Source organism: Saccostrea cucullata, unplaced genomic scaffold, assembly GCF_032062105.1.
Source record: "Saccostrea cucullata isolate Sc308-1 unplaced genomic scaffold, CSIRO_AGI_Scuc_v1 ctg1397, whole genome shotgun sequence".
In the NCBI taxonomy this organism is placed as follows: domain Eukaryota; kingdom Metazoa; phylum Mollusca; class Bivalvia; order Ostreida; family Ostreidae; genus Saccostrea; species Saccostrea cuccullata.
In genome coordinates, this window is record NW_026930260.1 from 117,059 (window position 1) to 189,147 (window position 72,089).

The 72,089-nt window shown below is 34.4% G+C and overlaps 4 protein-coding genes across 4 annotated transcripts; all 4 read left to right on the forward strand.

Annotated features, from left to right (window-relative positions):
• The first annotated feature begins 18,673 nt into the window (after window positions 1-18,673).
• Window positions 18,674-29,877, forward strand: LOC134283431 (uncharacterized). The gene is made up of 4 exons (XM_062765873.1): window positions 18,674-18,881; window positions 20,285-20,382; window positions 20,678-20,801; window positions 29,749-29,877. Exons 1-4 carry the CDS (start codon window positions 18,760-18,762, stop codon window positions 29,807-29,809), a joined length of 405 nt encoding a protein of 134 aa, XP_062621857.1. The 5' UTR covers window positions 18,674-18,759; the 3' UTR covers window positions 29,810-29,877.
• On the forward strand, window positions 21,148-26,444 carry LOC134283430 (uncharacterized). Its single transcript, XM_062765872.1, has 5 exons — window positions 21,148-21,762; window positions 22,402-22,589; window positions 23,147-23,386; window positions 23,915-24,145; window positions 25,610-26,444. The coding sequence occupies exons 1-5, from the start codon at window positions 21,170-21,172 to the stop codon at window positions 26,113-26,115; spliced, it is 1,758 nt and encodes a 585-aa protein (XP_062621856.1). The 5' UTR covers window positions 21,148-21,169; the 3' UTR covers window positions 26,116-26,444.
• A 6-nt stretch (window positions 29,878-29,883) lies between the features above and the next one.
• LOC134283418 (uncharacterized) lies at window positions 29,884-31,397 on the forward strand. Its single transcript, XM_062765865.1, has 5 exons — window positions 29,884-29,903; window positions 29,993-30,100; window positions 30,212-30,351; window positions 30,593-30,808; window positions 31,129-31,397. The coding sequence occupies exons 1-5, from the start codon at window positions 29,884-29,886 to the stop codon at window positions 31,167-31,169; spliced, it is 525 nt and encodes a 174-aa protein (XP_062621849.1). The 3' UTR covers window positions 31,170-31,397.
• A 5,622-nt stretch (window positions 31,398-37,019) lies between these two features.
• LOC134283420 (fibrinogen-like protein 1) lies at window positions 37,020-48,554 on the forward strand. Its single transcript, XM_062765866.1, has 7 exons — window positions 37,020-37,153; window positions 40,661-40,980; window positions 43,899-44,035; window positions 45,000-45,096; window positions 45,378-45,545; window positions 46,936-47,207; window positions 48,010-48,554. Exons 1-6 carry the CDS (start codon window positions 37,020-37,022, stop codon window positions 47,205-47,207), a joined length of 1,128 nt encoding a protein of 375 aa, XP_062621850.1. The 3' UTR covers window positions 48,010-48,554.
• The last annotated feature ends 23,535 nt before the right edge of the window (window positions 48,555-72,089 follow it).

Consider the following 72,089-nt stretch of genomic DNA (forward strand, 5'->3'; position numbering starts at 1 on the left):
CGCAACAAAAGGGTGTAGCAAATGTACCAAAACTTTTGAGGGGGGAGTTGGGGAGAAGAATTATGGGGGCTTTGATATTTCTTCATGGGAATCAAGAAATTTGGAATCTCATAAAGAAGCTGTTAAAAAAATAGTCAAGTGTAAAACAAAAACAAACCGGGAAAGATTAGAGAAGGAGTACGGAGTACGTTACTCAGTTTTACTAGAGTTGGATTACTTTGATCCTGTAAGGATGACAATCATAGATCCAATGCACAACTTGTTTTTGGGAACTGCTAAACGCATGTTAGTACTTTGGAAAGATAGTAAAGTTTTATTGCCTGAACATTTCAATGAAATTCAAAAACAAATGGAAGAAATCCAATGTCCATCTGATGTAGGGAAATTGCCACAAAAATTTGCCAGCAGTTTTGGTTCCTTTAATGCTGACCAATACAAAAATTGGACGATTCTTTTTTCTATTTTTGCATTGAATGGAATTTTACCTGTAGATCATTTAGAATATTGGAGAAAGTTTGTAATTGCTTGCAAATTGCTTTGTACAAGATATTTGTCCAGAAACAATGTCAAAGTAGCACACTTGTTAATGGTTTCATTTTGTAGAAAAGTAGAACAGGTATTTGGTTGTCAGAGTGTTACACCAAATATGCACATGCATGCACATTTAAACAAGTGTTTATACGATTTTGGACCTGTCTACTCATTTTGGCTGTTTAGTTTTGAACGTGAAAATGGTGTTTTGGGCTCTATTCCAACAAACAAAAGAGATGTAGAGATACAGCTAATGAGGAAATTTTTGAAATATAATTATTGTGAAGATTTGTTGTGCAATGATTTTGAATGTACAGAGGAAAATTTTGGAACTGATTTTCAAAAACTCCATGTCATGTATGATGATAGAAACAGGGGAACATTAAATGAAATGAATAAAGGTGTAAATTATGACTTTGTGAAAATGTGTTCTAAAGATGTACCCATTGATTCAGTTTTTTGGGCCATAGATTCATTTGATGGCATTAAAATTTCAACTTTAAAAAACTGCACATTAAGTGAGAGAGATGTTGAATTTTTGAAAAACATGTACAATACTTTGTATTCATCTGAAGAAATGAGAAACATGAATGTTTGTGACACATGTAGATCTGCTAAGTATGTAGACATTTTTGGTTCTGTTCTTGGTGTCAAAATGGGAAGGAGCAGCAGATCATCTATGATCATTGCATACTGGCACAAGGAAGATGGACATATATGTGCATTTGATGATATGGAGCTTACACCAAGGCCTGGACAAATACAAAAACTTATTGTACATAATGTGATTGTTGGTGAAAAGTCTTATGTTCATTTGTTAGCCCGCGTCCAGTGGTTTTCAAAACCTGATGAAAGAACTTTCAAGCACTATGGAAAGCCTGTGGAAGCATGGCACAGCAACATATTTGATGCAGAAGGGCCATCTACATATATTCCAGTTCAACGAATCAAAGCAAAATTTGTGTATGCATTTGATGAAATAAGAGGCAAAAATATTATTGTTGTTATGCCACGAGAAAGGTTTCTCTGTTGAATGCTTGAATTTTGTCATGCTTGAAAATGTCTCCTTTTTTGTAATTAAGGTGGATTTGTGAATGAAATCAAATTGAAAAGTTGTTTGCATTTCATGAATTTAATAGTTTTAAATTTGCGTGTATTTTATGAGTTTAATTTTGTTACTTTGACAATGACCGAATACATGGATATTTCATTTGTGTGAATCTGGACACATGGAACACATGGTACTTTTTTTTACACATTATTTTTACACATTCATTTTTCTTTTTACATTTTTGTAGGGTATTTACACAAGTGGTACTGCTTCGTGAAGTCAGACACACACGTTTCGATGTGTGAAGCTTGACACATGGAGCACATGGTACTTTTTTGCACTTTATTTTTACACATTCATTTTTCTTTTTACATTTTTGTAGGGTATTTACACAAGTGGTACTGCTTCGTGAAGTCAGACACACACGTTTCGATGTGTGAAGCTTGACACATGGAGCACATGGTACTTTTTTGCACTTTATTTTTACACATTCATTTTTCTTTTTACATTTTTGTAGGGTATTTACAGAAGTGGTACTGCTTCGTGAAGTCAGACACACACGTTTCGATGTGTGAAGCTTGACACATGGAGCACATGGTACTTTTTTGCACTTTATTTTTACACATTCATTTTTCTTTTTTTTTTACATTTTTGTAGGGTATTCACACAAGTGGTACTGCTTCGTGAAGTCAAACACACACGTTTGGAAGGAGCACATGGTACTATTTTTGCACATTTATATTTACACATTTTCTTTTATTTTTACATTTTTGTAGGGTATTCACACAAGTGGTACTGCTTCATGAAGTTAATATTCTCTTTTTACATATTTGCACAGGGTACTTATTGTGTACATAAGTAAATGTAAGAGGTTTAATTTTTGTTTATGCTGCTCTTTGTTAATTGATATTTGGATAATATGCTGGTTTTAAAACAAGTTTGGCTTCAATATGTAACAACAACAATATGTAGGTTATTTTTTTTCAAGTTTGTGTTTGAAGTAGCATATAGAGTTAATGGGCGAATGTTATTGTTATTTCACACAGTTTGTAACCACTTTAAATATATGTACACGTGTGACTATAAATAGATGGTAACTTGCTATCATACATCATAATTGTAAGTATATTTCCATCTCAACGTGTATAGTTTTTTAAAGCATTTTTTATATAATGGTATTCATTGTTCATCCTTACATTGTTATTAAATTCTATCTTTTTGAATGATGATTCTGAAATAAACAGACTTGTTTATTAAAAATATGTTCTTCTGTCGTATTTTTAGCGTTTTGAAGAAGAGGTTACAAACTTGACAAATTTATATTCGATTCAACACATACAGAATATTTTAGGAATGAAGCTAATTTCAACTTATGTTATCCGATATAACATAACTTGGGGCAGTTTACGCTTTATAAACCGCGAAGCGGTTTATAAAAAAGCATAAACTGACCCAAGTATAAGTTGAAATTAGATTCATTAGCTTTAATTCCAGTGTAGACAATGAGACAATATTTCCTCCTGAAAAAGACTTCAAATTGAACATTATTTTAAAATTAAAGTCAAGCGTAGTAATATATTTTTTACGTAACTAATTGTGACGTAAGTTATGTTATCCAAAATATTATATGTTCCTTTGAATGATTCAGCCAATCAAATTGCTTGAATCAAGTGAAATTAAATTACTTTTAATTAAGAATTATAATCATGAACAAGGCCTACCTAGATAAATACCTTATATTAATTTTAATCAAATTTACTGTTCTGTAAATATGAAAGGTATACTTTAATAACGATTTACTGTTCCGTAAATATGAGAGGTATACTTTAATTACAAATAAGTATTGTAAAGATGATCTTTGCATCCTTGGTCAAAAGTGGACATCTTTTCTCGATTTTAAGAGATTGAAAATATTCAATTTACTTTTCCGTAAATATGAAAGACGATATCTGAAAATATTTAAGTATTGTAAAGAAGGTCTTTGCGTCCTCAGTCAAAGATCAACTTGTTTTCTCAAATTTAAGAGATATAAAAATGTTAAATTTACAGTTCAGTAAATATGAAAGATGTAATTTAAATACATTTTAGTATTGTAAAGATCATCTTTGCATCTTTACTTGAATTAAAGTTAATACAAAGGTAACCTTGATATTCTCTGTATCTTTAATCAAATTTACTTTTGACGTAAAGTTTTGTAAAGGTGTTTTTTCAAGCAGTGATACTCTCGGGTCTTTTATTTTTTCTTTCCCATTGTCACTTAAAATTCTAGTGTAGTGGTGAAGCGAGAAACACACAATGCGTGGAATGACCGTGCAACTTGCTACGTTCCGTATCGAAAATAAACAAGTCCTCCTTTATTGGTTCATCCACCATGCATCACGCTAATCTCAAAGGCTTCTATGATTCCTATGCATTGAATTGTTATAAGATTTTCTCCTGAAAATGTCCTTTGTTTTTAGTCCTAACAGCAAGTGACAACAAACATCAAGTATGACAGAGGAAATTCGATACCGAGTGAATGCTTAGGATCGCCGGTTTAAATTCGCCTGTTTCAAACGCTTTGGTGATTCGTAAGAGTTATCTCGCGGTAAACGCAAACCTTACCTTAATAATAAGAGTACGAATTTTTAAAAATCCTTGCAATAGTTTCTGAGATACAATCTGCAAAAAAAAACACCTGTAAAATTCAAAATAATCATCCAATCAAGATGAAAATATCAGGTGAATAATATGTGTACAAATCCTTCCAATAATTTCCAAGTAATGGTCCGGACAAAATCTCATCTACAGAGAGACGGACGGGCAGCTATGTGATTCCAATATATCCCCCCTTAAACTTAGTTAGGGGGGATAATGAAGAGGAAATGCAGGAGCTTAGAAAACGAAAACTTGGTAATGTTTATCTGTCCTACCGGGAGACAAGCGTTATGGAAGCAGTCTATAGAGTTTGTGGTTTGAAGCTGAAACACTGTTCTCGTGATGCAAGGATTGATCTGAACCGTGCCTTCGCGATTTTCACGCATATTTGATTAAAATGGCGCACTTTTAAAAAATGTCGGGGCAAAACTGGCGCATTTAAATGATAATGACGCACAGTGTACCCAACTGTCGGTCCTAGCTCACTTTTCTTGTTCAATAGGAAATACCTGCAACACGCACGATGATTGGTTAAAAGTAGTTAGGTCATATGAACGCTGAAAGAATGAATCGTTTTAACGTCCAAATTTGGCCCCCCGATAATTTACAAAAAATAAGTTTAAACATTTTCTACATATTTTTGTCTCAATCTTTCCATCAAACATTGTATATTTATAAATTTCATTTTCAATTTTCACTTCCTTGCACTGTAATTGGGTATTTATCTGATTAATATAGCAGGGGTACGTTGTTTACATCTATTTCTCATAGACTTTAGGCCACATCCCCACTTTGAAAGCCCATTTTTTATATGAGCGCATTGATGTTTCAAGTTGTAATAAATAAGGTCAATGTAAAGAGTTATACTTGTAATTTTAATTCATGAAAGAAATTGAAAAAGTCGTGCGCTCACATGTTATTTTCCCAAAAGGTGCAAAATCTCGGGTACCTGTCCCTATAGTAAAGGCACCTTGTTTACAAATTCAATCCGCCTTTGACCTCATGAATAACAAAGCATTGAACACGTGACTCAAATCTATTCACTTTTCATGCTTTGAGCAGATCAATGCGACATCGTGTCCATTGTTGCGAGCTATCGATGGTCAAATCATTTTCAAATTGGTATCATTAGACTTTAAAGTACTCTTTAAAGTAACATTTTTTTAATTTATTTGTTATTATAACGATATTTCAGTTGATTTTGTTGATTGTTTTTTCGGTATTTATCAATATATATTGGAGGCTTGTAGCATAAACCTTGCACTTACTACTTGTACCTCATTAATATAGAATTAAAAAAAAATACTGTGGGTATATTTGTTCCTAAGTATTCTTATAACATCAGTGGTACGTTCATTAAACCTTAAAAGATATTAAATATTTTTCTCTCAGTTTTTCGTTAATTTTATAGATCGTTATTTGAAAAAAAAAACTAATTTATCATATCTTTAGAAAATAAACCATTTGTTACAAAAGCGTACTTCCAATTTAAGAAACCTTACGGAAAAGAAATTGAAGTATTGGACGTTAATAAGGCTTATATATCAGATGAAAAGTCACTGGACGAACGCATTGCACAAAATGACCCTTAATTGAATAGAGGGAAATTCCGGGTTACTTCTGACGACATGTTACAACTTTTTACATCGGCACAAAATATAACAACAATTAAATATTAGTATCAAAAAATCATATGATGAAGGGCGTAATTTTTTTTTTAAATGGTTTATTGTTTATCTCAATTAAACAATGCAATCTGGACTGTACAAAGTACACTTGTCTAACACTGATGTCTTTTTTTTATATATATATCCAGCAACGATAATATTGACGTTAAACTGACGTTTAATTTTCACTTTCTTGCGATTTTATTTTTTATACACAGAGTGAAATTTATATATATGATATTTCAACCGTATTTTGTGTAGCACACGAATTTCGCAAAATCATATATGTACATGCTATGAAATAGTTGTTCATGTAAATGTAGTGAGCTTTAATGTATTAATTATAAGCTTTAATGGATTAATTATTATCTCTGTAAAAATGAAGTTTTAAAGCATGAAAAAAGTGTATATATCCTGCATTATACGTTCTATTCACAGATTCGAAATAATTGTGTTTCTTTATATATAAATAATTTGACGAATTTCTAATAAATCATTTCAAATATGACTCGTAAGTTAAACAGAAAAAAACGAAGTTAAGCCTGACAAATAATAAAAAGGTACTTACATCTGGTCGGTCTCTAGCACTAAATAAGAGGTTTTAGGTGTCACTTCATCATAAAACTAAGTACAATTCGAACACACTCTAATGTATTCACACAAATCGCACGCTTGATAGACGCCCCGCCTTCTCATTCAAATACTTGTTCTACAATGACCTACATAGCCGTAATGGCGAAGTCTTACAGTGAAATATGCGACTTTATTTAATCGATATCATGTATATATTGAAAGTCTCTTTCATAAAAAATCCTTTATTATTATCTATATAGACTCTACTTGAAGACTCTAACTATAAGATAACAATTTTCTTATTTAAAAGGGTAAAATTCTGCATGTAAAAAGGGGCGAGATTGCAGTGTTTAGAGGGTTCATTCTTTAGGGTTTTCAATGTGTCCAATAATGTGTTTGCATGAAATTGATTGCGATGGGTTCACCATCGAGCAAGAAACCGTGCCAATCTACTTTTCCAATTTCCTGAGTGAGTAAACAAGGTGAGACGGAAAATCATGAAACAACAGACGAACGGATAATATAGTTCTGCAGACTGATACAGAGAGAGTAGAAGGTGAAAGCAAATTTCAGCAGAAATGGCTTTTGATTCACAAAAACAGAATCACTACTCTGATGTAATTAGTTTTAAATACATTGTAAATAACAATAAACACTGTTTTCTGAGAAAATTGTGCTTATTTATAAAGAAATTAAATATAATATGCTCCCTGGCCTAAATTCCCACGCTTCACATTTATAGCAACATACATTTTTTTTTGTTTCGTTTCTTATTCATACATGCCTTTGTTTTTGTAGTCTCTGTATACTGTTGTGTAATGATGAACATGGTGAAGAGATTCAAATAAATGATTGATCCAAAATCGAATAAGCATTGAACATTGCGGGAAGATAATGAACATATAAATGACTAATTGTCCTGATATTAATGACTTTGATTTTAATGAGGATTTCGGTATGTGGAGAAAAATAAAAACAAATGTTATTTTTCAATATTGGAATCCTGAATTAAAAATTTATTTTTCTCTCATATACTGTAAACGTATTATATTTAGCGGTGTTTTTCTATTTAGCGATTTTGACGGAAAGCGGAGACCGCTAATTCAAGTACATCGCTAAATGTCTTGTATATTTACATTTATAACTAGACCATTCAGAGAGCGTTAAATCAAATCTACGCTAACTTGTTGAAAATTGAATTTCCGCCAAATATCGTACACGCCAAATGTAATACATTTACAGTAATTTGCAATCGTTGGATGGTTATAAATTTTTAGTCATTATTTTGCTTGTAATTTCATACAAAAGCCATACAAAGCCTTTCAGAAATGGCCAGAAAATCCAGTTGAAAAAGCCTAAAATACATATTTTCTCGGGAACCTTCGTCCTCCTGAACGCCTTACCAGGGCATTGCCCTTGATCCTAAGGCGGCCCCATACCATTATATTTGGGATTACAGGGTTCTCCATGAGCCGTTTTACTGTGTTGCTCCCGACACAGTAAAATTTTCTCCGACACAGTAACGATTCAAATTTTATGCATGCAACACAGTAAAAGTTTTGCCGACACAGTAAGATCTGTGATAATTAGAAAATCTAAACTCACAAATTCTCTCTAACTGAGACTTTAATTAAACAATTATATCATCTTTCAATTATAAAAGTTAGAGCACTTAAACACTAGGGGTTACCTTGCGTAATCAAATATCTTCTAGACCCTAACCGGACTTTACGCATGATGGAACAAAGACAAATACTTTGTTTTCACACTTCCATGTAAGGGTTAATTGGTAGTTGCAATAAAATAGATTTGTATTATTTTTTGAAAATATTTAAATATGTCTTTATATAGAGTCACCGCTCTAGAATTATTTTAGCACACAGACTGACATAACATCGTATAGAAGTCATTAAATTGGTGTAAATAAATTGCTTAAAATTTTGAACATATTCTAGGAACTCTTAAAATATTTTACTGTTCTAAAGTTTCTTTTTTTTTCTAATGTGAAAACTCGATCAAGAAAACTGATAAATAATCACGGCAAATTTACTTTAAAAAATGTTAAGTACTACGACTGTATCGATCAGAATTTCCTCTGCTTTTCTGGACGTGTTTTTACTTTTATCAACATGTACGACCATACCATTTGTGTAACTAATAAGCGATTTTTAAACAAGTGTGTGCATGTATTCTTTTGTAATTTTCATAAATAGTGATTTAGTTGCAAATTTGATCGCGAAAATACCGCGAAATTTTAGTTCTTCACGTTACCTCTGCAACACAGTAACATTTCAAATGATGGAGAACCCTGGATTATTTGGTGCGAAGTTGGCCCAACAACCCCAATTTCCAGATATATCACTGGACATGTGGTATGGATACAGAAAAAATCAGAACAAGTTGCTGTCCTTTAAAAAGGACTGCAATACGTGGACCATATGCATGTGTTTCTAACCGAAATTCAATATATAAAAATACAATGATCTGCCAACTTGTGACTGCTTGCATAGGCGTCGGAACCGGGGTAAGGGGGAGGGCTTAGCCCCCCTTTTTTTTCCAAAAATATACTTAGTATAGACATTGAACATTGCTGCGTTGGTTTAGCCCCCCCCCCCCCCCCGACAAGTCGCAGTATAGGTTAAATAAGAGGAAAGTGGTGGTACTGAATTTTGAACCTGCCCCCCCCCCCCCCCCCCCCCCCCTCGAAATTGGTTTTTTTTTTTTATACTTAGCCCCCCCCCCCCCCACACACACTTTCAATTTGCTTCCGACGCCAATGGATTGTAGTCTCAAAGCAAAATTGTTTAATTTTATCTCCGATTTATACGGAAGAAATCTTTCATGGTAAAAATAGTTCTGATGGTCCACGTGTGGCACAGCTCTGTTGTACTCAGATTTTTTGTCAGAGCCCCCCCCCCCCCCCCACATTAAAAACCGTTAGTACCGACCTCTACTAGACGGTAATTGGATGACTGAAATATCAAATTATTTTGCGAGCCTTAATTCACAAAATTAATGCCGATGAAGACTTGTTTTATCTTTGAAAGGCTTTAACTAGTCGTTGAATGACATTTTTCATTCAAGTTGTTAGTTACATGTATTGATATACTGCAAGTTATTCCTACTTTTTGAAATGCTTGTGCGATAAAACATGTCGAATCAATAAAAGTATACCTATAAGAAAAAAATTCGGATCTGCCCGTAATTATATAGATGCTATATGCGCGATTTGCCTAATAAATGGCTTGATTCTAATTCGAATAGGGCGAATTATTCTACGGGCAAGTTGCCTAAGGTGCGAACTCTCTAGCATATTCGCGCATGCGTAGCCTGTCGTTTGCCCATGGCATCCTGTTTAGCCTCCCTTTATATATTTATTGCGTGGACCGCAGGGTCCACGCAATAACACTTCCTATGCATATGATAAAATCCAATGCATCTCGCGGTGATGACAACCTATGGATGACAATCATCATAGACAGATATCTAGCAAGACCTTTTGAATTTGCCAGTATGTGTTAAGCAACATTTGTGTCGAGGAAAAAAGTGATAGCAATCTCAACTGATACTCAGGAGGCATGGGTACAATAACAAGAAGAATAGAAGAAAGATGCAATTATAAAAAACCTAAACTTTTCATAATCCAAAGATCAAAAAGAAATATTCTTCAAACTATCTGTTGAGATGAAAATGTGCACATAGAGAAAAAGATTTCTTCCATCAGACCTTGGCTCATTTCAATCGTACTATAAAACAGGAAAACTATAATCATCTTCAAAGCAGTAATGAACATATGAACATTTATAGTCAGACTATTCATTCAGCCTTTGCACTAGTACTAAAGAAGAACTTGAGAACACAGTATCAACCTCTTGGTGAAAATGATTTTTAAATCATTTTCAACAAGAGGTGAAATAACTCTGCCAGGCAGGCTTTCAAGAATTCATCTACTTATCACAGAAGAAAAAAAAGGTCAGTAGTTGGGTCTCCATATGGAGAAAAGAGAAAAATTCTCGGGAAGACTGAACCAAATCAAGTCCCTGGGACAGAATTCAAAACCATTTTTCAGAGCTGAACTTGACAAATTCAACAACTATATTTTAATGTACAATCAAAGATATATTCATACACTCCTTCAGTGTACAGAGCAAGAAGTATTTTAGCAGCTGTGGATTACAACGAAAATGTGAACAGGGAACAATGTATAAACATAGATTTTACAATCAAGAATGCACCAAAAAATCAATATGCTTTCTAAAGTCTACGTACAAGTGGTGCAAAGTACAGTTTGACGTAAATCTCAAATCGTTATTTGATCGATGTTATGAGAAAGCCTGGCTTTCCAGAAATACCGGAAATAGATTAAAGAAAACATATTACCACTCTTCTAGGATCAAGGGAGCAGCAAGACTAAGCAAATACACGAGAGTTGCTTAAGTTCAATTTATCGGCGTCAGACTTGCTTCGGGTGCATTGATTACTGCCCCACCTGGATTTGATTCTGAAGAAGCGAGCCAAACAGCAGTCATTGGGCTGGGATATTTCATTTTGCTACAGGTTGCAAAAGACATACAATAAGAAGTCCAGAAGATGGTCAGTCTATCCATTGAAAAACAAAATGAAATACACTCACATATCAGGTCTATTAAGAAAGGTTCTGGAAAAGGGAATCAGAGAAAGTTCCATGGGTCCATTGAACTGGAAGTAGGGGACTCTGGAAGGATCTGTAAGACAATTGCACCTTCATTGCTAACCCCGTGGGGATCCGGGTTAGAATAGGTCCTCAGTACCCCCTTGCTTGTCGTAAAAGGCGACTAAATGGGGCGGTCCTTCGGATGAGACCTTATAAACCGAGGCCCATGTCAAAGCAGGCTCGATAAAGATCCCTCCCTGCTCAAAGGCCCTGAGTGCCGAGCATAGGCCTAAATTTGCAGCCCTTCACCGGCAATGGTGACGTCTCCATATCAGTGAAATATTCTGAAGATATTCTTAAACAGTATACAATCAATCAATCAATCATTGCAACCGCCATCTGCTCAGCTAGCAGAAGAGAAAAAAACCCGATTTGAAAAATAACTTATCGGACGCAGCAGCAGCCGATCTAAAGGCCTGCACAGTCTTGTAAAGTCTCACGTCCTGTAGAATTTACTTCCGGAGACAACCTGGCGATCGATTTACGTAGACTCTTAGCGAAATATAGTATATGAGGGACGTAAACGGGTTATGACTATCTGTTTTGTTTTCATTGCAAGGGTTGAGAAAAACATGCAAGATGCAAGATGTTTTGCTTCCCAGCCAGCATCGCATTGGCGAAGAGATGGGAAAAACTTTACAGGTGTATATCATTTGTCAACTGTTTGTACGAAATATTCTGTATACATTTCAAAGCGAGTATCATTATATGGCTTTTTAAACTTATTATTAATAAAACGGACGTAAGTATAGAAGTATTATCCCCCAGAATGACAGGATCTGCAGCTGTCACTTTGTAGACGGCGAGAAGAGTAATGGTCCCACCCTCTTCCCATGGAGTTGTGGAAAAACCTTTTCTTCCTATGGAGTTGTGGAAAAATATTAAACTTCCCTGACCCGAGCAAAATAAAGGAGTAGTGACCAAAGTTCTACCTAATCGCTCTTAAAAATAATAAAACAGAATAAAAATATTTTTCTTTTCATAAACAGGTTGCTACAGCGGCTAACCCTCCATGAAGAAGAAAATAACTTTTTGACTGTGACAGACTTTTATGACACTTACCAAATAGAGAATGCTTTAGAAACATCAGTGAAAGAAGTGGCTAATTATGAAACATTTTCTCGAATACTGGGAAAGGTTTTTGTGGACATGAATTTCGAAAATAATCTTTGGGAAAAAATGTTCATGTTATCCATGGAGCTGGAAACTTTATGATCAGGATAAAGCTTTTGGATATAACCCAACTAAAATTATAAAAGAACTTTTAAATCCCGGATTTTATGTTTTTCAGGATGATTCTAAGTCTCTGACTGTGTTTACCGACACTCACTTCAGAAGCAATAATCACAGAATTCTTAAATATATGACATTCAAACAAGACTTGTCTTTGGCTGTAAAACTATGGGAATCATCAACTGACCCCTAGAAAAGAATTTCATGTCAAATTCATACATGTACAAAGTCAGCAAATTCAGCATCGATAGTGTTTGTAAACAATTTGAACTACTAGTATTACAAATGTGTGAGGGAGTTCCCTTAATAAAAAAAAAATAGGAATTTGTAAGATCAAAAATTATAATAGAACGATGAAAATGGACACAGAGTGTTGCGGTCCACACATTGTAAAATGGTTTTCAATTTCATTGGAAAAGCTATATCAAGGTGCAAGTCATGTCAAAGGATGGTGATTCACTACACTACAGAACAGTCTGATTGTAGTCATAATAAAGAGGGTCCTTTAGTACTACTTCGAAAGTTAATGCCTACAGTAAGTGAAAATTTGATCACCTTCATTATGGCCCAGAGACAAAACTCAGAAAAGGTTTCCAAACAAAACAGAAAATGGGATAAATCAATCATATCGGAATGTATGAATTTGTACACAAGAAGTCCACAAGGATATTTCTTCACCTGATGGAAATTTAAGGACTCTGGTACAACCTTTTTTTTATTCCACTTTTAAGAATGTTCCGTATTTTTTTAAAACAGTGAGAAGGATCCATAAGTAAGAAAACCTCTTTGAATGGATTGACTGGATAATATGTCTTAATATGTATTAATATGTTTTCACTATCATTGTTTGGAAAATGCTTGTGTAAGAACGACCTGTTGTTTGATGCCCCATCCATGCAAACATACTTGTAGTCCAAGTCGAAATGCTGTAATTTGTCGATAGCTTCCCATACAGTGGCATACAAATCACAAGCATTTACTTGTGTACTATAAAATGGGCTATAGTAATCTAAATCCTGTTAATCCTTGAAATAAAAGTTGAAGAATGTGAGTTCCCAGAACTTGTTTGTGTTTTCCATTCTTGAGGGTTTGGATAAGCACCCATTCTCAATAAAGGTGTGCAGTTACGGTCGCAGCTTCTTATGCTTGTAAATTAATGTATTTCATATCGTATTTAGTTTGTTTAAGGTTCAGTTGGGGCTGTAGAGAAAAATTAAAATTAATTTGCCTTTTTTCATCCTTTGCAAAAAAAAATTTCAGGTATAATATTAAAGAAATGACACGTACGTTACCGTCGCAAACAGTAAGCATCTGAACAATATGTACTTGAGTTATTTTACTGTGTTTTAATTGTGACTTGATTTCATCAAAGTAATTGTAGCATTATTCCATCTATCTTTAAAAGCGATTTAAAATTCATGATGTTGCATATTTCCAACAGAAATAAGGTAAAATACAGGTGTCGCAAGTATCACTCTGAACAAGTGTCTTTGCAAATAACAGTGAAATAAATGAAGATTTTATCAGTTCTAAATCATTCTGTTACAAAATCTTGTATTTTCTTTACGTAAAAGGAAAATCTGAAATGTATTGTTCACATTTTGTTATTACTGGAGAATGATTGAAATCTAAATGCCATGAAGAAGTATACTAACCTTAATCGTATGGATAAGAATGTAACGTACTAGATCATATAAATTATATTTATTAAAGAATTTGAACACATTTTGTACGTTTTGCTAACGTTTAATACTATTTTTCGAAATGAAAAGAAAGTCCATAACCATTATTAATATATTTTTCAACTCGTTAGACTGTAAAATACGGTAACATGAAACGTACGTTATCGAAACGTACGTTACCAAACAAGCTACTTATCACCTTTTTGGTAGGACCAAGCCTCCGTATCAGTTCCAGAAGCAGACGCCAGAGCATGTGTGCTTGTGGCGAATAGCAAATTTTATTTTTTTTAATTGCCGAAAGGGGTAAGTTATTTTGTTTATTTATACACAAACTTTGATGATGCCCTATAAAAAAATCCGTTGCATTATTTCAGGTGATATTATTCATACATATTTTGTGATTGGTTAAGCATTAACCCAGAACTTGATAAATGACGCGGAGTTTGCGTGTTATGGAACATCAGTCGGGGAAATGTACGATACAATTTGTAACGTACATTTCAAAATATTAAGACGTTTTAAATATAATCTATTTTGTTTTTCTAAAATCATCTTACTAATTTTTTTTAATAAGCCTTTGATATTAACGTTTGTTTTATATTATACACAAACATTTCAGATAAATCTAATTATTTGATTATTAAATTATGGGAATAAAGAGGTGTTTTGATTAAGAGAAATACGAGTAGATATATGACAAAGCAAAGATAATTTATAGGATTCATATCAATATTCTTAAATTTTAGATATGTTTTGACGATGAAAAACTAATCTGAATTAGGAACACCTATTTAATTGCAATGAAGTTATAATACATTTTATTTTTCTATCAGTAACGTACGTTTCACCAATGAGCAATAAACATATTACTGTTGAAAATGACACTTTAATGAGTTCTAATTGTTGTATTAATATTTTATAGAACGATGCCGCTGAGTCGACCTGAAATACAAAAAGCATATCGAGAGAGAAAGAAAGCCAAGGAGGGTGAAAGTTATTTGCGGAAGGAGAGATCAAGGAGAATGAAATATTATGTTCCAGCAGCAGAGTTGTCAAGCAAGGAAAGAAAAAGAAGAAACAAACAGAATGCAGAGCGAGTAAAGAAACATCGTGAAAAAAGAAAAGCAGAAGTTTTGCAAGCAGAAGAGGACAATGTAGGAGAGACAAGTGGTTATGAAAGTAATATGATGTCTACAGGTGAAGAAGGGCAATTGGTTGTAAGAATGAATTTCAACAACTCAAAAAGAAGTTCATCTAGAAAGAGGATAAGTAGGGCAGTTTCAAAAGCTCACAGGGAAATAAATCATTTGAAGACGAAAACTGATGAAATGAAAAAGAAGATTAAAATGCTTCAAAAAAGAAACGAGCGATTACAAAAACGTCAACAGGCAGGTATGTCACCTAGAACACCACGAAGTAAAACAGATCGAGATTTGAGAGAAGCAGGTATATCCCCAAACAGAGGAAAGGCAGTCAAAAGAAAGCTTTTATTAGGAAATGCTCTGCTTTGTGAAATTAAGGAGGCAAATCTGAAAGCTGGGTCGTCAACTGTGAAGAAGCAAATGTTACAAGCTATTGCATCTGGAAATACACTTAAACGATACAAGGGACTTAAGTGGTTAGGAAGTAAAACAGGGATGAGCAGAAACAAACTTGGAAATATCATAAAGAAATGGATAGATATAGGAAGAAAATCAAGAAGAAGAGTTCAAGAGAGGTACAAAAATGAAGTAATATCTTTCCTTGAAAGAGATGACAACAGTAGGGCACAGCCGGGTAAAGCAGATGTGAAAAAAATTGAATCAGGTACAAAGATGCAAACACGAGTACTCACAGATTACTTATCCAACTTGCATCAGAAGTTCATATCGGAATATCCTAATATAGAACTTTCACTTGCTACATTTTGCAGAATGAGACCTAAACACATATCAACACGAGTATTTGTTTGTGCACAAAACATCAGAATATGGCGTTACTGCTTCGATGTCTGAAAAGTAATGGGATGCAGGTACCATTAAATCCAGAGTCATTTTTGAAGCAAAATGATAAGCCCACACTCCAAGATAAGCTACCAGCGCAGGTAAAGTACAGTCAATGGAAAAGAATTAAAGTCACAGAGAAGGGGAAGACAAAAAATGTAACAAAAATTGTAGAAATGAATGTTGAAAGGAGTTCATTCATAGAAACCTTTGAAGCACAAGTAAAGGATTTTGAAAGCCATGTTTTCAGAGTTGGAAGACAGTATCGGGAAATAAAAAGTTTAAAGGAAAAACTCCCGAAGCATCATTTCATTGTACAAATGGATTTTGCTGAAAATTACGCTTGCAAATCTAATGGAGAAATCCAATCTGCATATTGGAATATGACGTCTGTAACGCTTCATCCGATTGTGGTTTATTTTATGAACACTGATATGATATTAGAGCATCTAAGTTACGTTGTTGTATCAGACGAAATGAGCCATTCAGCGATAACTGTGCACGGGATTCTGGAGAAGTTGATTCCCATCCTCAAAGAAATTGATCCAGATGTTGAAGTTATTCATTATTGGAAAGATGGGCCAACTAGCCAATATCGGAACAAACAGATTTTTTTCACCGTCGCTAACCACAAGGAAATATTTGGCATTAATGCGCGTTGGAATTATTTTGAGGCGGGGCATGGAAAGGGCCCATGTGATGGTCTTGGGGGAACCACCAAGAGAATGGCAGATGAAGCTGTAAGGAGTGGCAGAAAAGTTATCCAACATGCAGATGATTTTTATAAGTGGGCTGTGGAATCGAACTTGAAAGGAATCAAATTTCTCTTTGTATCATCTGACGAATGTAGTTCAGCTGCAAATACTCTATCTGCTAGAAATATCAAACCTCTGCAAGGTACCTTCAAAGTCCATTCAGTAATCGGGAAAGGAAATTCCATAGTAGCTTGGAATGAGGTGAGCTGCTACTGTCAACAATGTTTCTTTGGTGAGGATCCAAATGCTGACCATGGGTGGAAAGTACAGAGCTTGAACAATCGGGTCAACAATCGCAGGAAAAACCCAGAAGGGGAAGAACAATTAGCTGAAGAAACAGACATGGTAAAAGAACAACCATCAAATGCAAATGGAAGCCAGATTAACCTTACTGAGGGGGAATATATCGCTGCAAAGTATGATAGAGGCTGGTACATTGCAAAAATTCTACAAATCGACCATTCCGATGACGAAGTGGAAGTTATTTTCATGGAGAAAAAAAGGCAATTTTTCCAGTGGCCGGCAAGAGATGATATCCTTTGGATACCAATCAAAGATGTCATTTGAAAAGTATCTGAACCAGTTTACACGGGGAAATCCAAGAGAAAGATGAAACTGCTGCCTGATGACAAGGAAAAGATCTTGGATATGATCAAATGAGTGAGAACAGATACTGTTTGTAATGTACGTTACGTTACGTTAAAAGTACATTAATTGGTTTATAAATAAGTTGAATTCAATCTATTATCGATCAGAATGATTGAGAGTACTTGTTATTATTCATTTAGACTTGAATTACTTTTATTGTTCTGAAAATCATCAAAATGTTTGCTTAATTTCTACTTTGTTAATGTAGGTTACAATTTTCTAAAAGTTTTAATGTTTATTTCCTAATTCTTAATTTCAATAAAAATAACAGAAATGACAAAATGCACTTTATCTTATGTCAACATTGCAGTCTGTGTAAGAATTTTTCAAGTTTCAGACTGGGACCTAATTTTGAAATGTACGTTACTTTTGACATGTGCTTTCCAGTTTGATATTTCTGAAAGGGCTGTCAAATTTTTTTGTGGTAAAGGGGTTAATATTTTTGTATATTTTCTTTCCTTTCCAGAAATATTACTATTTATTGTTTAATTTTCCAAATGAATATTTAGTAGTTTTTGATTATCATATGTTTCAAGATAAATTTCACGATCAATTCAACATAAAAATACTGGTACTTTCATCTCCTTGTGGGAAAAAAACTTCCATCGATATTTCATGATATATTTGTTTCTAAAAAATAACAAATATCAAAGAAAGCTAAAAAAATATTTTAACATGATATGAGAGAGATTTTTTGAATAATGTTCACTCTCTGTTTGCCTTCTAATGGTAACGTACATTTTTCGAGCAATTTTTAGCCGGGCTTATTGCTCAAAGAGCAATAGCCGGCTTATGGGATCCTGTTCAACTTCCTGTTCAAGGCAGGATGTTGACCCAATAGTCGCCAAATTAAACTGACGTTCTGAAATATAGTGTATCTACTTGTAATCGCTGTTGAAACAATTTATACTCATAATCTGATTAATTAAATGTGAATATAAACTGTACTGCAATTATTATTGTGCAGTTATCAAAAATACATTTGTTCTTAGTAGAGAACTTTTAACAAATTCCTACGCATAGCCTGGTTCCCTGTCCCTGTTTTGCTTCGTTTACTCTGCGTCACTGCCTCGGCAATGGTGAGACAGGGTACCAGGCTAAATTTTCTACTCATTCGGCAAACCTAATCAGCCGAGGAGTCCCTAATGATGCAGGTGTTAGGCCTACACAGTACCCCCCTAGACATCGCCAGATTTCGTTTCTGGAGATAAACAAAGAAGACGCCATATTACACAAGGCATTGGGTATACGCGATTGCGGTATGGCGTTCTCCATGGTCAAATTATACAGCTGGTACAACGAAACTTATGCGGAAATCGGAGACTGCCGTACAATCTGACCACGTTTTAAAGTTTGTGTATGACAAAGATGCGCAGTTTATAAGAGGAATTGTGCAAGCCTCCATGCGAGACCGGAGCTACAGGTTACTGTAAGTTCATCCCATTTCTTTGAGATTTTTGGAAGAAAGAAAAGTTTTTTTTTTAAGTCTTTGCCTTGCCAATGACCAAATAAATGGTTGACTACAGTATCTGAAGAAATTTTAAGGAGTTGAATGAATGTCATACAGACCTCTGCCTATGGCTGCTTAATCAAAGCTTTACAGTTTTATGTGAAGAATTAAAAATATATAGGAGTATGTAAAGAAATGTTGTAACTGTAAATGGAAGTAACTTTTCTCTATTTTGTTCAATTATAAAGTATGAATTTAGACCCTCCAGCCCCTGCATGAGTTTTAGTTTCCAATTTTTATAGCCATAAAATGACTTGGAGTTGTAAAAGGGGTTTTTAAAGAAAAGTAGCTTGCATCCCCATCTTCAATAGAACTCCATTTTTCATAATATTTATTTTTTTTATCTCTTGAAGAAAAAAAAATGTGGAGCAAGTTATTGAGTATATTGTTTCTCCAAGGATGAATCCAGGATATGTCTTTGTACTCTCATGTCATCCAGAACTTGTGAATTTTTTCCTCATTTTCCCATTTATTTTCCCATTTATATATATTTTAATTTAATAAAAATTAAATAAGACACTTTCACCTTGTTATGCTATTTTAAAAAGTTGTCCATATAATTTTGAAGCGATATGAGCAAAAATAAATCGATAAAAATAACCTATTGCAGATTTATTAAGAACAGGTGCATGTGGTGGATTTTGATCCGCTCCCGTATAAAACAAAAATGGCGTCGTACAGCAGACGCTTCATACTCGTCGTAATTTTCGTTAAATAATGCAAGGAGAAAAATTACCATGGATAATTTCGTTTAGTATCATTGCATGCAGGAGAATATTCATTTGATTTGCACCAAAACATGACTGATTCTGTCAGGAAAATGGAAAGCTAGCCGAAAATTCTATGGCATGTCCTGTCGCACAACTGCTTTTTTGTGCGTTTTCAAAGACTTGATATATCAATGGTGAGTTTATTAATTCTAAACAACTTTTTCTTTCTCCGAGACGATTTGGGGTTTGGAAAAATTGTGTAATTTATGTATTTTGCAAAAAATTTACAAATAAATACCGTTTGACAGATTTTTAAACGTAAAAACGAAAATCGGCAATAATGGGTACTCGGCAATAATGGGTGTACTCGCACGTTATATGTTTTATCCTGCCTATGCAATAAATCCAGAACAAACCTCTTTCCGAATTTCCTTGACTGAAAGTGTCTATGCAATGTCTTAATACATAATAATAAATTAATTTACAATTCTTTTTTTTTCTCTCTCCACAATTTTCAAGTTTCCATGTAAACATGCTTTTTACTTTTAAAATTGATAGTAGCAGATAATATAAGTAAAATTCTAGGTGGTTATTTTTTTTTTATTTTATTAGATTACTCTTGGTTCTAACTACACAGTTGAACAGAGTACCTGTGAATGTGTACATGGGATGGACAAATGTCACCATAAAGCCAGCATTCTTCTCTATGGGTAATTTATATGCAATTTATGTAATATGTAAATTCACTTGGTCTGTTTTAGGTATGCTTTACCAAATTTAATGTTAAATAGAAATTATATCAAAACATGCACACCAATATATATACCCGGTATATACAAGTGTGCAGTTCACCATGTGACTGTAGGTAGCAGGGTACTATTCGTGCCCTGGAACCTCCAAGTCCACTACCTTGGCATATATAAGCATACTTGTAACTATAAAATCTAACTTTAGGCCCCAAGACTATAATATAACTTAGTAAATTTATGGAACATGTTGATACAGGTACAAAAATGTCAGCAAAACTGATGTACGCCAGAGTTGGATTAAGCATCCAGAGTGCGCCACCTCGTCAAACTAAGACGATGGAAGAACTTTTTCCTGCACATGACAGGTTTATAAATTACAGGTATGCATTTATTATGACTGTTTCATGAATGGTGCAAAATATTAAAAAATGACAGTACCCCAAAAGTGAAAATATAAAAAATAGAGAAATAGCATATTTTTTATGGGCAATATACACTTTTTTCAATGGATGGAACTGTATCTCTCTGGTCGTCCATCCTAATTTTTTCAGACCAGCAAGCTACAGATCTGCAGCTAGCATGGTATATGTAAAACCATTCAGTGTTGTATTAACTTTGTTTTAAACTTTTAATTATACATTTATACTATCAATTTCAATTCAGTGTGAAGTTTTGATCAATCTTTTTTGACAGGCGCGATGAGAATTCTCCCAGGCGCGGGTAGGGTCAAAAGGTCAAGCGGGATAAAATGGATGGCGTTAGCGAGATTTCGTATGATGATTTCTTACGATGGAGGGTTCCGGAGCTAAAAGAATATCTCCGCGATCGAGGCCTCAAGACAACAGGCAGGAAAGTGGAGCTGGTAGCACTTGCCTTCGGTGCAAGCCAGATGAAGATCGAAACGAAAAAGGATTCTGTGGAGGAAAAAATGAAAAACAAACAAGACTACTTAGATTTGTTAAAGGTAAACGACCACAATATACCGGACCCTCTATGCTTGAAGACGGGGTGGGTGTCGGAGCAGAATGGCATATCGCAGTGGCCTCCCACTATGTACTTCGATATCGCCGAATATTTGACAACTACAGCACCTTCCACTTTCGGTGATCTGAGAAAGCGTCTTCTAAATGATTACAAGGAAGGAAAGGCGTATAGTTACTTCGATTCAAAGTTTCTGAAAGAACTTAAATACCATCCAATTAGCAAAGAATCACCATATTGCATTTTGTCTGCATACTGCACCCCGTCTCAGAAAATTAATTCGACATTCCACACAGCTTGGGTGTGCTTGGACAAAAAGACGGGGTACATATGCAGAGCTTATTGTACCTGTTTTGCTGGGTAAGTAAATGGTATATAATGCATACAATGACTTATTTGTACATGCATGAATACGTAAGGGTTGATGTACAAATAGCACTCCATTCCTTAAAAGTACTAATAGTTAGTAGATCTATAATAGGGCGCACCGTCCCTGATGTAGTACATGCATGATCCTTGCTTATATTTAAATAATAGGGATTACATGCACAATCACAGACACTTTAATATAAAAAATATACCCCTACTAATAATAAATATTAGGTAAGGGTATATTTTTTTATTTAAGTAATTAAGAAAAAGAAGTAACGTCAGGTGCCTGTGCTTACATTGTAGATTTATATCTAGACTCATGTCCAGGGGTAGTTCAATCTTTATTTATTTCACCCTTTATTTTTCGCTTGGCCCTCCATAAACAAACACTGTATTTATATTCTATATTGATTTTAAAAAAAAATTGGAAGACAAATACTGTGTACATGTAAAAACATTCAAATGTATAAATACATGTATCAATATATTTAGCATAACATTTTTGTATTGTCATGATACTTGAGATTTTATCAATTAAATTTCTGACAAATTGAACCTGAGGGGCTTTTAAAATTATTAATGTACATGTAGAGCTCAGAAGACTTATAGTCAGGATTTTTTTTTCAGTTTAGGGTCTACATGTAACCATATAGCAGCTATCTTGTTTAAAGTGGATTTTGCATGGCAGCATGGTATGACACAGAAAACATGTACATCTTTACCTTGCAAGTGGAATGTGCCATCTTTGCTAAACAACATCCAGCATAAACCCATATCAGAGTTAGAATGGCGCAAACCACATTACAGTAAGAAAGGTATGTATAAAAACTGAGCATATTGAATGTTCTTCAACTTGAATATAAATAAATGAAACAGCTTTGTGACAATTAATTCCAATCAACCATGTTGCATATACAGTCCTTGAACATTTGACCCCATGACCTTGAAGGGTGACCATGACAATATGCAATAAATAATTGCAACCAAATCTGCTTGGTCATGATGAATGGCCCAATATTTTTATAATGTTTATAGGCTCATAATAGTGTTTGAAACTCACTCTAAAATCAGCTGGACATATATAATATAGGGCTGCTTGCTAGTGACAGTTGTCAGCCCTGCCAAAGTTGTGAGCCCCAAAAATAATTGTCTTTTATTAGTAAAGTTCCTTTTACTGGCTTTTAGCAATATTGTGAATGGGGCCAGCTCACTATATATTCGATACCAGACTTTTAAGCAGATGAATTCTACCGTGCCTCCAGGATGTCAATATGTGCTATTAATTCTGTTCACTCCTGACAAAATATAAAACTTTGCTTATAATACGAAATTATATTTGAAAAACAGATAATTCCACTTCTTATATTTGTAGGTGAAAAGAAGACAATAAATCCAATGGTTAGAACTTTATTCAACCCATCAAGATCTAAGGAATCACCGAACTTAGAGAGTTTGTTGCATGCACTATATGACAGCTGTCCTTCCTCCTGTGCTTTCCAGTATGCTCTTCCACTGTCTACACCAGCTTTCTCCCCAGAGGATGATGTCAATGTGGGTACAGTTGTTGAATGTGAAACAGGGGCTTTCATACCTCCTTCCATTTCTTCACAAGGTATAAATTAAAACAGATATACAATGTCTTAGGTATTTTTAAACATCTATTGAAATGTAAATAATGGGTCGGTTACTTATTAAATTCCATCAAGCCCGAAGGTTGTGGCAATGGAAATCTATGTTTCTGAGCAATCTAATTGAAATTTATCGGGGGTTAAATTAGATATACTCGTATACTTGCTACACTAACATCTAACAACATCTCATTGAGGGTCACATCAGAGTTCAAATTCTATCAACCAATCAAATCATTGCCTGTAAAATCATTGTAAATTATTGAGCGAATAAGTCTAGAGATATTCCAAATTTGACCTCTGACGTGACCCTCTATGGGATGTAAGTGTAGCCAGTATGTGAGCGGACCTAACCCTCTTATTTTAGTTAGATTGTGTGTCTGAGTTAGTTGTTTAGACTTTTTGCCATAGTTCTCACAGGACAGGCCTAACATCAGTTTACTTAATATTATATATGCAAAATTGAACTGAAATAAAAATTAATCTGCAATAAATCAACTTTTTTTCTAAAGCAAAAGATTGCAGTAGTGTAGATGAGCTACTAGAGAAATTGCCAACATTTACTCCAGACCAAGCTGAAGCATTGGAAAAGTCTACCAGAGGACAATGGCAATCACCCCTGTGGAAAGAACAGCGACAAGGAAGGATAACAGCTTCTTTGGTATACAGAGTGGTGACAAGAATGCATACTGCTGAAAGAAAACCAGACACTGATACCACTAATCTCATCAAAAGTGTCCTAGGTATTTATCAAGAAATATCCTTAGAAATCAAAAACATTTTGCTCCCTACCATTTCAATATAACTTAGCACACAAGTAGACTACACTAAGATACATAATTCTGTGTATCGGTTTTGGATTTTGATGAACGGTGTTGCCGTTGTTACTAAAAATAGAAATTTCTATGATATTCTTTCAAAATGCTACTCCTCCTACAGTTTTGGTCTGATTTCAATATAACTTGGCACACAAGTAGACTACACTAAGATACATAATTCTGTGTATCAGTTTTTTATTTCGCTAAAAATAGAAATTTCTGTATTCTTTCAAAATGCTACTCCTCGTACAAACAATATTATACATTTATTGCTTGATAGTGAGGGAAATATGAAGACTTATTCAGCCAAGAAAAATCATATTCATGCAATGAATTGAGGGCTTCGCCGTTCTTAAATTCCAAGGGGAATAAGATATTTCTTGGCTAAACAATCTTTCAAAATGTCTCCTACATGATTTCAATATTTGGCACACAAGTAGAACATTCATAATTCTGTGCAATGAATTGTTTATTATACCAAAACAAGCAAAACCTTTGAAATAAACATAAACTTTCAATATAACTTAGCACACAAGTAGACTACACTAAGATACATAATTCTGTGTATCGGTTTTGGATTTTGAAATTCACTTTCATTTTTTACGTAAAAGTTATCACATTATTATCAATTTTGTGCACGTGAACCATAATTCTGTGCGGTTTTTATTGTGATGTTAACTAAAAATAGAAATTTCTGTTAAAAACTCTCAAAATGCTACTCTAATATAAAAAAATAGACTGTACTAAGAACAAATTTTGAACATGATCTACTTTTTTTCGAGGCATGTCAACATCAACGGTGCTATGTTATCAAGTTACTACTCTCAAAAAAAAACGTCATCAATTTGAATTAGAAATCATTCATCAATGTAGTTTCATGCAGGGGAAGTCTCAAAGTTTTGTTGAAACAATATTTAAGTGTATGAGATAAATATACTATATTGTGTGATTTGATATTGGCTTTATCCAACTCGTTGAAATGGTGTATATTTGCTTGGCAAGCCTCGCAAATGTATACAGCATTTCAACTCGTTGGATAAAGCCAATATCAAATTGCACAATATAGATATCCTCTATATATTCTAGGGTTGGTTGGGGAATTGGAAACACACAATTTATTTATCTAGGCCTAACCTGTTACACTTTTGTACTTGACTATTGCAGTAAGACTTGCTTCAAAAACATCAGAATCTGATTACAAAATTTAAAGTGATTTTTTTAAAAAAAGAAATTGTCTTATTTTTTATCCCGTACATGATGAAGAACAATTTTAAATAGATACTCAAATTTAGGTAACATTTTACATCTTTTTTAATAATGTGCAAACTGCACCAACCAAGGTCATACAGTATAAACCTGTTATACATACATGGCAATTGTGTATTTCAGGCATTACCAAACCAAATGAAGATTTGCCAGCCTTAAAATATGGAAGGGTCATGGAGTCAGAGGCAAAACTTAAGTACATCCAAGTTATGAAAACGGTCAACAAAGCTAATGTCATGGTGAATGAATGCGGTTTATTTGTCCTTTTGGAAATGATCTATTTAGGAGCTACTCCTGATGGTATTGTATATGATTCTACCTCATCTTCTGAGGGGATTTTGGAGATAAAGTGTCCATATAGAATAGCCAATGACAATCCCTCCCACCAAAACCTTGATTATTTAGAAAAATGTGAACAGGGCAGCCAGCTCAAATGCAATCACTCGTATTACTATCAAATACAAACCCAGCTTGGAGTGACGGGAAAAGAATGGTGTGACTTCTTTGTTTATACAAAGGCGGGATATTTCTTGGAGCGCGTGCACCTGAATCAAGAGGTCTGGGATGATATCAAAGCTTGTGTGAAAGAATTTTTTACAAAACATTTAGCACAAAAACTAGTTAGCTAGGGATGTAGGTAAACAAGCCTTGCAGAATTCAAACAGGGTGACAAACGTAAAGGTGATTAAATAACAATAATAACCTGCTTTTGGTGTTTAAGAGGGTGACATGCCATTTAATATTTATTGCATATTGTTATTAAACATGAATGCCCTATCATATGTCATTTCACAGTAATCAAACATGAAGGTCAAGGCCAAAGGGTCAAAGATCACAAAATAAATAATGAAAACTTTATTTATGTAATTTACAAACTGAATATGATTTTTATAAATTGAATCTTTGGCATTATGCATGCTATGTTCATCAATCTCCTTTGAGTAAATTTGGATTTTAATTTGGAAACAAACACAGTGTTTTCTTTCATATTTTATTGATATATATATATATATATCAATTTATGTGATAATTTTAGTCAGTATTGATTATAAAATTTTAAAGACATATATGTATATATGTATCAACGCATATTGAAAACTATCAATGAGAAAAATTTTATGAGAAAATGGCTAATGACTTCCATTGTATTAGTCTCTATTTTTAGGAAAAAATCTACATTATTTTTCTTTTTGAATGAAATTTGTTGTTAATACATTATATTGTATAAATTTGCATACGTATATGCTCAAGTGAATTTCATTTGTAAAGTTGAAGATCAAAAACTGTTTAGACATGCAATTAAATCACATTGCTATCAATAATAAAAATCACTTGAAAAAAATTTACATTCCTATTTTTCATCATTTTGTATTTTCAATAAAGTACCACTGTTGATGAAGTCATTTCAGTACGGATCTACCTTGTAACCAGAGGTTTGAGTAAGTTACAAAGACTTGCACAAACAGAAACAATGTCATCTACAAGAGGAACCAGAGTAATTGGTAGTGTGTTCTTCAAAATGGCAAACCACTTGATCCTGTTGATGGCTCTTTCAACATGGATACGTACATTAGCAATACTTTTTGTTTTTTCTACATTTTCTCTTGTCATTTGTTGAATGCCGGATCCTGGAGGTGGAATAACCAAATTTGCATACCGGAGCAAAAGTTCCTCTCGAATTGGAAAGCCTCTGTCAGCTAAGATAATGTCGCCAGGATCTATTAAGTCAAGAAAAGATGATTCACGGACAATCTGTCTGTCCGACATCCTTCCACCATAACACTTACTTAAGAAAGAAATAGCTCCATTAGGAGCTATTCCAATAAGTACTTTAACTGTATTATGTTGTTTATAATCGGACCACGTGAGAGCTTGTAGTTCCAAATGTCTCGGCTTTTCAATGAAAACTTCAGTGCAGTCTATTGTGCATCTAAGTTTGGCGTACTGTTTTATTAATGATGGTGGTAGTAATTTTCTGACAATTTCTTTGTCTGGCCAGAAGATCAGAGGCATTAACTCTTTGGACAGAAATTTTATCCAAGTGTTAAAAATCTTTGAACATGTACCCTGAGAGACTCCAAATAAATCGGCTAAAAATTCAAAGTTAATATCTAGTCTAAGTTTCATTAATGTTAAAACAAGCTCATCAAGTGCACCAAGTTTTTTCTCTGGACCACTCTTTTTTGGGGATTTCTTGAAACGACGAGGTACTTTGGTACTGATCACTTTTTTAGAGCCCTCCCAATATCTCAGGCGATGGGATTTTGGTTTTAAATATTTGTATAAGTTCAGAAGAGTTGATTTATTTGGAAGGCCAGTGTTGGCTCTTACTTTTTTATCTGTTTTTGTAAACCTTTTGTGCACATTCTTCTTTCCTGCATGGAGTTTACTTTCATTTGTCGTGACCATTTGCAATCTTTCCAACTGATAACTAAGATTATTTATCATTTTAGATTTCTCTAAACACCCTAAACACTCACAGTTTGCATTACAAACACATTTTGCACAATAATCATGCTCAAATTGTAAAGGAACTGTACACGTAACTGAATTATCTTCTGTTAGATGGACAACATTTTCATTTTCATCAGTTTTAACCTTGGTTTCTGATGATTTCTTAGATTTTTGTATTAATGGCTGTCTTTCCTTTGGGGGAGGCCTGAGTTTTAAAGGCATAGTTAGTTCATACCCAAGGTTTAATGTTGGGACAGGATTGCCTCCTTCAAAATGTTTCGAACATATTCTACTGTCATCATCAGGCTTCCAATTTTTCCCAGGTTTCAACTGTCGATTAACTAATTTAATCCATTTTGCCCTTAATTCGGGGTCTTTTCTTTCTGTTGGAAAGGGTATCAGATCAAATGGGGGAGGGCACACACACCATCCTGTACCACTGTTGCATTGGTGCACTTCACAAAATGTCTTTTTCCATTTTTTGAGTTGGTAAGTGCTGCTTGTGCAGTCTTTAATGGCACAAATCCTCATTCTTTCAACTAAAATTCAAAACTTTAAAGATTATAACTCGGTAATGACCGATCTTAACATATGAGGACATACATAGATGTTTCCTGATAATATTATATATAGCCTTCAGTCGATAGGGAATGCTATCATGACAAAAATAGATTACTTTATTGTACAGTACTTAATTGTGGTTAGAAATCTGCTAAGTGTACTTTTAGTTTAACATGTTCAATGTAGAGAACTTAATTCAATTTACTTTTGATGGCAAGTGACCACACTCACCATCTGAATGTGAATAAAAATAGCAATAGTATTATCACTGCTCTCTCTCTCTCTCTCTTAACTGATTGACTTCGACTCCTAACGTTATACCACAGGTACTTATGGACAGGACCCCCCATATTCAACCCCGGGGACTATTTGACATTTTTTTTCAAAAATTATATTTATTAAACTTATTCATCATGTGTACAGTACGAAAAAATCGTCAAAACCCCAAAAACAATCGCTCCACAAAAAATACCCCACATTACATTAATTATAAGGGAGTACATGCACCCATTAGACTGTTAGATCTAAGTACTGTCCTTCGTGTTACAAACACTAAACAGGAAAATTATATCAAATCTTGACATTGTATGCCTAAAGACAAATGCACATTAACTTTTTCATGATGTCCACTCATGTGATGATCATGTATAATACGAAAAATAACCGTTATACTTACGACATTACCAGTCAGCACAACAGCATTTAGTCTTCCTCGTGTTGTTTTTATCCCGAATGACCTATGACCCGGAAGTGTTTATCGGAACTCTCGGCATGTGCAAAATGGCATGTCGATAAGACTTATTCATGTGATTGATAAACTCATATTATCAACCTTGACACAGAAATAGTTTGTTGTACAAGCAAACAATCAGGGATTAGAAGAAAGTTCCAGTCGTAAAGCTTGCGGTTAGGAGGCGTATACTATTTACCTTGAACGCATCTGTCAAACTAGAAGATCGTGACGTAATATAAAACTTCAACTCAACTGCAACCTTTAGTAAAATGTTTAAATATTATTCACCCTATTTCTCATACATACTTAAAGGAAGTTATTTGTACATTCTTTTCACATGTATACATATTGAAATCCAAAATTTATTTGAAGTAGTAAATAGAATAAGTTTGAAAAAATATTTAACATATATACCAGTATTAAGAATTGGTGATGTAACTGCAATACTGGTTTATTGAGTATTTGTTGTCTTTTTCACTGAGGGTTTAATTTTTTTGTTTAATTAAATCAACAGCAATGCATTGGATACTATCCCCCGAGCCGCCTGTGCCCACACTTGCAGTGCCTCTAGTTGAAGACCTCATCTCTAGCCAGGAAATTATTTCTGCAGAGAATCCAATCGCTTGGATGAAGCAAAAATTAATGATAAATGAGCAAGAAATCCAACAGGTAAAGACAAATGAGTTGCATAATGAATAGAATGTATTCTGTTTCATTATGAATGTTGTTTAAGTTTTAAGATTTTTGTCATGTTGTAGATTGCCTGTCTTACCACTGGTCAGAAGGAAAATTGCATGTGGTCATCTGTTTGGAAGAATAGATCAACAGCTTCAAACTTTGGTTTTGGCAGCGATCAAGAGAAATAGGTATACTGGTAGTTTACATGCCTTTATATGTATATGTAATTATAAATGATACTTGTAAAAGCAGTTAATTATAAATTCAAAAATATTGAAAGTTTGCTCCTTATATAACAGATATCCTGTCTCCTTATACAAAAGATTATGCTCAGCTTATGATCTGTCAAAGAAGGATGCCATTATTTGGGGGACGTGCAATGAAAAAGTCACAATTGAAAAGTATAGAACTTTTGGGGATGCAGTTGTAGAGCCAACAGGTTGGTACATTTCTTTCCTAAGCAAAATTTCAATTTCTTTAAAGCAAATAAAAATTGATGATAAATAAAAATTTTTCTTGAGCTAATTTATTTAAAATTTAGTTATTAAACTGAAGTTGAAGATAATGAATATGAATATACTGTTTGTATATTCTATTTATAACAAGTCATCAATGCATAAGAAAATCAGAGTGTTGCATATTAATGCTATTTTGAAACTTTGTAATACTGTTCATATTAGGTATCTGGCTACACTGTAATGGGGTTCTTGGGTCAAGCCCCGATGGACTCATTCGTCGTCCTGCTGCATTCGGATTCAGCTATCAGAATCCAGGACTCGCTGACATATTAGAGATGTCAAACGTTAAGCCAGAAATACTGGAGGTGAAATGCCCCTTTTCAGCAAAGAATATGACAATTCCAGAAGCTATTGAAAAAGTACACGATTTCTGCCTAGGTAATAATAGTGTGTAGATCTATGTATTTGTTTGAATACGTTTCATGTACTGAGATATTACTTTAAATAATTCCAATATATTAGTTTGGATAAATTTAAGTACAATTTAGCAATTGTTAAAAAAGTTTTTTCCTTCTGTTGTAATGTTAGTCCTCAAGGCAGATGATTTGCCTTCTCACTTTATTGTACAGTAAGGAACAAAATACTTATACATGTAAATATTTATTAGTTAAATAGTTTTGTCTTATATTAATGATTGAGGCACCAATGAAAATTCTTATTCTTTAAAAATCTTCAACATATATATTTTTTTCATATAGAGGTTCAGGATTTTAATGGAGTCAAGTCCTTCAAGCTATGAGAGAACCACCAATACTATGATCAAGTGCAAGGACAGCTTCATATAATTGGGAAATCCTTGTGTGATTTTATGGTCTGGACACCAAAAGACTGTGCGATTGTGAGAATTAACAAAGACATCAATTGGGAGATCAACATATCTGTTTTGACAGACTTTTATTTCTGTAAATTTCTCCCGTATTTACAACAGCTATAAGATATAACATTAAACATGGTGAAAACATTTTAATTTTAATATCTTAGTTATCTACACTTGCAAAATTCTGAGCAATTTCCTGCATAAGGGGATCCTGAAAATTGACTAAAACACAGCATAATTGAAAGACTTTTGTAGAAATATATCTAAATTGCTGCGGAACATGCCTTGAAATTTCATAATTCTTAATACGCTCATTTGCTCTTTCAACATGTATGCGTGACTTAGCAATTCTTCGACATAGTTGGACCTCACTGGAAAGGGAGGAATATTTAGATGTACTCCTTGGGGGCAACAACTTGTGAATAGTGAACCCTTTGTCTGCTAAGATCATATCACCTGGAGATAACTGTTCTAAGACTTTACAATGTTCTACAATTGCAACATCAGATGTGCTGCCAGGGTGCAATTTAGTAATAAATACCAAAGCACCATTAGGTGCAACACCTGTAACACTTTTAACAGTGTGAGAATTTTTGTATCCGCTGTATGTGCTGGCCTGCAATCTCATATCATTCCCTGGAACATCCTGGGTGATTTCTGTTGCATCAAGTACTATTCTACATGAACTAAAATCCCCAAAACTTGTAGGCATAGACCCTTGCACATTCGTCATGAAATTTTGTGGATGTAATGATTAGGTTCTTTAATTGTGCTTATTGGATTTAAAAATTCGAAGCTTTTATTAGTTTCCATGGAAAGGGGGGAAAAGTCAAAATTCTTGAACTTCGATTTTTGAGTTGGCTCGCGTAGCGAGCTACTCCCTGTCGACATAGCCGTTTCAGAGGGTTAACAGTTTCAGAGCTGTAAAATTTTTCACGCATTCATCAAGGTGATCCATACACCAAAGATAATAGTTCTAGCAAAACATGCTTTGGTTTGAGTGATTGTATAAACTTAAGAGGTAAAAACTGTATAAAATTCCATACTGTAACATTATTTATACCTTCATGCTTTTAAAGAAATTTTTGATTAAATACCTGTAAGATGTACAATTACTGCGTATGAATATGTTCAAACATGTTAGGCGGATCTAATCTTCCCATCTGAAGTTTATTTATAATTGACCAAGAATACTCCCTAACACAAACACCTGCTGCTCTCATTAGCTGCAGCTAGTTGTTGTTGAAAATCTATTTTTAGAATCCAGATTTGCTGTGGGAATCTTTAACCTAATTATTCCATAACACTGACCACTTCAGCTAATGTGCTGAAATTCATTATAGAATCCAGTCAAAATAATACGGAAGCCCATTAGTGCCAACCTGTATTTATAAAGGAAAAGCAATATACACTTTATTTATGAACCGAACATGGATCAGACATATAATATTTAATCTCTTAAGATACAAAATAAACTGAATATATTAAGGTATGGTGCCCAGATGTATGAAAAAGCTCAATTGACTCGAGCGAGTCAACTCGCAGGCCCTTCAGGCCTTTGATTAAATCAAAGTACTGAAAGTACAGATAGGTTTGATGGTTGTCCAAGTTTGAGTTCTAGAAAAATGTCCATCCAATTGAGCTAAAACCTTTTTAAGGCTAATAGGCATGTTGTGTAGATGTATGGAACAAAGGTCATTTTGTGTACATACGCATTTACGTGCGGATGCCTGCAACATTAAATGACTTGTATACTGAATATTGCTTTAACTTTTACACTTTTTTGATGAAATGCTCATTTCATAAGGATATTATATAAGGATATATTAATAGTGTAGATAATATGACATTGTCAGATTAGCACGAAATGATGTGCATGCACGTGCACTTTGCTCTGATTGGCTGAAACAAAAATTTTAATATCTCTTTCTTTTTTGATGAAATACATTGAAATTTTATATAAGTCATGCATTACGACAAGTCATGCATTACTACAATATGATATATAACAATAATCATGAAAACATGTGCATGCATGTGCACTGCAATCTGATTGGCTAAAACTTTAAATGGCTATAACTACTCTAGTTTTGAACCAAACAGGATGGGATTTATAACTTGCATATGCATGCACATGCGCTTAGCTCCGATTTTAAAATCAAAGTACCGAAAGGACTGATACGAGTTGATGGTTGTCCAAGCTTAGCTAATGGGCATAGTATTACTGATGACAAAATGAAAATTCTCCAGTTCGGGAAACATACTCTTTTGCTTGCAATAGCAGACTTTCTAGTCATTATGTCGTCCCGAACGAAGTTAGGGACGACATATTGCGATTGTATGCATGTTTAAATACATCCTCAGTCTATCAGTAATATGATCATTTTTCTGCTAACTGTTGTTGTTGAAACGCAGGTAACAAAATTCGATGATAATCAGCATGCACAAAATTTTGCTGGCTAACTGTGACCTCTTAGCTTCGGACGTAGGAAATATTGATCCTAAGTAGTGCCTGACGCCATGGCATAAGGCAAGAAAAAAAATGCTCAATAACAATAAAGAACAAGTATATAAAGCTCAAAAATAAAAAGATAAAATCACCCTTATACTTCATCAAAGTTAAACCTATTGTTCTTATATAAAATTTAACGATGCTTTTTCATTCGCTGCATCTAATAATTCCTTATATCATTGATACTTTAACTGAAACCTGTTCTTTTCACCTGTGTGCTGTTCTTAAGCCCGGCTTTCAGTACTTTCAGTACTTTGATTATTTGAGTAAAGGTCTATATTCCTTGTAGCATAATTAAAACATGTTGATTATTTACGTAAGAAAACTTATACATTCGGAATCTGTAAACTCTACTAATTTTAAATTAATAACAAAAATCTATTAATTCAACAACTTTATTTTTTCAAAACTTAAATCTCCAATGCACACTTTTATTGAGAATGGGTGAAGATTGCCCTCTCCCATTTCTGTGAAACCCACTTTTTCTAAATTTTTTCCCTTATGAGTTATTTCAAGACTCTCCTGTGTAGCCATCTCATCTACGAGTAATCCGCCGACTCTTCCCTCTTTTGGAATGTTTGATCTGTCTCCTTCTCTGTGCATCCATTCGAACACTTTTTTCGCAAGCTGGGAGAGGGCAATAACATTAGACTTGAATCTCTGATGTGTTCATGCAATTTTGTATTTTGGCATTTAGTGAAACATTTATACAAAGTACCTTAAACTTGGGTTAATATGTGGTGTACTTGGGTAATAAATTTCAAGATGAAATTGCTTAAACCAGCTTTAAAAAAGTTTGGTTGCCCTCTCTCTACCGACTGCATAAAAATGTCCTGCCCAAAACATTTTTGAGCCTCCAGGGTCCGCCGTTATAAAACAAACTTAAGCCTTAGAATGCTCTCAAGTCGGAGAATTTTCTCAAATCCAAAATTTTCAGACTCAGCGGCCGTCATAAAAAAAGTTGAGAAAAAATTCCTTTAACTCTGTTTTATTCTCAAATTCTCAACTGAGTAAATCTAAAGACTTGAGTTGAGATTTTTTTTTAGAATTCTTCAAGTTTTATGACGGCGGACCCAGGAACAGTTATGTTTCTAATGCATTATGGAAAAAAAGATACTGAAAATTTAGCATTGATGTAAATCATTAAATATCCATTGATGTAAATTCACTAAATATGAGTAGGAAAATCGAACTGGGATTTGGGGAGCGCACTGCTCTGCTAACCCTTTGAGGTGTAGTTGCAGAGCGACCAGAGATCTATTGGCAAGACGTACAAAGCCACTTGCATAAAAACAACCAATGACTTTAATTGCCAAAGAAGCTACAACTCCACATTATCAACAAAATTTGAGGTAATTCAAAATTTTATTAGTTCTTAGTTTAAGAACATTTGGTTTTACTATTTGTACTTCATGCTTTAACTTAATTTATAATCATCATATAAAGTAAATACTTAATCTCCACAGTGTAGTGTATGGTTCTACAATGTAAACTACAAATATCTTGAGGAAGAAACATAACGTGCATAATAATTTTAGATTCATATGTACATTGTTGTTCGTATAATTGCAGCCTGTGAGTGTAGAGGAAAATCTAGTGAAATTTGAAGGGGTTGTGAACACTTAGTTTTAGTGAGTAGTTTTAAGCTGTAGTTCACATTTTTGTACAGATATTCTAGATTTTATGTCTCAAACCTTATACATGAGCCCAGAATGAACAAGTCGTTTAAAATAAAAATAAAACCTGTGAAATGCAGAAAAATGAACAAACAAATAAAGTTGAAAATTCCAGGTGCACACCTGAAAATTTCCGAAATAATCATCCAAACAAAAAGAAAATATGTTCACACCTTCATATGGTGAATAATACGCACAAAAATTTTCAGACAAATCCTTCCAATAGTTTCTGAGTAATGGTCCGGACAAAATCTCGTCTACAGACAGACTGTTATGGTGATTCCAATACGCTCCCCTAAACTTTGTTTGCGGAGAATGATAAATACGAATAAAAAAAAACGGAGCCGGACACTTTGAGAGGAATGAGAGAGGTCCTAGAGAGTTTTGGTATAAAATTACACTCCAATAGTTTAAAATCTTCTTGAAATATCACCCGGAAAGGACAGTGTTACTCACAGACAGAATGTATAAATTTTAAACCTTGAACTTAAACCTTTTGACCTCAAAATCAATAGGGGTCTTTCTTAGGCCAAAGGGGGTTATGTTAAATTTCATTGCAAAAGCTCAAAGGGTTCTCGAGATATCGCGCGGAAAAGAAATAACAGACAGAACGTTATAACACACAGAATTTGCGAATTTATGACCTTGACCTTTGAACCTCAAAATTAATAGGGTTCTTTTTTAGTCCATAGAGAGTTGCTATGCAAAATTTCAGTGCCAAAGTGCAAAGAGTTCTCGAGATATCGTGTGGAAACGAAAGCGTTACAGACAGAGAGAATGACGGACAGACCCAAATTAATATCCCCCACTAATCAAGCGGGGGACAAGAACTACAAGGCAAATATCAAACTCGGTTTAGAGGCTCAGCAACGTACAGGACACGAGACAGAGGCTATATTAGAGGAAGAGTTTGGAGACATAGAAATAAGAAAAATGAGTATAGATCACATCAACATAATCAACGTGACCCAATCAGCACAGTCGGTACATTTCTGTCGTTACAAAATCAACAATTTGCTGAAGTTTTATGTAGGAGATGTGGCAGAGAAGGTCATACACAGCGAGGATGTAGAGCCACCAGGGATATTATTTGAAAGACAATACCTTTTAACTTCGGCAACTGTATGAACAGAGGTTGTCTATAGACTCTATGCCTAAAACCGACTCTGAACACCAGCAGTAAGAGTAAGGAAATTACCGTCAGGTTTATGTGGAAAACAAACAAAAGCTACTTCACTTGTTACGGCATAGAAACAAAGATACAGGCTCTACAATATCAAAAAGGACATGGGGATAACAAACAGTATTCAGTACCAAAGTCCATGAAACAATATAAAATAGGACAGAGCCAAAACGGACATCAGAAATGGGATCAGGTGCCATGGAGGAGTGAGCATCTCCTGCTGACGGGTCACACCCGCCGTGTGATCATTGTCGTAAAATAACGGGAAAAAAACCCGCCGTCAACCCATACACAAACAATGGACTAACAATTAGCATGAGAAACGTCTGTTAGCAATTGTCCGAATGACAAATTGCACCTGCCGACAAGGCCGCCGCACCGACCACAGAACTCACGAAACGATGACCCCAAACAAGACTGTTGATATTCCCGCACCACCAACCTCCTTGTCAACAATTCAATTCACTTTAGAAATCGTCCACATGCAGAGCACGCCCCCGCGCACCGATCCAACCGAAAAACACAAATGGACAGAGTAAATTTTGGTGCGATATGATGTAAATGTAATTGTTAATTTACGTAAGGTAGTAATGAATCAAAGGATACATCGTGTATTGCAGGTTTATTGTACGACAGATGCACAAGACTACGCTTACGTCTCTGTGTATGGTTAAAAAGTCCATTACATTCACATTACTACACTGTGGACTGGAAAGATTTCCGACATTACCATTACATCCATATATACACAAGTGTATGTACAGTAGTGGCAGAGGGGTATAGTTATCAAATTAATAATTTTTTGTGGCTATTCTTTGATTATTAATAATAGTTGAATATTTCAATTTTATTTACCATTGACGTTTTATTTTACACGATGAATGCTGCGGCAAACTTTAGATCTAAATGTAGCTGCATGTGTATTTACACATCTTTGAGGAAATGCAGAAGGTTCAGAAGACGTCTTCTAGCAAACATAATGTATACAATGTAACGAGAATGAAGACAGTAATGTCCAGGATGTTTTATGCATACCGTTTTGATTTAGTTAAGAGCCCAGCGCAGTCCGCAAGTATGTTTATTTAAAATGTACGAGGTAAACAAACTATATCAAGTATCAAAGAGTTATCTCCCATGCTTGGTCAATGATGCGTTTGAAAACTATATTTAGATTGACTGTACCAAGATTTCAATTTTTAATTAAAAAGTTCAAGGATAATCCAGAAAGTAGATATATATTTCAAATTTTTTATTTGACTGTATAGTTTTCAAAACGTTATGCTCATTTCTTAGTAATCCTTTAGGTAATTTATAATTTCCGATGAAATTAAGAAAAAAACATTTTTTTCATATACTACTGTCTGTTTTAGCTATATAACTTAAATACAGGTATATCGGAAAATTATCTGTATGAGCATCACTTTTGAGAAAGTATAGATACATAGGGACAATCTAAAACACTGTGTAGTTTTTTTTTGTCTGTCTTTCCCTTGAACGTTTTAGTAAAATATAACATTTCATTTTTTGACCAAAAATCGGAGCCCACGTGACTTTAGAGGATCACATGATGAGAAAAAATACAAATGTAAAAAGCGAGGGACATACTCTTCAAGATAAGATAAAGCTATATAAACTAGAGTGTCTTGCTTGAAAATAAAACAGTTAGACATTAAGGGTATCGTATTCGGTGACTATTTATAGAAAATGTTGCCTAAACTGTACTGCGGAAATAAACCTTTTAATTTTTTTATGAAATGTATATAAAAATGGGATTATTTTCGTCAGTAACATCCTGTCAAACAGGAAAACATATCATATATTGAAGCTAATAAACATATTAATAAACATGTTATATCTTTTAATTAGAACTATTATAAATATTTCAACTGCACGGAGGATTTAATCACGTGACTGACTCACCTCATTTCTCATCTGAGATTTAAGGAATGCTCTTTCAATAGATCGATATAACGAAAAGTGCAATCAATAAATTATTTGCATCTCGCTATTTAACTCACGACAAAATGCATGAAATAGTTTTCAGGTAATCTACAGGTATCTAAGGGGTTAAAATGAGAAGATTAATCACTCCTCCTTGGCAAGTTATCCCATCTCTGATGTTTTGGAGGTCCGTGTTTGCTCTGAGTCTATTTTGTATTGTTTTATGAACTTTTGATCTTGATAATCTTCCTTCTCTCAATATGTTTCATTAGTTATTATCTGAAGACCTGATACAATGCAGTTCTAAGTGACGTCAATTATATATTTTAGATTAGGCACCGTTCCCTTATTATAACCTTAACTGCACTGCTCTGTGTTAGTAAGATTTGGGGGTGATGACTTCCGTGCAAACTCTGCACTTTTGACCACTGATTGATCTTTCTTGGAAAAACTCTTTTTTCCACTGAAATTTATTTCTCGTGCAAACTCTGCACTTATGACATTTTATGGATATTTCTCATGTCAGCATCTACTTGGAAAAAGAACATCGGTTTATAATTTTAAGGTCTGCTCCGAGGACCTGGTTTTTTAATTCTTGACACTGCTGTTTTAACCCTTGCACTGGACTTATATTTCCTCTTAATCAAATAACATACACGGAATTTACATAATTATAAAACATGGTAAATTTAAAATTGTGCTGACTGGATATGAAAGCAGAGGTTGTAAAATATGGATTTTTTTTCGAATGAACGGATCTGCTAATATAATATTTATAATACCTTAATTGCTTCCTAATAACATTCGTTTGAAGTAACTAAATGATGCTTAAACTAAAGTGTAAACTGCCTTTAAATTTAAAATTTTATGATTTTTTTTATATTCATTTCACGCCCCAAGAAAAAAGCAATTATCAATGATTTAAATTTACAAAATGTTGCAAAATAATAAGTAGTTCTTTACTTCAATATATAGAGCTTCAACGTTCATTTCGACGGAAAAAATTTCTTGCTGTTAAAAATTCTTCTCAGAAGGTTCACTTTCCCTCTATTCGTGTATGCTTACATGTTTATGACCACCACCCCACCACCTATGTTAAATCAAGACAATTTTAGCATGTGAGTATAGAAAATTATAAAAGGAAATTATTTAAACTTATCAAATTATTATACAAATATGGACTCAATATGTAGGTCAATATGAATTTATAAAGACCCAGGTTGACCAATATTGACCGAAGATACATTGACTATATCGACCGAGGGTGCTAGCCCGAGGTATATATTCTACATGTATCTGAGGTCAGTATATGTCTTCCTGTGTCATTATCAGTGCATACTGACCGTTAAATGAGTCCACATTTATTTTATTATACAACTTATTAATACAGTATATATCTTCCTAATGTTTACAGAGATATTAATATGCTATAATTGTTAACCATAAATAAGTTGAATGTAAATGTTTCATAATTTATTGAATGCTGCTCACATACACTGGGTTCGGTAATAATTTTTTAACCCGTAAAATTATAATAACACAAGGTATGTAACTCCATATAAACAGATTAGTACCCTCTCCCCAAGAATCGCATTTACACTTGCAGAGGAAATGTATACTAAAAATGATTACACCTATGTTTTCTACAATAACTTATCTACACAACCATATATGGCATGTTGTCTTTAATTTCTTAAGGACAGATGATTTAAACAAAAAATGGATGTCTGGATAGGTATATATTTTTTGACACCCCCCCTTTTCACAAACTTTGAAATAAAAGCATGGATGATGTATATAGACAGTTTTTCCATTTAAATTTTTATATCATATATACCATTTTCGATTTAAAATTCAGCTCTGTATAACAAAACATACGATATACAGTAAAATTTAGTTAATGTAACTCGATGTCAAATTTCGTTCTTCCAGCTGAAGATGCATGTCTGTTATGTTTCACAAAATCGATATATTTCTGCGAATTTAAAAAGGCATCATATAGAACACGTACCAAACAACCAATCACATTTCCATGACGCTTAGGGCCTGATATTTATATATTTATACTTGTCGGCCTGAGGACTCTTACAATCTCTTACAGGAGCCCTGTAACACAACACAAAAAGAACAGTATGGACCTTCTCTCCGGCATTTGTTTAATTGTTGTCTACTTTACGGTGGCTCGAGTTACCATGTGTTCTCGGAGATATGTAACAAACCCAAACTTTGATGATAAAAAGTCAGATGTGGAACTTTTGGGAGAATACAACGCTAAGACGATGCCTGGGTGTGCCATGTTTTGTCACAAAGAATGCGGGGTGTTTGGATACAATAATTACCTGAAGAAGTGCCGGACCTACAAAAATCTCAATACTTCTTCAGTTTCTGAGGAGGCCGGCTGGAGATATATGTTTTCTGATCGTAGGTATTGCTTTTTTTCCCTCTCTCCCGAAAGTACCAATACGTTCACTTGCTATTAAATACTTTGTAGTTTTCTTCAGTGTGATCGTCAATAACAAACCTTTAATTACCGGCTGCCAAGAAGTTGTCGGTTATACGATATGAAAGTTGTAAGTCGGCGTGCGTTTCTGCAGAATTAGAGTAATTTGAATAAAAAATATTTAACATTCATGTAGTAGAATATTAAGAAAGAGAAAAAATTAAAACTTTATAAATAATTGGTTAAATGTTTCATCCAATCCTGTTTGACAAACTCCTACGTAACTGAAGTGTGGAAAAAATAAGCACACATATACATGTATAAACAAGAGCCATAGCTGCCTGACCGAGGACTCGGCCGACTCAAGCGACTTAAACGAAATCTCCTGTTTCTATTTATAGATACATGTACCTTTTCAATTCAAAATCATGTATGTAATCATTTGTGGACCACACTTATATTTTCATAGTTGCAAGTTTGTTGCATGACAATAATTTTACTTGTTCAATACTCTAATTCTAAACAAGATTGACAGAACTTTTTAAATAAAACAAGCTAGCAGCTATGACTTTGGGTCATTAAAATAGTTTAGGGCTGTTTTTTTTCCAGATACTTTCAAGGTGTACTGTTGTATCATATCTTTCTCACATTATTTATACTTGTATTACAAAATGATATGAAAAAAACATAGAAAAAATGCACAGAAAGAAAAAAAAGAATAAAATAGTAGATAAGAATCACGCACTGTGAGACTCGAAGTCACGATCTTTAACTTATGTTCTCAATCCAGCAATCATACCACGACGCCACAAAGTCGTGTTAATCAATTCGATAAATTTAAGACAGATTGTTGAACATTGAAATAATTTTAGAAGAAAAATTAAATGCATATTTTCAATATGAAGACCACCTTTAACCAAAGTTATCTAAATGTAATGAAATGCAGTCATATTTAAATAAAATTATTCACAAGTTGTTTTTCTGGTAAGGAATAGTGGATGCGAAATACAGAATACTGGATCCCTGGCGTTCTAAAAGCACGACAAAGAGATCACAAGTGTAGAAATAATTAATGCGGCAAAATCATAAAAAACGACAAATTAGGCGGACGTGAGATATCTTTACATTTGAAAAACTTAAAACTTTCATATCAAATCTTTTGCAACAGTTTGTCATTGTTTGTACTCACAAACGTCCATATCATTTTTGAAAAGGAGGGCGAGGCAGAAGTAATTTGTTTCTATTGATCCTTAAATTCTCTTAAAGTATACACATTATTTTACAAAAGATGAATACAAACTAATGATTTTTAAAATATAAAAAAAGAAATAATACTTCCGTCGAAACAATATATAACACTAATAAAAAACCGACAATCAACAAAATCAGTTTTTGTGGAAAATACGAATTTATTAATCTTCTGAAATCAAAAAATTTTAGTTGGCTATTTTGAAATTTCCTAGAAGTGCACAATACTTTACACTCTTTCTGACTATTTTACCATAAATATTTCAGTTGTCTCTTTAGAAGTCTAAAATTGTTTTATTGGGTTTGTCTTACAATACTTTGTACGCGGTAACAAATTTTCCGCGGAAATTTCTACAGAATACTTAATATAAATGCAAGGTATAAAGTGACAGTCTGAGAAATTTGCGCATTTTTCAAATCGCAGATTTAATAGAAAGTGAGATTTTGCAGAATTTTAACCCTGTAAAAAAATTACGTCTACAGTATTTTATCAGCTCTAAAATATGACGTTTTTTTTAAATAAAATAAATGAGAGGAGTTCGATTAAAAAAATAAAGGAAAAATCAAAAGCACATTTGTCCCATACCAACAGCCGTCCATCGCGAAAGAGTTCAGCTTAGTTAAGTAATCGCGATATCAAGTATTGAAATTGTTTAATGGGTTAATGAGATATTTTTCATCGTCATTTTTAGCTCTTCTTAGCCAAAGGCTCAGAGAGCAAAATGCTTTGGCCATTTGTGCAGTGTGCGTGAACTTTTTAGAAAATGGGCCATAACTTAAGAACCCCTTGGCAAATTATTGTCAAATTTGTCAGGGAGTATTCTTGGCCCAAGGACTACCATTTACTTGTATTCGAGAACTAGGGTTGGGGCCCTGAAACAAGGGGAGATAATCAAAAAATTAAAACCAAAAGTACTGGTTGCTAAAAAAAATCTTCTATAGAACTACCAGGCAGATTTTAAACAATCTTCCATCCAAGGGTCATGATATGTCGAAGATTAAAAATTGTGCAAGCTGTGGCCCTGGTACATAGGGCTTGGTCTCAAGGTCACCTCAAAGTTGACCAACATTTACACTTAATTGAAATGTAATTTTGCTTACTATAAATATTAGGATCATCAAATATTGTAAGTTGATGCATCTTAGGACTTCACATCATGTAAACAAAAAAGTAGGCCAAATTGATTTGGATGCATATCTTAGCTTGTGATTATCAAACTTTGTCAGTGGATGCATCTTATGTCCTCGAACAACATCAACTTAAAAGTATGCTTTAAATTTTACGGGCATTTGTTTTCAATTTGTTTAAAAGGCGTATTTTGTATACCTTCAAGCCTATAATCATCAAACTTTGGCTTCATTTTTTAATCTTTAAAAAATGTCGACCAAAAAGCTGGTGACCTACTTTTGATAATTTATGGCTATATTTAAGTATTTTAGGTATTCATTGCCCTAGAATTGTTTAACTTTCTCAGTTGATGCATCTTAAATTTTCGGAGAATGTTGACCATAAAGTAGGGCACAGCGACCTACTTCTGAAACACCTTGGTTCTTTATATTTTAAAAGGCATCTGCGTTTGCATGGCTTTTTTGATGTTTTTATTTACAAAAACAATTTCTTTTAAAATTCACTCTATTATTTATGTTTAAGTTTTCCCTATGGATTGTAAGGAACTTCATGATAATGGCCAGTGGCAATCAGGTGTGTACGATATATATCCTCCTGGGACGAGATCTCTTCCGCTGAAGGCTTACTGTGATATGAGTACTATGGGAGGAGGCTGGACGGTATGTAGGTTTTAGAATCAATGAATTTAATTTTGAATCTCTGGTTATGCTTTTCAGGATGTAGGTTGATATTTTATTGTGCATCTAGAATATAAAAATTCAACATTGATGTTGAAATTTGCTACAAAACAAATTTCTACCAAGCTACTGATCTAATTGTTAGCTCTACTGGTGAGCGATCACAGGATATGATGCGATAGTAATGTTTTCGGCGTCCTACCTACCAAAATGCTACTCCTCCTACGGTTTTGATCTGATTTCAATATAACTTGGCACACAAGTAGACTACACTCGGATACATAATTCTATTTGATTTTGATGAACTGTGTTGCCGTGGTTCAAAAATTAACGAAATATTTTCAAAATGCTTTTCCTCCTACAGTTGTGGTCTGATTTTTATATAACTTGGCACAGAAGCAGACTACATTAAGATACACAATGCTTTTTATCGGTTTTTGTTTGAATAAACAGTGTTGCCGTAGTTACTAAACATACAATTTTCTGTAAAATTCTTTCCAAATGCTACTCCTCCAATAGTTTTGGTCTAATTTCAATGTAATATTACACAGAAGTAAACTACACTAACATACCCAATCCTGTATATCATTTTTTGATTTCGATAAACATGATTGCCATGGAAATAGAAATTTCTGTAATATACCCTCAAAATGCTACTCCAAATGCAGTCTTAGCATGATTGTAATAAAATGTGGCATGCAAGTAGACTACACTAAGAACAGAAAGAGACAGTCAAGGATCATTATTCTATTTATTGCTGTAGTGAAGTCTCAATTCCATACTGCTACTTTTCTCTTCTTTTGATGTAAGTACAAACCAGTAGAGCTTCAGTCTCGACAGAGACTTCTGGTTTAAATACTGAGTCTGGACAGGGCAAACAATCGTTATTTTAAAGTTGACTCGACATACATAGCATAATAATATACAATTCATGCATTTTTTCAAGGCAATTCAAAAGCGAATAAGTGGATCCCTGAGCTTTAAGCAGAGTTGGTCCGAGTATAAAAATGGTTTTGGTACACCGGACAAGAATGTCTGGATTGGTAAATATAAATTGTTAATCCATTCAATAATTTGGACATGTCCAATGAACTTTATATAAAAATTTCAAGGTTATCATAAAATTTTAAACCAATTGATATTAAATGTGTATTTGGCGTTCACAAACTATTTCAATTTTCCAGACTTACAAACACTAAAGGAAAGATGTACACAGCATCATTTTGAAATTCACTTTTTGAATCTTAGATACCTCCTCAACGTATATTTCAAAAATATATTACATCAGCATAAAAATGTTTGATATGAATAAATCTTTAAACAGGAAATGACGCCATAAATCAATTAACAAAGGGAAGAAACTCATTCCTGTACGTCTCCATCACACTGGTGAATGGAACAACACTGTATGAGCTGTACGATCAATTCTCCGTGTCCGATGAAACAAACAAGTATCAACTCTTTCTGGGAGGACCTGCCACAGGAACTTTAGGTATGTGACAATGAAGGAAGGATATGGAAATAACGAACAGTATTCAATCTCAACGTCCATTAAACAAATATACAAAATAAGAGCAGAGCAAACACGGACATGTATCATGCAAAAGAAAGAAAATAGAGGAGGAGATGAGAGAAAAAGAAAGATAACAAAAGTATTGAGTGAAATCTGGCTTAAATTAAGGAGTACATAATGTAAATAGCCATAATACATGTATATCAAAGATATATACATTACACATGTTCTCATTGTTCTTCTATCTCATCAATCCTAGTACATCTGTATTGTGTCATAGTACATTACATCATTATTGTGTCATAGTACATCACACCTGTATTGTGTCGTAGTACATCACACGTGTATTGTGTCATAGTACATCACACGTGTATTGTGTCGTAGTACATCACACCTGTATTGTGTCCTTGTACATCACACCTGTATTGTGTCGTAATACATCACAACTGTATTGTGTCATAGTACATCACATCTGTATTGTGTCGTTGTACATCACACCTGTATTGTGTCCTAGTACATCATATCTGTATTGTGTCATAGTACATCATATCTGTATTGTGTCGTAGTACATCACATCTGTATTGTGTCATAGTACATCACATCTGTATTATGTCGTCATACATCACATCTGTATTCCGTCATAGTACATTGCATCTGTATTATGTCGTCATACATCACATCTGTATTGCGTCATAGTACATCACATCTGTATTATGTCGTCATACATCACAACTGTATTGTGTCATAGTACATCACATCTGTATTGTGTCGTTGTACATCACACCTGTATTGTGTCCTAGTACATCATATAGATCTGTATTGTGTCATAGTACATCATATCTGTATTGTGTAGTAGTACATCACATCTGTATTGTGTCATAGTACATCACATCTGTATTATGTCGTCATACATCACATCTGTATTGCGTCATAGTACATTATATCTGTATTATGTCGTCATACATCACATCTGTATTGCGTCATAGTACATCACATCTGTATTATGTCGTCATACATCACATCTGTATTGTGTCATAGTACATCACATCTGTATTGTATTGTTATATTTCATGTCTTTGATGTTTCGTAACACATGTTTATATCTATTATATAAATCACCCTGAGTTTTAAAATTAGTCCTTAAATCAATTAATCCAGTATGTTTTATGACATTATAAATTGTTAAACTGGCTTAAAACAACAATTATCAATTATTCAATATATGCCATTGTAAACGTGTTTCTTAATAGTGGGATCATTGCCAGTGATCAGTGTGGGATTTCATTATCTATTGTTAACAATACAACTGAGTTCAGTTAAGTACATTAGTTATTTTGGGGTAACTATTTCGCATGCAATCCTTCTACAGGTGACAGTATATTACACACTCCTTATTCGTGGGCTAATCTCTCTGGGATGTACTTTACCACCAAAGACAGGGATAACGACTGGTATAGTGGCCATAACTGCGCTGCTCATTGGGGAGGAGGCTGGTGGTTTAACCAATGTCACGAAGCCTTCCTTAACGGTCCCTGGTACCCGGAATACTGGCGCAAACCTTGGAATCCTACAGTGGGAACCACTGATCAGACATCGGAGACATCTATAAGAGAAACGAGGATGATGATAAAACGTCACTAGGTATTCACTCATAGTTTATCTATGTTGTATTTACTTTATCATATCATAAGTGGTCAATCTGTATTATAGAATTTCCGAATGATGGAGATATTTTACATATAACACATGACTTGAAGACATAACACATTATACACCCAAAGTTGACAGTTCTTCCGATTTAAAATTCGTAAAAAATAGTTAATGTTTAGACAAATGATTCAGAAATGCTTTCAAGACTTTAAGAATTACGCTCCCTTCTTCAAGTGATTGTAGCAACTGACAGCATAAATCTTGAACTAGCTATAGTGTGTAGCGTAAAATCATGCGAGGTTGATCGGGAAGGTTTTATAAATGCTTTTGTCGGGTAACGTAACTGCTTCTGGTGTGATTCAGCATTCTTCAAGTGTAATAGTGAAACTTAAAACATTTGTCACTGGTCACGGTAGCGTAGTGGGAGAGCGTTCGCTTCGCAATCGGGAGGCTCGGGTTCGAATCTCCTTCAAATCATACCTTAGACGAACACATAAGTACTGACTGTTCATTTGCGGAGGACTCGGCATTATAACTGAAACTAACGGGTCTTTCGGGTATGATCCTAAAAACGTAGGTCACGGTAGGCTATGGCACGATACAGTACCCTCGCTGCTCAATGGAATTGAGGGAAGAGTAAAGGTCTAAATTTGATATCCTTCACCAGCATTCGGTAACGTCTCCATCTGAGTGAAAATTTTCGATAGGGACGTTAGACAAAATACAATCAATCAATATAACATTTGTCATATATAACGAATGTATGAAGAGTTTTTTTGTTATATTTTAATAGGTTTTTCCCTCTCGGCATACGAGGATTAAGAAACGGATTATACCATGATGGTCGTTTTCATTAAACCGTTGAAGATTTCCTGATACATGAAACGTTTTTTCATTCATATCAATTTTTTTTTACTTTCTTCTGATTCGAAAATATGGTAATATATGAAAATGTTAGTGCGTGTCGACTTGCAGAAGGTTTGTATTTTCGCTGTTAACATGTATATCTTTGTAGGTCACCTGAGTAAACTCAGGTTACCTATTGCTATCCGTTTATGTCCGTCGTCGTGCGCCGTGCGTTATCATTTGAACATTTTCAGCTTCTTCTATGCAATACCTAAACCAATTTTGGCACAAAGCATGTATGGGTGAAGGGGGACAACAGTTATGAATTTCATGGCCCCTGCTCCCTGGGATCCTGAGGGGTGGGGACGAAACCACTAAAATTAATGCAATCTTTAAAAGTCTTCTATACTTCTGGAAATCAAGCAGTCAAACTGTTGGCATGATTGTAATCAGCATTGAGTCCTCTACCAAAATTGTGAAATTCATGGCCCCAGGGTCATGGGTTTTAGTGTAAGGGGGGGGGGCTAAATAGATTTTATAGTGAAAATGCACCTGTGTATTAAACCAATGAACTATGTACATGGTTATGATGAGGAAAGATGCTTCTTCCCAATTTGTGAATTTCATGGCCCCTGGATCAGGGGTTCTGGTGTTAGGGCGGGGCTCTAATGATTATTTTGTGAAGATGGATTAATTCTTTAGAAAACTCTTTTCCTTTGTTCCTGTTTAATATGCCAATGATCCAAGTACATATTTATGATGAAGAAGGTGCCTTTTCAAAAATGGTTCATTTCAGTGACGAGCATAGGCCTAAATTTACAGCCCTTTACCGGCAACGGTGACGTCTCCATATTAGTGAAATATTCTGGAGAGGGACGTTAAACAGAATTCAATCAATCAATCATTGCAGACCCTTGGGTTAAGGGTACTGCAGGGGGGGGGGGGTACATAGTCTGAAAATAAAGTTATGCTTTGACATCTGCTCTTTGGTTTAAATAAACCATTTATGATGAAATAAAATTTAAATCTTACGGTACAATTTCTAAAATTTTGAAATGTGTGAGTGACCCCAAGGTCGGTGGTTCTTGTGGCTTGGGGTGCACATCCGGTGGTTATAAAATGGAATTGCATTTTCTCTTCGTTACTCTGATCTACAACTGGGTATAAAGTAAGCAAAGTAAGCATGCTAAGTGTATGCTGATAATAAAGAATTGTGCCTCTTTCACAAGGTTGAATTTCATGGCTTTTGTTTAAACACGAATCAAATTCAATTGTTGGAAAGTTGTAACATGATGCTCAGGTGACCCATAAGGCTCCTGGGCCTCTTGTTTTCTAGAAATAATTGTATTTAAAAATAACTTTCCTACTGAATGCATTCTGTGAATGATGTACATGTATATGTTGTCAATAAATTGAAAAAATGAAAATATTTTGTTCTTATATAAAAATCCTGCCTTATTAAGATACTTGTCATGTTTTTGTATGTACATCTCGCCCCCCCCCCCCCGTTTCTCGCACAAATTAAAGTCGTGAATTGAGACAAAGATGTTTTTTTTTTGTTGAAAACTGAATAGTTATCTTACATATTTATTGTTAGTACTAATTTAAATCATTATTCACAGGTAATATTCGGTAGTCATGGATAAAAAATTCCCATTTTTTGGTTTCTAGGTGATTAAGGTTTCGTCAAAGGTCAATGTCTAAAAATTATTTTTACAATATTTCCAAAACTATGTGTGGTATAAAGTCAAAACGTTAACAGTTTATAAATATACATGTATCATTGATTAATAGATAGAAAGTATCACTTGATAAAAATATTTTTAAAAAGATATTTTTGTGAAAAATTTTATCAGAAAATGTGCATATTTAAAGAAAAATGCACCTGCTTAATTTTGTCTTTTTTGTGAAAACCATAATTGCAGAAATAATATATTTTTATCACTGAAAGGCAAGTTGGACGCGAATGGTCTCTGAAAGGCTGTTATTGAAAGCATGACATGTATAAAGACAAGACACCTATAGAATCCGCCATTAGCAATGTACTTTCACTTTCAAATCTTAACATTTGGACAAAATAAACAGGGAAAACAACTTTCCAGAGGCTATCCAAGTCCAACTTGCCCTACATTGATAAACATATTTTGTTTCTGCAATAATGGTTTTCACTAAGAGCGCTAAATTAATTAGGTATATATTTTGAAAATATATGCATTTTTAAGAATTTTTCTCAATATTTTTTTCCTAGTATTTTTTCTATCAAGTGATACTTTCTATCTGTTAATCAATGAAAAATTTATTCACTGTTAAAGTTTTAATTTTATACCTCACACAGTTTTTGGGCTATTGTAAAAATAAATTTCTGGACATGTTTACCTTTGACGAAACCTTAATATTGCTTATATTACATTGCTTATTCCATATAAGTATCCTATAAAAATTGAAATAAGACAGTAACATTTTAATTTCTAAATGAGTATACTGTTTTTCTTTCACGAATAATTTATTTATTCATGTATGTGTCTGTATTTCTTTTGTATTTTGAAGAGTCCTTACGGAATCATTACAATGCTGTTCTTGTGTACTTTACTAAATCTATTTGAATCATATCTGTAAACGCGCGACCGCATACTCTGATGCAATCGGAAAAACCGATTGCAAAATACAAACACAAGTCTTTGTGGGGACTGTGGCTCTACTGGTTAGTACTAATAAAGGAAGAGAAAAGTAGCAGTTGAGACTTAAACTACAAAAGCAGTAAAAAGAACTAGGAGACTTATTGTTCACAGAACAATAAGAGGTCTTTCCACCTTTTGAATTTCAATTTCATTTAATATTTATCTATTTTAAATTAAATTTCATAAAAAAGAAACAAGGAATGGCTTAAAAGAAGAAAAAAAAATAAAAATGAGAAAAAATTTTAGGTGACCTTGACCTTTGACCTTCAAGTCATATTCAAGGTCAAATTTCAAGGGTCACATTGTAATTAACCCAATGTCTCTATGACTTATAGTTTTAAAGTTATAAGGTTTAATAGTAAGCACAAAAGCATTTAAGGGCAGTAACTCATTCAAGGAGTCAGCAGATCCTTTTGCACTTAACATAACATAAAAGTTTTGCCTAAAGTCCAATAAGACATTAGAGAAGGTTTCATGTCTTTGCGGTTTACAGTTTTGAAGCAATAGCAATAAAAATGTTTTTCGCACAAGGGGCAATAACTTTTAATAGGGTCAATCGTAAGGGACAAGAATGAAAACTTTGACACAGTTTTAAAAGTATATATTAATGATGCATAGACATTAAGCATATGTTGAAAGACAAAAGATATATAAAAAGAGCTGAATTTTTCAGTTTTGGAATGCCCTTGACCTTTGACCTTTACATGAATTTAAAGCTCAAAGGTCAATCAATCTTATGCAGTTGGTCTTATGTCTCTACACTTTCTTTTTTTAAAAATTTTTAATTTTTTGTAAAATTCAAAGACTTTCAGGGGCAATAACTCATTAAAGAAGTCACCGAAGACTTTCGCAATGAATAGATTCCAGAATCCTCTCAATTAGTCGAAGACTTTAGTGAAGGTTTCATATTTGTACTGTTTACGGTTTCAAAGTAGTAGCGATAACAAGGTTTTTCGCACAAAGGGCGATAACTTTTAATAGGGTCAATCTTACAGAATACAAATTGAATCTTTTAAATAGTTTTAAGAGAACATTTAAGTGATGTTAAGACAGTTTGTATATGTTAAGAGACAAAAAAGATATAAAAAGAGCTTAATTTCTCAATTTTGGAATGACCTTGACCTTTGACCTTTACATGAATTTTAAGCTCAAAGGTGAATGAATCTTATGCAGTTAGTCTTATGTCTCTACAACTTCTCGTTTTAAAAATTTTTAATTATTTGTAAAATTCAAAGACTTTCAGGGGCAATAACTCATTGAAGGGGTCACCGAAGACTTTTGCAATGAATAGATTCTAGAATCCTCTCAATTAGTCGAAGACTTTGGTGAAGGTTTCATATTTCTACGGTGTAGGGTTTCGAAGGAGTAGCGATAACAAGCATTTCTTGCGTAAAGGGCAATAACTTCAAAAGGGGTCATAGTTCGTAAGCGTTGGGTCAAATTTGTTCCTAACTTTTAATGACCTTTACGATGAACAAAAAGTCTTTTTGATAAATGTCGAAACAAAAAATCAGCGGAAGAAAAATAAGAATAATAGGGAAGAATAATAATAATAAACAGAAGAAAATCAATAGGTCTTTCCACAGAAAGGTGGAAAGACCTAATAATGATCCACGATTAAAGCTGGACACTTCTCATAAATAGGCACTGTCAGACGGGTATATAAACCGCTTTCGTTACGCCCCATTACACACTCAAAACTCTTAGGCTGACATGTACAAATAGGTCTTTTGCGTTTATTTCTTGTTTTCATATGCTTTTCCGTTTGTAAATAATTTATTTACCTGTATTTTCCATGTTACTTCTGTCCTGTTTTGGACAAAAATACGTACAATTTGATAATTTCATCGAGATTGAGTAGCACGCTTTGTAAGGTATACGTCTACATTCGTCGGATCTCCACAGTGAAATACAATGAACTGACTAGCGATCTGCTCATTATATACCGGTTATAGGGAGAGCGTTGAAAAACGGGAAATATGGTGGACTATGCCTATATACGAGTAGTGTTCAGCTTTAACTCTCTTTTTGTGGCAAGATTGCAACAAGATTTCAACTGTAGGAGTAGCCTTTATTAGACTTTTACAGACCTGCCTACCCTTTTTAGCTCACCTGAGCTGAAGGCTCAAGTGAGCTTTTCTGATCACATTTTGTCCGTCGTCCGTCCGTCTGTCTGTCCGTCCGTCCGACTGTAAACTTTTCACATTTTTGACTTCTTCTCAAGAACCAATGGGCCAATTTTAACCAAACTTGGTACAAAGCATCCTTGGGTGAAGGGGAGTTTAAATTGTTAAAATGAAGGGCCAAGTCTCCTAACAAGGGGAGATAATCAAGAAAAGACAAAAATAGGGTGGGGTCACTAAAAAATCTTCTTCTCAAGAACCACTGGGCCAGGAAAGCTGAAACTCATGTGGAAGCATCCTTGGGTAGTGTAGATATTAAATTGTTAAAATCATGACCCCCGGGGGTAGGGCGGGGCCACAATAGGGAATCCAAGTTTTACATAGAAATATATAGAACAAATCTTTAAAAATCTTCTTCTTAGAAACCACTGGGCCAGGAAAGCTGAAACTTATGTGGGAGCATCCTTGGGTAGTGTAGATATTAAATTGTTAAAATCATGACCCCCGGGGGTAGGGCGGGGCCACAATAGGGAATCCAAGTTTTACATAGAAATATATAGAACAAATCTTTAAAAATCTTCTTCTCAAGAACCACCTGGCCTCAAAAGCTGAAACTCATATGGAAGCATCCTTGGGTAGTGTAGATATTAAATTCTTAATATCATGACCCCCGGGGGTAGGGCGGGGCCACAAGAGAAAATCCAAGTTTTACATAGAAATATATAGAACAAATCTTTAAAAATCTTCTTCTCAAGAACCACTGGGCCAGGAAAGCAGAAACTTATGTGGAAGCATCCTTGGGTAGTGTAGATATTAAATTGTTAAAATCATGACCCCCAGGGTTTGGACAGGGCCACAATAGGAAATCCAAGTTTTACATAGAAATATATAGAACAAATCTTTAAACATCTTCTTCTCAAGAACCACTGGGCCAGGAAAGCTGAAACTTACGTGGGAGCATCCTTGGGTAGTGAAGATATTAAATTGTTAAAATCATGACCCCCGGGGGTAGGGCGGGGCCATAATACGAAATCCAAGCTTTACATAGAAATATATAGGAAAAATCTTTAAAAATTTTCTTCTCAAGAAACCACTGGGCCAGGGAAGCTGAAACTTTTATGGAAGCATCCTTGGGTAGTGTAAATATTAAATTTTTAATGTCATGACCCCCAGGGGTAGGGCATGGCTACAATAGGGAATCCAAGTTTTACATAGAAATATATAGAACAAATCTTTAAAAATCTTCTTCTTAGAAACCACTGGGCCAGGAAAGCTGAAACTTATGTGGGAGCATCCTTCGGTAGTGTAGATATTAAATTGTTAAAATAGTGACCCCTGGGGGTAGGGTAGGGCCACAATAGGAAATCCAAGTTTTACATAGAAATATATAGAACAAATCTTTAAAAATCTCTTCTCAAGAACCACTGGGCCCGGAAAGCTGAAACTTATGTGGAAGCATCCTTGAGTAGTGTAGATTCTAAAGTTTTAGAATAAAAAAGGGAAGGGGGTTGTTGGGCATGATAGGTATAGCAAGAGTGGGAATCTGGTAAAGATCTGCATCATCCAAGTTACTCAGGTGAGCGATGTGGCCCATGGGCCTCTTGTCCTTTTAAAGGTGTAATTTCAGTAAAATTTTGGTGGAATTTCAGAGGTAAAAGCGTAATCAATCATATTTTCCTATTTTGTTGTTTTACTATAATAGTTTTTTACTTTCTTTCAAACCTACCGAAATTGTACATTACTAAACAAACCTGTTATAAACTTCCCTTTTTCCAATCATCTATTGGCAAAAAAAGTTTGTAAAATACCAGTATCCTTTCTTAAACTCAAATCAAACGCACACCCTAAATGACGCATGAGGTCAATTTGTATCAAATCACTTAATGGAGGGCTTGCGTTTGCATGTTTAAAAAATTTGTACATAATAACACTTTTTTTTTCTTTTTAACACTCGTATTTCTCTATCTTATTCAAAGCAATGTTAAAATGAACTTAACTGAGCATAGAAATGGGTATACTTTTTGCAATATCCTTTAATAGTTTACGTAAGCAATGCCTTTTTGAGTTCTTCGTCGACCGGGTGGCGCAGTGATTAGAGCGTCTGCTTCAGAGTCGCGAAGTAAAGTCCATCCCGAATCTTCGGTATACCGGTTTACATATAACTATTAGGTATATAACCTGATCCTCTGTTAATTAGTTTAACTAGAACTTCTCATTTCATTTCAGCAGGTCGTACTTTGACTCTAAAATTTAGACGTTATTATGGATTTAAACCAGAATATCAAAAGCGTAAAATTAATATCAGTGGCGTAATGGCGTAATTTTGTGGTAAAAAGCGGAAGAATTACGCCAAAAGCGGAAGGGTAGGCAGGTCTGCTTTTACAGATTTTTTCAATTTTAGGTACCATGGCAAAATCTTTCATCAAAATAAAAAAACTGATTATTATGTATCTTCATTGTACTCTACACAGAATTATGTATCTTAGCGTAGCCTACTTGTGTGCCAAAGTACATTATTATCGGATTAAAACTGTAGCAGGAGTAGCATTTTGAAAGTATTTCACAGAAATTTTTATTTTTAGTAACCACGCTAACATCATTCATCGAAGTCAAAAGCACCTGTGTGCCTAGTTATATTGAAATTAAACCAAAACTGTAGGAGGAGTAGCATTTTGAACGTATTTCAAAGATATTTCTATTTTTAGTAGCCACGGCAAGGGTGTTGCTAAAACGCGGAACGGACAAAGGAAAAGTTATCAACAAAAAATCTACATTCAATTTAAATTGGATATTAAAAGAAATGTTTTTAAACCCCTTTTCGAAGAAGGGAGGGCATATTGCTTTGCTGCTGTCTGTCGGTCGGTCTACCTAGTTTTCGTTCATTTTCTTCGCATTCGCTGCACATACTGAAATGAAATTTGGTATACAGATATATCACATAAATATCTGGGTCAAGTTTTGTTTTGGGTAAAATCACGCCATTTTTGACAGAGTTATGCCCTTTTGGAAAAATTCCAAGGGAGGGGGGGGGGGGCTTAAGTGTTTTACAAACATCTCTTGTTTATATAACAGTCATATTTAAGAAAAATATCTCATAAAACATGATATATTCATGAATCATGCATCCCACAGAGGTGGCATATGTACATGCGATTATTCATAAAATACATATCAATTAGACTCAAATCCTGGGTACATGTATCCATCTGAATGTTTCTAATGAATCTTGTAAAAAATAAAAAGAAAACTCATACATAATGATATTGTCTTGAAATAGTAAAAAAATATGCAGAATAAAAAAAGTCTATACTAATATGTTGTAAAAATTAATGAGTTTTGACAATCAGATTATGCAAGAAAATCCCCGACCCTGCCAAAGGGGCAGTTTGGGGTCAGTTTAGGACCCAAAACCACACATATTGATTTGTTAAATCTTATGTATTTTTTTGACACAAAAGGCAGGGGGGGGGGGGCTTTTGCAACTTTTAGACCTTTCCGATGAGACAATCTTAAATGTTTTACTTGATTCCTACCTCCCCTCCCCACATACTTATCACATACAAATACACTTTTAATCTTATTGAATGTAAAGATGTAGCATCGAATTTACCACAGATAAGTTTTCCATCTCTGTCCATCCAGAATGTTAATAAATAGGAAACGACTCTGATTTATATAAAATTTAAATTCTTTCAAAGTTTAAGAAAGCAAAACAGTTAATTAATGTAAGTGATGTTGAACCTAGTGGGAAAACAAGATGGAATGATATTAAATATAAAATTTTAACAACCAATGTTACATTAGAGTGGTGTATCCGAGTTTGCCGGAAAGGTCTGCTATAATCATCTAGATATCAAATATTTTGCTTCCCTCACCCTATTTATTTTCCACCCATAACTTTTATTATTGAAACCTTCATTGAACCCCCCCCCCCCATTTTTAATGTAATTAATATACATGAAGGCAGGTGTAAAAAAAAAAATTACTGACAGATGCTAGAGTTGGAACTAACCCCCCCCCCCCTAATCAAACAATTGTCTTTTTTCGATTGTCAACCCCCCCCCCCCAACACACACACACTTCAAATTCGATTCTACGTTCATGATATGTCAGCGATTTTCCTAAAGAAGAGAACATGGCTAAATCAACTTGTATTTATTAATGGAGGATTGAATATGTACAATATGTAATAAAATTTGTGTTTAAAGTGATTGATTAAATTCTGTTCCGCGTTTTAGCAACACTCGGATGAATTCCCTGTACCATCATGGATTGCAAGGCATCATTTGGTTTGTAAGCACTTCTGTGCAATATTTCGACAAGTGAGTGGGTGGAATTGGGAACAACTTCCAGAAGAATACAGAAACAACCCCTTCCTTACCCTTGATAAAGATGTTCTTTACAACTCCTCCCAGCTCATGAACATGATCAACAGGAGGGAATCAGTTGCTTAGATGACCAAAATAAAACTGAAATTGCCATAGACAAAAAGTCTCAGATCCATGATATTAGCTTGCCGAGTAAAGCTAGACCTGCAAAATTACACTTAAACATAAGTAATCTTTCCCAAGGTATTAAAGATCAAAGATTATGCATACAACTGCAAGAGTAGTCATATATTGCAAGTAGTTTGCCTAAATTTGAAGCAAAATGTAGATAAGCTGAGAAGTAACTTTCCTCCGAAAACTACTTCAGAAGAATATTTTGGATGACGCAGAGAAGATGACACACGTAGCAACGAAACAATCAAACATCAGACATTTGTATCTATCGAAAAAGAAGAACGGGTTTGGAAGACATTGTATTTCAGCTGAAAGAATGAGGTATCATCATTCTTCAAAGGGAGTAAATGACCTCTTAATGAAGGAAATGGGAGGTTGAAAATGAATTATTTCATCTTGTGGGAGAGTCTGTTTATTATATGGGTAGCCATTTATACAAAAGATTCAATAAATCAATATACTTTACAGATATATATATATATATATGCTTAATAGATTTTGATAGAAGAAAGATATGGAGATAACGAACAAATTTCAATCTCAAAGTCCATAAAACAATACAAAACAAGAGCAGAGCAAACACGGACCTCCGAAACATCAGAGGAGGGATCAGGTGCCTTTAAATAAACTCAAATTATCCAAAAGCAGTAAAACATGAATTCAATGAGCAATGAATTGCCCAATGAATTGTACACGTGCGTAGCTATTGTAACCTTTTCTTTAGATGTCTTTAATCCTTTTTTCCCTCAGCTTGATACAGTTGAAAGCAGTGTAACTGAGGAAGATACTACAATTGAGGATGATGATAAATATTCCATGTACATTGAAATCATTATAAGTTGAAAAATAATTCATTATGATGTTAACCACAATTATTACAATACGTGACAGATCAAGCTGTTTCAAATTTTTCATTAGATAAGTACCGTATATACTGTAAATCACTTTTTTCGTGATAACTTTATTTTCGCGTAATTACGCGAGACAATGTGCTCGCGAAAATTTAATTCTCGCGTATGATAGTATTCCTTAAGAATATATAGAGCAATAACCACAATTCGCGAAAATTGTGTCTCGCTAATCAAGAGTTAATGACTTTCTCGCGAAAATAAGGTGTCGCGAAAATTAAGTGATCTACAGTGATAGAAATATTAACTCCAAAGTTATCAGTTGCATTGTTCTTATTCAAGCTGTGACGGGATTCTTGAAGAACATTGAATGAGTTTAACCAAAAAGAAAAGAATACTGTTCAATTTCCAGATTACATGCAGAAAGAGAGCAAACGGGGAAAGGTGTCTTCAATAGACATTAGTAAAGGTAAATACATTCAAATAATAACAGTTTACAACAACATATTAATAAACGTGCAGTGATTATTATTTTCATATTATGAACTTTATATATTTATACAGCTTTGAATGAGTTGAAGAAAGTTTGGGACCTGGAAAATGGTTCAGGTTACATCCTTGGAAAAGTGTCCAATTTTAATTTTACAGACTGATTCAAGGTCGCTTAACGAGACAAACTGGTTGATAGACCAAGTGACTATTTCTCTCTTGCATACTCAATTATGATTTCTTGGATTTGAGAAAGCAGAAATTTCTTTTCTATCGTCAGCTTCCCTTGCTTGTACAGCGATGTGCCTTTGTCGCCTGCGTGCGGAGTGTGTATGTCTCAGTTGATTCGATGCGCAAAAGCATGCTTTACGTGTGCATAATTTCTAAAACGAGGTGGATTGTTGACAAGCAGGTTGACGAGGCAGGAGTGTCGGCAGTCATCATTTCGTAAGTTCTACGGTCGATACAATGACCTTGTCAGCAAATAGTTTGTCATCGAATCAAATGCTGACTGACGTTTTTCAAGCCAATTGTTGGTCCATTATTTATACACTAAATTGACGGCAGATTTTTCCGTTATTTCTTGATCATGACAAGGAGCACACGGCGGGTGTGACCGGTCGGCAGGGGATGTTCACTCCTCCATGGCACCTGATCCCACCTCTGATGTTTCGGGGGTCCGTGTTTGCTCTGCTCTTATTTTGTATATTGTTTAATGGACTTTGAGATTGAATACTATTCGTTATCTTCATTACTTCTTGCACAAATTTCTTTCAAATTTAATTGAATTAGAGAATAATTATAAACAAAGTATTTACAGGTTATCGATGCTTATTTATCGTTGATTGTTCAAAAGTAGATTGAGAAAGGTCACAAAGAACTGCGAACGATAGTCTTGTTCTCCCGCCTACGTCCAAGTCAATTTTCAAAAGTTAAATCTTCGAATGATTTTTAAAATTCATATTGATATTTATATGGATGTAAGATAGTGTTTTGAATATTATAAATAAAAATATGATTATTTATTCAATATAATGCTATAAGATAGTATATTAAAATTTTAAGCATAATAAAAAATAAATTTTATCGATAAAAAGTGTTGCCCCCTGCTGGTGTTTGATCTGGAGTTCTTTGGATTGTTGTCCATTTAACTAACACATATATAGATATACGTTTGATTTAAAATACTCAGAATCCTATATTAAAAATTCTTTTAAATGATTAAAACAAGTTTATTGGGATTATAACTATAATGTGAACTTAAAAAAAGTAATTTAGAAAAATTACGGTATTTTTCAAATAAACTTACTGTAATTATCAGAAGCCATATTGCTTTCTTTAATCTAAAGAAAATACATGGAAGATCTCTGGGACTTGTTCTGTAATGTAAGTAAAATTGTGGTTTATAATGTTTCATTTTTCTATGTATAACAATGCAGTTTATGTAATTGTGTGAAATATTTTAATTAGTCTGATATTTTTACTGAAAACAGTAAACCTGAGGAATAGCTAATATGATGTAAGACAGAAGAGGCTCGTAATTTGTGGCAAGATTTTGATTTCTTTGTGAACAAGTGTTTCTCAATAAAATTTAAGAAAGACTGGTTAGTTGCTGTGCCAATGTGTCAAGTGTACTTTAATTTCTTGGATGGAGAAAACATCAGGGTGAAGAACCAATGTCATCTGGACCTAAATGTCATTCTCTGAATGCAGCGCATAAACACGATTCGGGAAATTACGTTGAAAAATGAATTTCATGATTTATGGATTACATAGGTCTTTTGATAGGAAATTTATCTTATATGCAGAGCTGTTACTCTGACGATTTATGTTTTTACGCATTTTTAATCCAAAACACGTCTCAGATTTTGCTGTTATTAAAATATGGAAATACGTTTGTTCGGAATGTAGTAGATAGAGCGTCTGCTCAAAGAGTTGCGCACTAAGGACTTGCTCCTTACGTACAGGGTTAGAATCCCACTTGTGCGACCTGGAGATCGGTCCTTCAGATATGACCGTTTAGACCGAGATCCCGTGCTGTAGTTGCTGGCACGAAACACCGCTTCTTGCTCGATTGCTTTGAGTGCTAAGTATAGTATAAAATTTGCAGCTCTCCACCGGAGGGTGGTGGCATCTTAATGAATACAAGAGGCCCAAAGTTCACATGAGCACTGTGGCTAATGAAGGGGAATATGCTTTGAACAAACTTGAATACTTCAATCTACGCTAACAAAGATGCCTGAATATTAATTTTTTCTCTTTACCCTGCCACACCCCCCCCCCCGACGATTGGAACAAAATTTATCCACACTACCTGAGAATGCTTCAATGTAAATAGGATTAATCATGTTTTTGCTGTGTCCTTGAAAAAAAAAAAATCAATGTAATATACTTTCAACGTTCCTTGTGGACCTTCCCTACCCCCAGGGGTCATGATAAGATTTCAACAAGTATGGCTTTGCTCTTCTTGAGAAGATTTTTAAAGATTTTTCCTATATATTTTGATGTAAAACTTGAACGTCCATTGTGACCCCACCCTACCCCCGGGGGTCATGATTTGAACAAATTTGAATCTACACTACCTCAGAATGTTTCTATATAAATAAGACCAATCATGTCTTTGCTGTTCTTGAGAAGAAAATTTTTATAGATATTTCATATATATTTCTGTGTAAAACATGGACTGTCGACTGTCCATTGTGGCTCCGCCCTACCCCCCGGGGGTCAAGATTTGAACATCTTTCAAGCCACAGTAGTTCTTGAGAAGAAGATTTTTATAACATGCCACCAAATTTTCACTAATTCCAAATCATCTTCCCTTAAATTTGGGGTGGCCCTTCATTTGAACAAACTTCAATCCCCTTTTCCCAAGGGTGCTTTGTGGCAAGTTTGGTTAAAATTGGCCCCGGCGTTCTGGAGAAGAAGTCGAAAATGTGTAAAGTTTACAGACAGACAAACAGACGGACGACGGACAAAATGTGACTGGAAAAGTTCACTTGAGCTTTCAGCTCAGGTGAGCTAAAAAAATCTTGAGAGACATACAATCAGTCAATCATCGTAGTGATATGTCTAAGTTTCACGACTTTTCATCACTATATAAGAAAAGGATTCCAATCACATGAGTGATTTCGATTTGCCAAAAATGCTGTGGTATAAAATGACAAAGAAAATGTTATTTAATCTTGTTACAGTAATCAATAAGCAGTTGTTCCCTAATTATATATATGAAACCAATGGAGAGCGAAATCTTACTGGCAAATGTTAAATCTCACGTACAAATCTAATCAAAAAATACTGAGAGACGACGATAAGGGTAAACAGGTCTGTATATGATATATGTATTACATTTTATGTTTGCTACAGTATAGATTTGACTGGATACGAAGTAGTTAGTTTGTTGTTTTTTTTTTCTTTTTTAAATTAAGCAGAAATGATACAAACAATTATTGGTTGCCTGGATTAGTATTTCTTTTGTGACCTAATTATCCCCTCGCGCAACTAGTTTCGGAGGGGATATTACATCGCGTTTGTGTGTGTGTTAGTGTTCGTTACACCTTGTGGGCAAGACGGACAGAAAACCTTTGCATCAACCATTCTCAACGTTTACATACTTGTGTGGCAGTATAAAAGGACGAAGCCTATTCATTTTCAAGTTCATTATTGAAATATTTCTTCAGATATCGCGTTTTTACTGCCTCGAAACCCTGACATTTTATGTACGAGTTGACAATAAACATTTCCGTTAGTGAACCAGTTAAAGTCAGCTGGAACCAGATTAAAAGACTTCGATGAACGTCGCAGTTTTATTACCAAATTCCATCAAGTGTCTGAGAATTTGGGGTGCACGCTATTCCTGAAAGCTGTAAATACAATCCACATGTTCAGTTACATGTAACCTCTCGATGTACATGTACATTGATTTTTTTTCACTACGAAAAAATGCATATTATCTGGAACCGTGATATATACTTTGGTAGGTAAATGATTAAAATCAATGAATCATACATATGGCATACGTGATATGTTTCTGCTAGGCATAAGGGAAACTGCCCAATTACGTATGCACATTATGCCCCCCCCCCCCTTCCCACTAAAATGCTATGCAATTTGATTTTTGTTAAAAAGACATCCTCCACCCCAGATAATTTTGTTTAAAAATAAATAGTTCTGAAAAACAATTTAATATATTATAAACTTTACTAGCCGAATTAGGTATCCATGTTATGTCCCCCTTTAGCCAAGATGCTTTGCTCTTTGCATTTTATAAAAAAAAAAATGGATCATCAACAACATCCCACTAATAATTTTGTCAAAAGTGAGGGATTTTATCCTAATGTTGCGGATTTGAATCCCTTTGTGGGACGTGGAGACCGTGTAAACCAAGGGCCCATGTCCCAATAGATGCTGGCACAAAAAGATCCCTCACTGCTCAATGGTCGTCAGTTCCTATTAAAGGAGAGAATGTGCAGCCCTCCGCCGGCAAGCCTTCATATGAGCAACAAATTCCTTAGAGGGACATTAAACAAAATACATTGTACTATCAATATTTAACATGTTTAACGTCCCTCGAGAGACTTTGTCTCTTATGAGGTACTGCCATTACCACTGAAGTTCCTGTCGCGAGGGGATGCTCCGCTTGGCGGGGCCCTTGTTTAGATGTTACTTTAATGATCTCATTCTTTTCTGCTGATCGTAGTGGAGTGACAAGACCATCAGAAAATTGAATTTAATGTACCACCCTACCCTACGGCTGATTTGTACTTTTTTGGTCAGATATATTATCAGGCAATAACTTTTGCCCGGTCGTAGAAAATTCTATGGTCAAAATTTAAAATAAAGGGAGATCAAAGATCAATGAATGGAATCTGACCATAATATTGTAAATATAAAGAAAAGTTCAAGTAATTCATGAAAATAATGTATATTTGTATAAGAATTTTATTTATTCGGTGAATATATTGATTTCATGAAAAAGGAAGGCAAAATTGAATAAGAATGTACGTTTGTCTGTCTGTAAAATGAAAGGTTTGTCTTATAGTATTTTATTTAACCTTAAAAGGTTTACTGCTTATGTACGTTATTCTTTACGTACAATCACGAAATATTTAGTACACATAATAAAGGAAAAAAAAAGAACAATAACACACATCACCCCTAGCCCCCCCCCCCCCCCCACCACCACCTCCCCTAAAAAACCGAAATATGACCATAATTTTCGCACTTTTTTAAATGTAATGTTTTTATTAAGCCTTTTTTATCTGATTCATTATTTTTTAAAGAAATTGTTCGATGCTTTTTAAAAAGCTTTTGTAATAAAAATTTTTCTATAGGTCATCCTTGCTCTCACTCTGAATTCCGGTACTCCGGTCTCATCCAAAGGACAGACAACAGAATACTTTAAGTCTTAATATTATTCATTTCTCTATCTAAAAAGGTCAATTTTTTATCAATAAATGTTGTCTATGATTTGAAAATTTGCGTTTAATTTGGCGAACCTTTGAAAAAGCGTTTACTCATAAAATAAGCAGGTTGTATCTTAGAGATTTTGGAGTTTTTAAAGATTTTAAACACGTATTGGTGTTAAAATTGCAATTCTTTGAAAAGGGGTGGAGTTAAATTAATGACGTAAAACGTTTGCTAGAGCTGTAATTTCTATTCATTGGTTTTCATGTACACGTACATGTACTGTATATCTTTATTGTTAACTTTTCAAGAATATGTTTCATTTGAAAACTATAAAAGTAGAAAAATTTGTAAAAGAGCTACACTGTAAAAGTAATGATAGCAAATTCTAAAAAGATACTTAGGTTGGTAGATAATAATTAGAACAGGGCAAACTGTTGATCAAGTGGCAATATTCACATTTAATGCATGTCGTGCATGCCTTTTTTCATCTGTTGATTGGAAATATCTTTGAATTTTGAAAAAAAGGCTGATTGCTTAAATACTCAGTGATCTTTGTCATTTCATCAGAAGTCCTTAAAAGAACGTTGAAAACCCCTTGTTGTTTCTATGGTTGGTTAAAGATACCGTATATATATAGTACTATGTCTTCTGTCTCCACTGAAATTTGTAAAATTAATATTAGACAATTAATTCTTGAAGCAAAACTGACAATTCTTTCTCAAAATATCGAAAAAGCTTTCTTATGACAGAACAAACCATGAGTTTTCAAAGCAAAAACTTCAGTGGATTGCTTTACGGTTCCGTTGGATTCATATCTTCCTTTCTGGAACTGTAAGCAAATTATGATACCCCCGCTCATAAAGGATTATAGTAACAGAGTTTAATTTCTGGCAGTATGTACATTTAAATGAGGAAATGTGTCAACAAAATTATATGTATCCCTTAGTTTGAATAATGACAAAGTCCATGTTTTTGCTGTAGAAAACACTAAATATATTTACGAAGGAAACATCAAATATTATCTATGAAGTGATGGACAGTCTTTAAGATGAAATACTAAAATCTTTTTTTCTCTTTCCGTTTCATACTTGCGTTAATCTGTATTGCTTATGAAGTAGAAAGGCAATATCCAATCATGCAAGATACCTTGTTCAAACAAAAATGTGAATATAAAGTGACATGTTTGTCCTACGTATTTTTTTTTTAATTGAAAAAAGGAAAATTACTTTCAAATGCTCATTACTTTAAATTCAAATTGAATACCGGGGTATTCGCGTTATCTTATTAATAATAGAAGCCAATTCAATATATTTAACAATATTTTGATCGATGGAGTCACTGTTATAGACATAATGGGATTCTATAATCCGTTTACAGTTACACAAAACATTTTAGATCAAGTAGAATACAAAACTTAGTGTGAGGAAGTCTTTAAAAAAAGTGCCGTTTATTTGATCAGAAATCATTGTCTTATATATCTTTCTAACGCTTAAGTAAACATTCGTTATCAATATTGCATGAAATAATTGTATTGCATATATTTTGTTAAAATTAACGCAGTTTCTATAACAAAACATAAGTTTTTTTTAAAGGGGGGGGGGACAAATAATATTCCTGATTAATTTTGCATTGTTAATTTAGATACCTGTAGCTATCCTATCACACACAAATTAGTATTTTTCTTTAAATCAACAATTAATTTTTGAAAAAGAATATTATCAGCAAGTAAAAAAAAATGACTTAAATACCCCCCCCCCTCTTTTCAATTTCATCGCTAGTTAAAAAAGAAATTTGACTTGAGAAAACTCTACGACCGGGCGAAAATGTTCGAGGAGGGATGTCTCTTTTAAAAAATATAACTTTCAGCCGTAGGGTATGCCGGTCCATTAAACTCGAAAACTAAGCATCTTTTTCTAGGATTGTCACTCCACTATCGTACTAAGGGTAATCTTTTGTTTGTTTTCCTCGTAAGTCTGTCATCTGTATTTTTACTGTACACAGCAAGTAACATATTGCAAAGTGCCCATGGAAGTTGATATGTCAGCCACATTCTCAGAATAAATTAATCTACTCTAGCATTGACCTTGATACCTCTATACATTTGAAATACGAGTGGTATATGCCCACTGTAAGTGATGTTTTCTTTGATTTTATGACTTGCAATACAAATGTGTGCAATAAAATCTAAATGTATCCATTTATGATAGAAAAGGACTTCAAAGACATTAAACATAGCCACAATATATGACATGCTGTTAAGAACCTTAGCAAAAAGCTTACTGCAGTACGTTACAAAAAAAAAATTTAATCAATACATAACTTGCACAAATTAATCATTTTTCGCATTTATGTTAAAGAAATATTCATTTTAAAAACATTACTAACATGTATCTTGTACGTCTAATCATTTCTTCTCTATATTGTGGACAGGGCAGGAGAATACCTGCAGAGAACTTCAGAAGTGGTCCAAGGACATTATGAACCATTTCTAGTACACTTGTATAACAGAATAACAACTTGGATGACTTTATACTAAGTCACGGGATCCCATTTTATTTATTGGGGGCAGGGGAGGGTGTTAGGGGAAGGATATGGTGATAACGAACAGTATACAATCTCAAAGTCAATAAAACAATACAACATAAGAGCAGAGCAAACAAGGGCCCCGAAAATCAGAGGTGGGATCAGGTGCCATGGAGGAGTAAGCATTTCCTGCCTAGCCTTTAGCTCTTTCTGTTTTGGACAGACTAGTGTATTTGTTTATTCGGATCAAAACTATACGATCACTGTGAATTTGGATATATTTAATAAACCTCTAAAAATATATATAGTTTTCTCATTGGCATAAAACAACTGAAAAGAGTTTTGACTTCAGAACCAGTTCTACAATTCTATGACCCAGATGCTGAGACAAGAATTTCCTCAAATGCATCTAAGACAAGCCTAGGGCGGTTCTTCTTCAAAAACACGATAACAAATAGATGCCTGTAGCGTAGGCCTCAAGAGCTATGACAACAGCAGAAAAGAACTACGCTAAAATAGAGAAAGAAATGTTGGTAATCGCCTTGGATAGGAACGATTCCATCAATTTATATATGGGCAAGCATTGCAAGTAGAAACTGATCACAAGCCCCTGGAAGCCATCTTTAAGAAATCCTTGAGCGATTCTCCTATTCTGATTAAAGGACTCATGCTCCGACTGCAGAAATATAAACTAGTGGTATTTTATACACGAGGAAAGACGTTATTTTCTGACCATGACAATGAGAACACGGCGGGTGTGACGGTCAGCGGGGGACGCTTACTCCTCCATGGCACCTGATCCAACCTCTGATGTTTCGGAGGCCCGTGTTTGCTCTGATCTTATTTGTATTGGTTTATAAACTTTGAGACTGAATGCTGTTCGTTATCTTCATATCCTTCTTTGAAAGAGTTTGTTTCTTTTTCCAATTAGTGATTTAATTTTCCTATTTATCCAAGGCAACCTTTTTTTAAACTGTTTATCGTTTGAGTTGGAATGTTTTCGTTCATAATATCCATTACTTTAGTTCTAAATTGACGCCACAGCATGTCTATATCCTGATCTTGTAATGGAGTTTAACTGTTTATGTGTATGTTTCATATTTTCTCTTTGATTTGCTCTATTTGCTTTGTTGTAGAGATAGACATTGCTTTGCTCTATTTGCTTTGTTGTAGAGATAGATATTGCTAAGTGTTTTTTTAAGCGGAATCCCAACATGGTGGCTAGTTTCATGCCTTGTTTTGTTTATAGTGTAGTAGATATATTTTTCTTAACAATTACGATGGGGAGTGCCTATGGTCTTCTGTTCGTTTTGGTGGTTCATAAAAAAACTACCTATATGCAAGTCTGATTATCCTATCACTTGCAACTTGACCCATAGTTGTTCACTATTGACATCTGATTTCAGGTCAGTAGGTTTCAAACTAATGTATTTATCAGACACAAGTATAGCTGCAGATCTGTAGCTCTCCGAAAAAAAATTATTGATAAACCGGAGAGCTACAGAGCCACCAATTGAAAAAACTGTACATTTATTGCGCACAAAAAATTGCGCTCGGTTCTCGATTTATTTCTCCATGTTTTGAAAGTGTAATCTCAAAATATTAATAACCGTGTGTTCCTATCATATTCTTGACTCTTTCCACAATAAAACATTCCTCATGATTGCTTTTAATAGTCCTCCTGGCTCTGATATTGCAATCATTGGACATTCCGCTTATTTATACTGCCAATTTGGTTTTAAAGATAATTCAGTCCAATATGCTTCGTTCAGATGTCAACTACGAGTGAACTTGATAGAGGGGAGAGTAATTTTTTGAAATCTTCCATTTTTTTTGCAATTGAGGTAAGAATTTGGAAAAATTAATCAGGAATCGAGCGCACTTTTTTGTGCGCAATAAATATACAGTTTTTTCAATGTGGCACTGTAGCTCTCCGGTCTATTAATATATAATTTCTCGGAGAGCTACAGATCTGCAGCTAACACAAGTATAAATACCCCACTATGCGAGTCACTTTTGCGATCATTTTTGAAGAATGTGAAACCACTAGGCAAAACTATGGAACGCCATGGCTGCTTTATGTTACAGCGAGCGTCGCGAAGCTCGCAAAGCGAGTTCAATAGACTAACGTGTAAGAACAGAGGAAATTCGGATTGAAATCTGTAAAAACGTCAGCCAAATTTCTCTGTGAAACATTCCCAGAAATCCTAAACTACCCAATGTTCTTTGCGCAAATAAATAAATAACGAGGGCACCGCTAAGCGGAGCATCCCCTCGCGGATGGACATATTATGAACATATATTGATTACTAATGGCGAAAATAAGAAATAAGGTATCTCTCTCTTTACATTTTGGTGGGGCATATGCATATGTGATTCGGCAGTTTCCCTTATTCCTAGCAGAAACATATCACGTATGTTCTACATTCAGTAATTTGAAAACCTACCTGAGTATACCTCACAGCTGCATGCAATATACATCAAAGGAATTTCACAAAAGCAACTTTTTGGCAATGAAAAATGACAATATACCGGTATTGGAAATTTTGTCTTTCAAGAATTAAGAACTACGTGCGCCTCAAGAATAAATGTCATATTTAAACAGACATACATGTATGTGGTAAATTTTGAGTATTCTCATATGCCTGATACGCACAGCAATAAACAGACACGTGTGGTATCCTACATAAACAAATTGTCAGTGTCTGATAATCACAAAAATATGAAAATACACCATATTTATTACCTGACGATCTCGGCGAGCCTCAGACGGCTTTTAATATTGTTCCCGCACTCTCGACACGGCTTTGAAACTGGTTCCCAAGCGGAAATGATTATTGTCAACTCGTACATAAAATATAAGGGTTTCGAGGCAGTAAAACGCAATTTCTGAAGAAAGATTTCACCAATAAACTTGAAAATGAATAGGCTTTGTCTTACTATACTACTACAGAAGTATGTAAATGCCGAGAGTGGTTAATGCAAAGGTTTTTTGTAAATCTTGCCCACAAATGATTATTGTTAACTCGTTCATAAAATGTAAGGGTTTCGAGGCAGTGAAAACACGGATATCTGAAGAAATATTTCATCAATGAACTTGAAAATGAATAGGCTTCGTCCTTTTGTACTGCCACACAAGTATGTAAACGCCGAGAATGGTTAATGCAAAGGTTCTCTGTCAATTTTGCCCACAAGGTGAAACGAACACACACACTAACACACACACATACGCACATTCGCGATGCTATATCCCCTCTGCAACTAGTTGCGCGAGGGGATAAATAAATACTAACGTAAAGCATAAACGGCTTTCAGTATGTAGAAATCTTTCAAAGAAGCAAAAAATAACTGCAATTTTTTTCGACCCAAATTGCACTTAAACTATAGTTTCAAACAGACGCTCGGCTGTCTCCGTAAGCTCCAACGAGCTCCGTGACGTCGTATGACGTCACAGGTAGCCGAGATATCTCGCGCGGCTAGATGTTTGAAGTGGCTGATCAATTTTTCAAGTGTTTTTGATGGTACAACTGCGCTCGCCCCAACGGTCACACCGTAAAACATGTTATGATTAAATTATATGCTGTGGGTTTATAATTATATGCCATGGGTCTATTATTATATGCTGAGGGTCTATAATTAAATGCTGAAGGTTTGTAATTACATGCTAAGGATCTATTGTTATATGCTGTGGGTTTATAATTATATGCCGTGGGTCTATTATTATATGCTGAGGGTCTATAATTAAATACTGATGGTTTGTAATTATATGCTGAGGGTTTGTAATTATATGCTGTGGATCTATTGTTATATGCTGTGGGCCTTTTGTTATATGCTGTGGGTCTATCATTATATGCTGTGGTTCTATTATTATATGCTGTGGTTTCGTTATTTTATGTTGTGCGTTCAATTATTATATGCTGTGGGTTTATAATTATATACTGTCGATCTATTATTATATGCTGTTGGTGCATAATTATATGCTGTGGGTGTATCATTATGTATTCTGTCGGTTTATTAGAAAGTAGCTATTTGAATCCGGACTTTTCGTTTTGGAGTTGACTTGCTGAAAAATGGCGGCAACTGCAACATTAGGCGTAACGTTAGAGGATGTTTTGACTGATATTAACCTGCATGACGCCATAGAAAATTTTAAATCTGAAAGGATTAACACCGTTCATCGAAATCAAAAACCGATGCACTATTCTATGTATCATAGTGTAGTCTACTCGTGTGCCAAGTTATATTGGAATCAGACCAGAACTGTAGAAGGAGTTCCCGTTTTATAAGGAATTTCACAGAAAATTCTATTTTAGTAACCATGGCAACATCGTTCATCGAAATCAAAAACCGATGCACTATTCTATGTATCTTAGTGTAGTCTACTTGTGTGCCAAGTTATATTGAAATCAGACCAAAACTGTAGAAGTAGTAGCGTTTTGAAAAATTGTTTACATACACACAGACAGACAGACAGACGGACGCCGGACGCATTACTATCGCATAAGCTCTTCTGGTCTTTGACCAGTAGAGCTAAAAACTGTTCTTATGAAGGCTGGGTTGGGCTTGGATAATGAGGAAGGTTATGTTCTTCGAAGAGTAGAATCGGATGATATGAGAAATGGGGAGACCATAATGGCATTGGATTTCCGTAGTTATAAATTTCTGGAGGGCTCGGACTGCTGAACTGTAAACAAAATTGTCGGAAGCTGACATTAATTAACTGTCAATGGAACGTCAGATCTTTAAAATCATACATTGGCACATTTACATCCGTCCTATTCAAACATGCCTAGATACAACACCACAGCAACTGAGAGAAGTATCATCTATTAATTGATGCAAAAGTAAGCAACAAAGCCTGTCATTGCCTGTTTTTAGTTCGTGGGTTAAGAGCGCACATTCTGTGGTTGGAAAAAGCAAATGTGATGATGAATTACCGGTACAAGATCTAGATGGTTATGATCTACCTGACCCAGAAATTGGCACGCAAGGGCAATTGCCTGTTATAAATCCAACTCAAGGTTTCATAAATCCAACTCAAGGTTTCATCAAACCACAGCGAAATTTTTTGTAAAAGTGGATCAAACTTCATGGTCAAGAGGTTAAATTTGTGTTACCGAATAAAAAGGTCTGGTCTTAAGGGATGCACGTGTTAAATATGAAAGCCAGATCCAAACCCACTCAAAAGTTATGGGCAATGTTAAAGTTTTGCGGACAAACAGATAACCAAACGTACAAAAAAGATCGGATTCTTTACGATCCTTTTATCCGAATAAACTCTATCTCGGTATATTGGCTATAAATGTTTTAGATATAGAACAAAATTAATGTCATTGTGACTTGATTTAAAGTAACTCGTATACAGCTTGACGCTGGCTATTCACAGCGTAACGTTGCAAATGCACTAAACATCAGTCAGAGTGTTGTAAACAAGGCCTAGAACCGACGGCAAACTTTT

What these genes read in the sequence shown, in the direction of transcription:
- LOC134283430 (XM_062765872.1), top strand. Translation starts at nt 21,170, where the DNA reads ATGGATGGCGTTAGCGAGATTTCGTATGATGATTTCTTACGATGGAGG. An exon ending in TATTGTACCTGTTTTGCTGG is followed by an intron (nt 21,763 to 22,401) that starts GTAAGTAAATGG and finishes TTTTTTTTTCAG; the next exon opens with TTTAGGGTCTACATGTAACC. An exon ending in TCCTTCCATTTCTTCACAAG is followed by an intron (nt 23,387 to 23,914) that starts GTATAAATTAAA and finishes TTTTTTCTAAAG; the next exon opens with CAAAAGATTGCAGTAGTGTA.
- LOC134283420 (XM_062765866.1), top strand. Translation starts at nt 37,020, where the DNA reads ATGACCCCAAACAAGACTGTTGATATTCCCGCACCACCAACCTCCTTG. An exon ending in GAAAAACACAAATGGACAGA is followed by an intron (nt 37,154 to 40,660) that starts GTAAATTTTGGT and finishes AATCTCTTACAG; the next exon opens with GAGCCCTGTAACACAACACA. An exon ending in GGACAAGAATGTCTGGATTG is followed by an intron (nt 45,097 to 45,377) that starts GTAAATATAAAT and finishes ATCTTTAAACAG; the next exon opens with GAAATGACGCCATAAATCAA.
- LOC134283431 (XM_062765873.1), top strand. Translation starts at nt 18,760, where the DNA reads ATGCGGAAATCGGAGACTGCCGTACAATCTGACCACGTTTTAAAGTTT. An exon ending in GCCAGCATTCTTCTCTATGG is followed by an intron (nt 20,383 to 20,677) that starts GTAATTTATATG and finishes ATGTTGATACAG; the next exon opens with GTACAAAAATGTCAGCAAAA. An exon ending in GACAGGTTTATAAATTACAG is followed by an intron (nt 20,802 to 29,748) that starts GTATGCATTTAT and finishes TTAAATCAACAG; the next exon opens with CAATGCATTGGATACTATCC.
- LOC134283418 (XM_062765865.1), top strand. Translation starts at nt 29,884, where the DNA reads ATGAGCAAGAAATCCAACAG. An exon ending in ATGAGCAAGAAATCCAACAG is followed by an intron (nt 29,904 to 29,992) that starts GTAAAGACAAAT and finishes GTCATGTTGTAG; the next exon opens with ATTGCCTGTCTTACCACTGG. An exon ending in GCAGCGATCAAGAGAAATAG is followed by an intron (nt 30,101 to 30,211) that starts GTATACTGGTAG and finishes CTTATATAACAG; the next exon opens with ATATCCTGTCTCCTTATACA.